This window comes from Mauremys reevesii, unplaced genomic scaffold, assembly GCF_016161935.1.
Source record: "Mauremys reevesii isolate NIE-2019 unplaced genomic scaffold, ASM1616193v1 Contig13, whole genome shotgun sequence".
Classification (NCBI taxonomy): Eukaryota; Metazoa; Chordata; order Testudines; family Geoemydidae; genus Mauremys; species Mauremys reevesii.
In genome coordinates, this window is record NW_024100749.1 from 39,313 (window position 1) to 92,700 (window position 53,388).

The 53,388-nt window shown below is 47.3% G+C and overlaps 1 protein-coding gene and 1 pseudogene across 1 annotated transcript; both read right to left on the minus strand.

Annotated features, from left to right (window-relative positions):
- Positions 1–2,399: 2,399 nt before the first annotated feature.
- LOC120392971 lies at positions 2,400–24,543 on the minus strand (annotated as a pseudogene).
- A 9,109-nt stretch (positions 24,544–33,652) lies between these two features.
- LOC120392943 (butyrophilin subfamily 1 member A1-like) lies at positions 33,653–50,361 on the minus strand. Its single transcript, XM_039517598.1, has 7 exons — positions 50,262–50,361; positions 48,227–48,574; positions 45,424–45,705; positions 44,205–44,345; positions 38,120–38,140; positions 37,379–37,411; positions 33,653–34,347 (listed from the first exon to the last, which is right to left on the minus strand). Exons 1-7 carry the CDS (start codon positions 50,359–50,361, stop codon positions 33,836–33,838), a joined length of 1,437 nt encoding a protein of 478 aa, XP_039373532.1. The 3' UTR covers positions 33,653–33,835.
- Positions 50,362–53,388: the final 3,027 nt, after the last annotated feature.

The window sequence follows — 53,388 nt, forward strand, 5'->3', positions numbered from 1 at the left end:
GGGGTGGCCCTGTGCTGGGGAGTGTGCATGGCTCCAGCCCCAGCTCATCTTCAGCCCATTTCACCTTTGCACTGGGAGGGGTAGCTATGGGGAGGGGGGGGCTAAGGGAACTTTTGGGGTGGCTATAGCCCCCCAGTGCTGCCCCTGATCACAAAATTTATCATTAATAAAACCCCATACCCCCAGCCCTAGAAATCAAAGAAGTATCAGACACTTTCTTCCCCAGTTTACAAGGTAATCGGGAAGCTGTGCAAGGTCACTTCAGGTGGAACTGGGAAGAGAACCCAGGTCTCCAATGTGGAAAGCCCAGGCACTAGCCACTCATTTCTACTGCCTTTTGAGATGAAAGTATGAAATATGTACAATCTGGTTACATGCCACTACCCAGCACTGCACAATGGAGCCAGGAAGAGAGCACTAGAGTTGTGATCTCTAATCTAATCTGTCTAGTAAGCATTTGTGGACTTGCTGGCACAGTGTGTGTCAAGTCCCACTCTGGTGTTTGGCCTCCGAAACAATGGCAATTCATCCTGAAGTTCAAGTGGTGGGGACGTGTGCTGGGGACTGGAGAGGCGGGGCTACAAACCCTGCCGCTGTGGGAGTGGGGATTGAGTGGTTCTACTTGATTTATATTTTAGTTTTCTTCTTTAATAGTTCAATTCACATGATAGTTAAAACTATTATAATCTGTTGATTGTGGGGCGATGTGCCATAAAATCCTGCTGTTCCAAACTGCGAATATCTGCCACGCGCTGACAGGTTTGAAAATTGAGAAGTAAAGTGACCCAACCAGCTCTCTCCTCTTGAACAATTCCTGATGTGCATGTTTCTATAAAGCACATGACCCAGAGTGCAGGCTCGATAGCCTAGATCTTACCGTAATATGTTGCTATCATAATGACATACACAGAGGTCCTCATTGGTATTGGGATTTCTCCCCCCCCCCCCAAATTGCTTATGTCAACCCATGTCTGCCTTCAAAAATCACAGCTGGAAAATTAAAGAGAGATGAAACATATAAAACGTGTCTTGTTTATTTACCTTAAGTAAATGTCAGGTTAAAAGGAGCTGAGAGGGAACTTTCATAACCAGAACACATGGTAAAAATATCCACGAATTTGAAGAAGTGTTGTTCTGGAAGGTACCAAAGTGGAAGTACTGGCCCTGAACTATGGGGTTGAATTAATGTTACAGTCTCTCACTTTCAGAAATATTTTATAGATCTTGATCTCATGTTCTCTCGCCTCCCTTTTCTTTAATTTCACCTAGTTTTACACATTTTCTCTAGCACTCCTTTTCCATCTGTTTATTTCTCTGTGTCTCCCCAACCCTTCTCTATTCCCTATCACAGATCATTCCACTCCAGGTTCCCAGTTCTCTCCCTTGAGTTTATCCCTTCCTCTCTTGCTGCCTGCCCCAGAGCATTTCCCTTCTCAGGACGATTTTGCTTTCACTCTTCAGTTGAGTTTCCTGCCATTTTCTCCAGGCTTCTGTCTTTACACTGGTTTTATTTCATTTTTTCTCTTTTATTCTTTCATTTCTTTCCCCTGTTCTGGTTAAACCTGCCCTGTACTTGACTCTCCACACCTTCATCCAGCTGACATCACCACACCCTCTAACCGCTTCCCACTATAGCATCCCTTCCCGCATGACTTGTAGGTCAGACTCTCAAGTTTCTGGGTCTCCATCTGCCAGGCTCCCTGCTCCTGGGGAGCCTCCAGCTTCCCCCCCAAAACCCCAAATCCTAATTAATTAATTCTGTGTCTCTGCCACCCCCACATCTGCCTGTCCCTAGCCCAGCTGTTAATTCTACTCCTCAACCCCCACATCACTTCTGTCCCCAGCCTCTCCCTCAGCTCTGCCCCTGCAGCCCCACATCTGCCCCTCTCGGCCCCTCTGCTCCTCCTGCAGCACCAGGGATGGGAGGGGGAGGGGGGGAAGAACCCCTGGGGCTGCAGGGAAGGGGAGGAGCTTTCAGGGGCCATAGAGATGAGCTATCGGGGTTGGGTAGACAGGAGACCTCCAGGTCATAGAGACTAGGATGACTGTGGCTAGAGAAGCCCATTTTTCCATTCCCAGAGGGCTCTTCCCCCCCCCCGTCAGTGACACTGACCAAGGATTCCCAGAGTCCTCCTGTATCGTAGAGGACAGCAGCACACAGGCTGCACAATCCCTGGGGCAGTGATGAAATTGGCTTCTCTACCTCACCTAATGCTCTCTATGGTTTGACACCAGAGACTGCACAGAGTTGAGATCGGGTGCAACTTCCTGGGTTGCAGAGACTTCATGATAGAAAGTCCACAGGAGCAAATCATAGAGACTACATAGAGCTAGAAGGGCTGATTTCAGGCTCCCCAGTGTGATATTCCTCTCCCTCTCTCTCCCCCCACCCCTGGGTCTCAGGGACACAGGCGGAGCTGGGATCCTACCCCCGGCACCCAGAGCCAGGGTCGGATTCTCTCCCCAGGGACGGAGCCTGGCGGGAAAGTGAAGATCGGGGCCTTGTCACCAACATCGATAAATGTCACCTGCCCCCAGTCACAGTCCAGACAAACCCGGATCCTGCTGGGGACCCGGCTCAGGGGCAGGGGAGTTACAGGGGTGGTGAGAGCCCAGAACTGATCCAACATATACCCCACAGCACAGATCCCATCCTCAGGGCTGATCTGTCCCTTCCTCCTCACAGACTCTCTGGCCACCCCCACAAACCAGCCTCCCCCACCACCCACCTCTACCTCCCAGCAATGTCTCCCTGAGGTGAATCCCTCACAGCCCAGCACACAGGGCTCACTGTCAAATCTTTCAGGACTGTCAGGCAGATCCTGCCGTCTTTCTTCCCGTCTCACACTTTTCCAATCCTCAGACAGGATGAGTTGGGGATGAACTGTGTCTGGATCCAGAGTCACATTCACTGGGGAGAGAGAGAATCAGAGCATTGGAGGCAGAGCTCAGCCCCGGGGAAGACTGAGACCATTTCTCACATTCCCCAGCAGCTCTGTTCTGGCTGGGACAGTGCTGGCCTGGATCCCAGGGAGCTGCTTCTGTCCTGTGCACCTGAGACTGAGCAGAGATGTCACTGCAGTTCCTCACTGTTTAATAGGAACCAATTCACTGATTTCTCATTTGTTTGCAGAGGCTTCAGTTCCTCCTGCTGGGGCTGCTCCATTCTCAGTGACAGAGACACAGCCAGGAAGGTGTCAGAAGCTTTCGGTGAGGAGGGATTAGAAGAGGCAGATACCAGCTTTAAACCCCAGAGGGAAGCTCCCTCCTCTAATGCAGCCTCCACTCCAGGGCCAAGGAACAGAGAGGAAGGGGCAGCATTGTGGAAGTGCCAATTAAGACCAGAGAGTAGGAGGTGGCATTGGGTGGAGTAGCCCATCCCCATCTCAGAGAGAAGGGAGAGGGGCCAGCATCAGAGCGAGAGCATCTCCCCAATCCATGAAAGAGTGAGCAGCTCTAATGGGAGATCCCAACCCTGCCCAAAGGAAAGGCAGGATGTTGGAGAAGAGCGATGGGGAGACCCCTTGCACTGGGGTGAAGGAGAGGGATCTGTCAGCACTCAGGGGAGGGAGCTCTCTATTTATTCCTCTCAATTTTATATTAAAAGTTCTGTGATTGTCTATGAAAACCCCAAGGTCAGAGTTAAGGGTGTTTGGATGCTGCTCAGGGAGAGTATTTCTGATCATCAGTGTGGGCATGAATTCAGCAAAAAAGGTTGGTGTCAGGATTGTTTGTGTGACTTCAGTTTCTGATGTCCTCACTGTTTAATGGGTTTATTTTTAGGGCTGGGTGTCATGTCTGGGGTTAGTTTGGTTGGTAACGTTAGCTACAATCTCATGAAGATGTTTTCATTGGAATTTTCTTATAATTTAAACACATCATCACCCTGTCTGAATGATCCCATTTAAGCCTTGTCCTGGCCATCCTGACTTTTTTGACAAAAGTGGGGTGCAGAGGAACGAGCAGTGGGGTGAGTGGTGATGCCAGCCCCAAACAGGTGGGGAGGCAGAGCTCAGGCAGGGAGGAAGGCGGGGCTCAAACTAGCAGCAATGCCAGTGCATGGGGGGCAGGCAGTGCTTGGGCAGGCAGCTACACCAGCCCTGTTGGGGTGGAGCAGGGAGGGCTTGGACTAGCCCCACACGGTGTCCTGTTTTCCCTTTGGGTAATTTCGTCAACCTACCTCTTTTTGTCTCCAGTGCAGACGGCAGAGTGTCTGGAGGGGGAAAGGAGGAAAGAGATAACATTTGTGACTCCGCTATTCAGTGGCTGCAGGGGCTGGTGCAGACCTTGGCACAGGCTGTGGAAGTTCTGAACCAGCCAGAGCTACATCCCTATGACAATGGCCCCCGTGTGTCTTCCCCAGCGTGCAGAGTGTCAGAGGCCCAGCTTTACACTGCCCACCTCCCTCTGTCCATCGTCCACCCCCTCCCTCTTCCACCTGCCCTCACCACCCCCACTCCACTCCCAGCCCTCTCAGGAACACGCCTTGTGCCTGCACCTGCTGGGGAGGAGGCACCAGAGGCCCCTGGCTGGAGGGATCCCTCACCGTAGGGGAGGGGCTTTCTCCTTCCCCGCAGCCCATGTGCCCAGACTAGTTGCCATATGGGACCAGAGCCCACTGATGAGCTGAGTCCAGCTTTAACAAGTGGCCTATAATTTAGGTTCTAGATGTTGGGTTCTGACCTTTAAGCCCATGGGGCCTGGTTCTCGGAGGGGTTGGGCACCTGCAGCTCCACTGACTCCACCTGCAGCTGTGGAGGCTGCACAGCTCTGGAGCACCTGCCCTGCAGCTCTCTAGTGGGGAGAGAGAAACTCAGGTGCCCCAAATTAGGCCATTTTGCTAAATTTGGGCCTGAATGTTGTGACCTTCGGTAAGTCGTGAATTTATGTGAGACATCCTGATGCCTGAGCCCCTCTACATCTCCTCAGTTTATCTGCTTTCCACTAGTTATTATGTTCAGAACTGAGAATTGGTACAAGGGTCATGCATAAGTTTGGACAGACCGAGATTGTGCGTTTGTACTGACTGACTTGGCTTTCGCCTGGTTAGCAGTTTGCTTGACATAAGGGAAATGTTGTCTTAAATTGTCTTGTAATTAAATGATGTGTTCATAAGTTCCTATGTGGGACAAAGATTTTTTGACCACACAATGTGCTTAAAGACACCAGACATCCAAAATGTACTGCCCAGGAGCACTTAGCAAAGTGAAAAAAAAACCTATGCAGCTGTCGAAGAAAAACTCAGTTCTCACTTTTTGTTTGGATGCAGCAAAATCAAATACTTTATTATTTCTCCAGTAATTACCATGGAGGGAGAGAGTGCCATAGGACACAGGGTCCTGGACAGGTCTCTCAACTCTCAAACAATCACAGCAAGCCTTTATACCTTTTACAGACAATTTCTAGCAATAATACAGACAGTAAAAAACAACAAATACATATTGTTTATACATAAGCTTTCCTCCTATCTCACTAGAAAAACAAGACTGCAAGACTGCACATTGCAAGGTCGTAATAACTTTCACACAATTCACTCTGTCTTACATTATCTTGCTTCCTCACGTCACCAGGGTCACAGTTAACCTAACTCATGCTAACTAACATTCATTAAGATCTCTTCAAAACCTTGTTAATTATTTACTGGCTTCCACACTCCCCCCTTTTGTACTTCTAGTACAACAAACAATTTCAAATCTCAATTCGCATGAAACCATGGACTTCAGATTCCACAGCAAACATGTCAACCATCATGGGACGTAATGACAATGCATAATTAGCATGAACATGAAAGGTATTGCTATTCTTACAATATTTACAACAACAACAACAATAATATAATCCTAAATTAACTAACAACATTACAAACAATAACAATCCCATAGGAATAATATAATGGGGCTGTTGTACAATTGCGAACACAAAGCACAAAACATCATACCTAGTACATAAAATAAACACTCTATAAGCTGTATGATAGGCATTCCTTCCATCTTGATATATATTCTAAAGCATGGGAATTTGCCCTTGCAATTCAGAGATTCTTTGAACCTTTGGTAACAATGAAAGCAAATTTTGAAACTGATCAGGCATTATTCTAGTCCAATCAAAATATACCTAAAATCCAAGAGCTACTTACAATATTCTATCTGCATTCTATCTGCAGGCCAGTAAATGATATAATTGCCTGCAGCAGTGGTAAGATCAATATGTATATCTTGTAAAGTGGTGGCATTAACGCATACACAGCTATCATTAGGTTGAAAAAAAATGGGTGTCCCGTCAGGGTAGTTCCTTGACCTCCACCCTCTCAACAAATATTGTCATAAACAGTGACAACGTCCCCTAGCTTCAGTTTATAGATACACTGAGCTGTGGTGGTTCTAACGGCCAAAATGTCCATTGACTCTCTATTCTCATCCAAAATGTCAGGTGTCATTCTAGGGGTACTGTCTAGAAATCAGTTGGAGATACCAGGTGGTCTAATTTCCCCAGATGTCTCGGTAAACAATCACAGTCCCACAGGCATCTTCCCCATGGACCCAGCAGGATTCGGTATGTGGGAGCCCACACCCACCCTAACCGGTCCATATGCTTGGAAGGAGCACTGTGAATGTCCACACTTCCATCCAGAAAGTGTCCAAGTATGTCTTCATGACCACAGATCAGAGGGTACTCCTGACGTCTGTAAGGGCAGTGGGCCAAGTCTAGTCCAGATCCCACTGCAATGCCTTCCCAGCCTCAGTGATATTCAATACCATCTCTGTCAGTAACTTCTGGGTCATAGAACTAAGGGTGGAAATTACATGTAACTCAGCAACTCCAGCCTGTACTGAAGATAGCTGAGCTTCAAAAATAAGACTAGTGGCCTTTTGTAGTTGCCCCAATTTCTTATCACGTTCTTGGCCTGGAAGAACAGTCCAAATGGCTACTACACTATTGGCCAGATGAAATAACCCAGCCCACAGGGATCTGGTCAATTCCCTTTTGTCCAGAGGAAATAACCCAGGCCTTTTGTTGTGCTAATCTAATGGTAGCCCCTTGTGAGCAATCTGGGTATGTAGAAAACTGGATAAGGGCAATGTCAGGTAAAATCCAATTAGGAGGGAAATACATACTGAAGGATTTATCCAAAACACAGGGCACAGCCTGTAGAATAAACCCCAAAATCCAAATAATACCACAGTCCCAAGCATGGGTCCCACAAATTTCTTCCTGCCAGTATGTAATTCTTTGTTTCTTCACCAGGGTCAGTTCTCAGTGTCCTTTTCAGTCAGGAATTCCTGGACTTTGGCAATGTCAGTGGAGTGAGTGTGTCTTCTTCTTTCCCAAAACAATCGAGGTTTAGCATCCTACAGGGGAGAGGTTTCCAGCACATATCACCCTGTAATAGCTGTGCTCTTTTCTAGAAAAGTCTAAAGGCACAGTTGGTCTGTCAGTGGTCAAGGGAGCTCTTTCCCCGCTGTCCAGAAGCACAGTAGAACTAGAAGAAAGAATAGGCTAATCATCAATAGGAAAATTCTTCTGATGTGGAGGGGTCTTTTTGCAGTGAGAATCCTGGGTCCAAGCAGTCAGTTTGTGGCACTTCACAGCGGTGTCGGTAGTCAGCAGGACTGGGAAAGGGCCTTTCCAGCATGGAGCCAAGGCAGTCTTTCGCTGATGGATCTTTATGTAGACCCAGGCTCCTGGTTCCAACGAGTGGCAAGGTTGCACAGGATCCTTTGGTAGTGCTTCCATCACCTGTGTATAAAAGACTTAACACATTTCATTAGTGCCTGACAATATTTAAGCATTATGTTATCCAGCAAATGAATGTCCATCTGAGCTGGGGTCAGCGGGGGTGCAGTTAGTAGTCAACATGGAGTGTCCTGTCAAATTTCATGAGGGCTGAGTCCAGTCGTTCGATTGGGAATGGTTCTCATACACCTCAGTGCCAAAAGAAGGGCATCTGGCCACCTTAAGTTCGTTTCAGCACAAATCTGGGCCAGTTTATTCTTTAAAATCCCGGTCTGGCTCCACTGTCCCAGCAGATTCTGGGTGGTGAGGGCAGTGAGTTGCACATAACTCCTGTACAATCTGTCCAGTAAAAATGAATTCCACGATCACTGTTGATAGTCACAGGGATGCCAAAACGTGGCACAAAATCTTTAAGCAAAATGTCACAACAGTCCTGACACCTGCTTTCCTGCAGGGAAAAGCTTTAACCCAATTGGGAAATACATCAACTAAAACAAATACATATCCAGAACCACAACATGTAGACATCGAAATAAAATCAATCTGAATATTCACAAAAATTCCCCAAGGAGGAGAGTGGGCTGGCCGCTGCACACCAATCTCGTGTAACTGCAACAACCAGTTTCCCCCCCCCCCTTCCCTTTGGTAGGCAGCCAAGCGGTGTCCTTGACTGGGGCCAGCGCATGTTAGCCATTCTCTACTTGGCTTTTTTTTTTTTTCTTCATTTAACCTACAAAGGAAACTTTTACTCTTCAATTATACACCTTTTTCATACCATGAACACATAAACAGTACTGTTATACAGTACAGAAGTATTATCATTCAATGTATGCCACATATACCCTTTCACTAAAATAATCTTATTACAGAACTTTGGAAGAACAAGCCAGGACAAGCACACCCACTTTGAGAAGTTCACTTAATATAACTTCTAGTCCAATAGCTATCCACCATCCCCAGCCCTCTGGCTAAAAGTCTGAGGTAGCCAGAAGGATCCCTTGTACAATATGGGGAGTGGGTTAACTTTTCATGTCCTTGCTTCCAAAGACTGTCAGTATGCAAATTTTAACAACAATTCTCAATTAAAAGATTTGGCCAATGTAGTTTCTTTCTCTTACTTAAGAAAATGTATTAGACTGTAGTATATCACATTTTTCTGATATAACTAAACACTTTGTACTCTAAGTTGAACAAAACAAGTATCTGCATTGCAATGCAACATTTTCGCTTGATGTCAAATCAGACCATCTCATGAAAATATTAAACACAACAATTCTTTGGCAAAACACCACAAAACAGAACACAGAACATAATTGTGACTGCCAGTAAATCATAGTATGTTGAATGCTGTGTAGCTGGCATTAATGTTCTTTGATTATCTGAAAGACAAAAACAGAGGTCCACCCCTTCGGGGCAGTTAAATACTTAAAATATACAAATACTCTTGTTGATTCTAGGCAAAACAGAGGAATTACCCCATATTTTCTCGTATGTGCTTCTTAGACAGCCCTGGTTCAGCGGCCTCTACCTTATCAGTTAGTTAATTTGCATTAACACAGATGCTCTCCGGCTTGGTTTTTATTTCTTTTAACTCCTGCTTTTAAACACTGAAAGAAAACATCACCACTTATAGTGCCTGTAGGGCCTAATACAATGTCATTACATAGCACTGTATACATTCTTCAACTGATTTAACAAAATTGTTCATAGTCAAATGAGTGCAATCTAATAAGTTCTTTGCCTGAATTCATTCACAAACATGTCAAAGACACCAAAAAACTGTTCTCTTCAGCTTTTTCACAAAGTTCAAGTGCTGTTCCCCCCAGCAAACACAGAGTCAATTTTTCTTTTTCCATTTAAAATCAATTGCTTTCTCCTTCCAACAGCCACTTTACCAATGCAAATCACCATTCCAAATATCCTTCTGAGTATTTGAAATCCTCATGCTTATATTCACTTACTCCTTCTTTCCACTACACCCTCAAAAGTTTCCAAATCTCTCTGTCTGTTGCCCTCCCGCTTGGGCCCGATCCTTTTTTCCTCGCTGAATCGTCCCGTCCATGGACACTAGCTTGTTCCACAACCAGTTCTTAGCTAGGAGGGTGGGCTACGCAACTAGCCCCCACCCTTCTGGTCTTGTCCCCAAAACATTTCTACTCACAAGACTACCTGAGTCCTTCCTAGTAAGGCTTGCCACCTGGGCAAAAATACATGGCCATTCACTTAACACATAATCCAAACCCCTTTGGGGGCATACCCAGAGACCCACCCATTTGTGTGCTGACACTTAAACAGAAAAGAAAATTACACAAAAAACAAAGAAAATTACAGTCTAAGCCAAATTTTTCTACTTCTATTATATTGTCCGCTATGGCGGGGGCGGGACTGTAAAATTTCAGGACAACCCCAGAGCTTCATCGCACACATGGCTTCCACCCTGAGGAATTACGAACGAGAAGTTCAGTTCCGCTCATACACCTAACGCCCAAATGAACAGAGCAGAAAAACATCAGTAACCGGTTAAACAAAACAGAGCCAAAGCTAAATAGTGCACCAAAACCAAATAGTGTTTCCTTATTCTATTAGAGCTCACCTATAATCATGCTATTCTTAACACCTAACACCAACAGTACCAAACAAAGCAAACATAAACTAACAAGGGTAAAACAGATAGATGGTGTAAATTCTACAGTGCTTTCCAATTCTCTATTGCTCACCAAACTGTGACAAATTTCTGTTACCAATTATCCCTTATGTCAGGTGATCAAACTGACAGAGCATATAATCAAATTTTAAAGCTTCATTAAAAATAATAAAACAACAATGGAGAGTGTTGGGAATGCTCCCACATCACTCGGGAAAAATATGAATGCCCCAAGCCTTAAGCCACTTTAATACTTACACATATCCAGACTGGTATGTCTGTGTATAATGTTCAGAGAAGGGAAATAGGTGGACGGGAGATTATCCTGTATACAGCTTGTCCAGCATTTCCAACATGCTGCCACTCTTGGGATGGCTGTTCTTTTACACCCTGGAATCTCCTGCGGCGTCTCTTTCAGTTCAGGTCAGCTGCCTGTCCGGCTTCAGGGTTGCAAAAACTGTTGGATCTCACTGAACCGTTAAGCTTTGCAAATGCAATCTCAGTTTTGTAACTTATACTGCTTAGCATAGTCCGCACTAATTCATGACCTTGAAGACAAAACAACTTCTCCCTTATCTCAGGGCTAAGCCGAATTTCAAATTAACCCGTTCCTAGACAAATTGCTCACACTGTAACAGAGGTTTTTCTTCATGATTAAAGCTCCACTGAGATATATGGTCTTATCTAGATTGAAGGTACCTTCTAATGGGCATTGTTTAAATGAATTTTCACGCGTATTCAGATTCCAATCATTTAAATACCTGCAGGTTTTAGGACCATAATGTACGTACATGTAATATGCTGGGGTACCCTTAGGGGGTAAGGTGGAATATTTAGACAGTCCCTTACCCATTTTCCACTCACACAGGAGAGACTCACAAGGAAAGGGGAGGGAAGATGGGTTCACACACTCCTAGACCCAGGCAGCTTCCTCGCCGGACTATGCCAGGCTGAGTCAGCCCACCGTGGGTCGGATCTCCTAAAGATCCACTAGTTACTGGCTAGCCCGGTAACAGCCACTCACACTGGTGTACACACACACACACCAAGGCCTCTTTTTCTTCCTTTTTCTTTTTCTGTCTTTTTTTTTTTTTAACCCTTTTTTCAACCTTTTTTATGTTTTTTTTTTTTTTTTTAAACCATGATGCATCTTTACCTGGTCCGGACCAATACCATGAGGCGGTATGACAACCCCTCTTGAGGCGGTAAAAACCCCTCAGCACCGGTGCATTCTAATGCATTTACCTATGCATTACCTTATGCATTACCTTATGCATTTCCTTACAACTCAGCAGTTCCCAGTACTGCAATAAACTAACCTTATTGGGGCCTCTCCCAATACCACTTTGCATCTGATCCTGCTGCACAGTCAATAAGTTCAGATGGCGTGAGCCCAACAGAGAGACAGATGTCCTCACGGAAAGTCCTCCTCCGATACCCCAATAGAGATTTCAAAAGGTCTCATACCTCTCATGTGGCGCCATGGGGTTCGAAGGGGAATGATCCGTAGTAGTTGTCTGTGGGTCCGTGGGCGTTGCCATCCCGGACGAGCCCCCAATTGTCGAAGAAAAACTCAGTTCTCACTTTTTGTTTGGATGCAGCAAAATCAAATACTTTATTATTTCTCCAGTAATTACCATGGAGGGAGAGAGTGCCATAGGACACAGGGTCCTGGACAGGTCTCTCAACTCTCAAACAATCACAGCAAGCCTTTATACCTTTTACAGACAATTTCTAGCAATAATACAGACAGTAAAAAACAACAAATACATATTGTTTATACATAAGCTTTCCTCCTATCTCACTAGAAAAACAAGACTGCAAGACTGCACATTGCAAGGTCGTAATAACTTTCACACAATTCACTCTGTCTTACATTATCTTGCTTCCTCACGTCACCAGGGTCACAGTTAACCTAACTCATGCTAACTAACATTCATTAAGATCTCTTCAAAACCTTGTTAATTATTTACTGGCTTCCACACAGCAAACAGGGTCAAAGAGACCTATGCATAATCAGCGGTAATTAGCCAAACAGAAAAAAAAATAATGACATGGAAATTGCTTGGACAGCAAAATCCCTGAGCATTAAAAAGTTCATGCATCTGCACTGTATGAGTTATAGAAGATACTTAATATTCATAACACTCAAAGGTGTTTGGGAAAAAACCTAATAAACACATAATTTGGATGTGTATAATATCTCAGACATTGTAAGGGGTAATCAGAGCTTCACAGATAAATCCACTATAACTCGCCTATGGTCCCCGAGTAGGCAACTGGCCAGTACTTCTTTCAGTATATGTGTCATTTCTTACTTTCATAATAATTGTAATTGCAAGGCATGCTTTAGATACAAATAAAGGTTTGAATTAATCAACCTGAGTGACTTGGACCCCAAATGTGTGGCATTCTCACACAACAATTAAATACACACATAATCTAATTATGAACCAATTGGCCAGAGACATTCTGCTCCAATAGACTCAGATGCTCATCCCAATTTCCCCTCCTAGATCCCTTCTGGGTACCTTTGAACTTCCTCACAGTCTCCAGTAGCGCAATAGTTTTCTGGGAGAAACCACTGACTTGCTTTTCCAGTTCAGGAGACATCTCCTCTGGCTGTTGGAACCTCCCCTTCTCACACCTGGACAGAATAATTTCATGTGATTCCTATTTCATGTATTGACTCATAAGTTCTTGCTAGTGAGCTGCTTCTCTAATGGGTCTGGAGTTAGAATTCCTCTGCTTCTCCCAGCCTCAGAGCAGGTGCAGCACAGGCCATGGCAGTGAAACCTTCCCCCAAAAGGACCCATTAATATTCTTCAACTCTGGCCTGGAGAGACCTGCTCTGGGGATAAAAGGGGAATTGAATCTCCATGGCCAATTCACTCCATGGCCTCCATGCTCTGATGGACAAGAGGTTCCCAGGTGAAGTGTTGTAGAAATCTGACCACTAGGAACTAGACTGAGACACCAACTCCTCCCTCCCCAGCTCATTCCACACAAGTCTTCAAACAGTCCTCAGGTGGGACAGACTCTTGACCATTGCTGTCCTGGGCTGAATAGTGATCAGGGCCCCAGCAATGACAGGCCCTATTCTATCCTCATTCCTATCCTGAGGCAGCCAGTCCCCCAGGGAGGTGACATGTCTAGGAAAAACTTGAGGTCAGTCTTCTCGACTGTATGGATAATTCCAGAGTCTTTCTATAAAAGGGTGAGAACCTCAGGATAAAATTGATCAGAGAGATTTTTATCCAGAATGTGATCTTCCCCCAGAGGTGAAAGTAAGCCGGTATGGAGGACCGGTAAGAAAAGGAGACTGGCTGAGGAAGGGAGAAGTGGGGGTGGCTCTAGCAATTTCGCTGCCCCAAGCACGGCGGCACGCCGCGGGGGGCGCTCTGCCAGTCGCCGGTCCCGCGGCTCCGGTGGACCTCCTGCAGACGTGCCTGCGGAGGGTCCACTGGTCCCACGGCTCTGGTGGACCTCCTGCAGGCACACCTGCGGATGCTCCACTGAAGCCGCGGGACCAGCGGACCCTCTGCAGGCACGCCTGCGTGAGGGCCACCGGAGCCGCCTGCCACCCTCCCGGCGACCGGCAGAGCGCCCCCCCATGGCATGCCACCCCAAGCACGCGCTTGGCGTGCTGGGGCCTGGAGCCGGCCCTGGGGAGAAGCCTGTCCCCTGCATAAGAGTAGTTTAAACTCAGCTGTTCCCTGAGTGGTTCAGCCCTCGGGGTTAGGAGTGGCTTCTGGCATCCTTGTTATTTTCACTCACAGTAGCTGGGGGGAGCGGGGAAGGATGTGTTTGACCATGGCAGGGGCAGTCCTTGTCTGCCCCCGGGACGAGGGGATCTTGTCTCCAATACTAATATACACAACAAATACAAGCATTTGGCTCCACCGCTTAAATCCAGAGCTAATAAAAGCAGGTGGAAGGGGAAAACTCACTGTCACATTGGTTTCTCATCTCCCTCCCCCTCCTCCAGCCAGGCTGCAGACAAGGCTCTGCATTCCTCCTGCCCCACCCCCAGCCGGGGTTCTCCTCTAGGCTCTAGCTTGCAGTAGGGACACTAGTTGAGATGCCTGCTGCTGCTGCCTGCATAAGAACAGTGTGTGACCATGGCAGGGGCAGTTCTTTTCTGCTCCCGGGATGAGGGGATCTCCTATACACAAAAAACACAATAAAAATCAGGAACCATTTCCAAGTTCAAATCTATCACATTCCCTCCCCAGCAGAGGATCACAGTTGTGAAGTCCAAACTGCTTGCAGATCCTCTTTGAAATGTTAATGAACCGCTCAGGGAGCAGCTGAGTTTAAACTGTTCTTATGCAGGAGGCAGGCTTCTCCCTCCCTCAGCCAGTCTCCCTGCTCCCTGCTGCAAGCTAGAGGGAAGCCCTTGCAGCTGCTGCTCAGTGCCAGGCAGGGAGAAAGCATGGAGCCTAGTGTCCACAGCCTGGCTGGAGGAGGAAGGAAGACACGGAGAAAAATGTGACAGTGAGTTTTCACTTTTTCAGGCTTATTCCAATAGTAAAGTTTTATTACAGACAGTACTGGTAGTAGTAATAGTAGCTTTATTTTCTCTATTCATGTCATGCGATGGGAGGGATCCATGAAATACGTAGGAGAGGTGGGTTGCTTGCGATTGGACCATATGGACCAAATGTAAATTACTTTCACTCCTGCCCAAACCCCAGGGCTCCCAGCCGAGGGTGATTTAAAGGGCCCAGCTCCTAGCTTCAGCTGAATCCCTGAGCCCTTTAAATCCTGATTTAAAACCCCCGGGGTGTAAAGGCCCCTCCCCCTCCGGGACTACCGGCAAGTCCTTTAAGTTACTTTCACCCCGGCCTTCTCCACACATTTTGGTGTATAGCCCCTGCCAGATGTGGTGCTAACATCATCTCCAAGCTCTTTCCCAGTGTTGTGAAGTGTGAGGGGGCGTGAGAGAGAGAGAGACACGTACCTGCTCAAGGTGCTTCTGACATCCTAGAGGAGAGAGAGCGAGAGAGCGTATTTCAGTCCCACCTGACACACTTAACACTCCAAAGAAGGGATTTTGGAAGTATGGGGGAAAGAAGCCATAGGCGCCAACTTCCCCTCTAGCCAGCGGGTGTTCGACCCCCCCACTCCACTCCTTCCCCCAATTCCCACACTTTGCCTCTTCCCACCCCGACCCCTCACATGCCCCCACTCCACCCCCTCCGCCAAGCCCTGCCCCCATCCCACCTCTTCCTGACTGCTTTTCCCCGCTCCGCCTTTTTCTGCTCCCTGCCCCCAAGCATGCCCCATACCCGCTCCTCCCCCATTCTCTCAGAGCCTCCTGCATGCTGCGAAACAGCTGATTTGTGGTGGGTGGGAGGCACTGGGAGGGAGGGGGAGGAATTGATCAGTGGGGCTGCCAGCGAGCAAGAGGTGCTGGGAGGAAGGGAGAGACGGGGAGAGGGGGAGCTTAGCTGCCCATGGGTGCTAAGCACCCACTAATTTTTCTCCGTGAGTGCTCCAGCCCTGGTGCATCAACGGAGTCGGCACCTATGAAAGAGGCCCTTCCCTGGCTCCAGGGCCATGGATTCCCTAACTAATGGGGCTTTTCCATCTCTAATATCAAAGTGTCTGTGGCTCTGCAAAGAATAATAATAATTCACATTTCAGGAATGCACACACCGAGTTACACTGTGACCTCTGACTGCTGGACAGCAGTGCTCATGTTTTAGGAGCTGTCCTGTCCCTGTACTGGGATCTGGAGTATTTCTAACTCAGTCTCACCTGCAGGAATTCACTGGCTGGCTTCTGACACTTCCCCTCCATCTCACTGATCAGCTCACTGAGACGGGAAATCTCCTCCGAGAGTTTGGTGATATTTTCATTCTGTATCGTCACAATCTCCTCGTTCAGCTCTGCCAGCTGGCCCAGCAGGAGTCGCTCTTGTTCCTCCAGGAACTGCCGCAGTTGCTGAAATTCAGACACAATCTTCTGTCTCTCGGTTCGTATCTTTCTCTGTAACAAAATAATAGGGAACGGGCTGGTCAGGGACATGGCTGGAGTCTGGGGTCCTGTCACAGAATGCTGAGTGTGCAGGAGGGAGAATTTCTTTGCAAATTTTAAGTCACCTGACACTGTGCAATGCCCTGTGGTTACTAGAGGATTTTCTCACACCTTTCCTTTTGGCTCCAGAATCTCATAGAGGGACATTCCGCGTCTGACATGGCTCGAATAATGTATTATTGATGGCCCCAGAGATGCAGATCCAAAGCAGCAGGAGGACTCAGCCACTAGAGCTGGGTGACATTTTCTGCACAACATTTTTTTTTCAGGGAAAAATGCAGCTTTGTTGACATTGAAACGTTTCATAAATTCCTGTCACTTTCACTCAGTTGTTTTGTTACAAAGATAAATAAATGAAAAATCAAAATATTTTCTTTTACATATTTTCCAGGATTTTAAATGTGAAATTATTTGTTGGTTGAAAATTTCCTTCTTTTTATATAATTATATATATATTTTAAATAAATGGTCAAAATTGAAACAAAACATTTTGATTTTGTCAAAATGAAACATTTCTTTTGACAAGATCTGGTATTTTCCCAGCTCTACTCAGAACCACGTGGACAGAGGCAGATGGAGAGAAAAAAACAGAAGAAACTATAACACAAAAAACCTCAGACTCAGGCACATCCACAAAAGCTAGAAATTAATTCACTAAGGCCTGGTCTACACTAGGCGTTTAAATCGGTTTTAGGAGCGTAAAACCGATTTAACGCCAAAACCGTCCACACTAGGAGGCACCTTATATCGATTTTAATGGCTCTTTAAACCGGTTTCTGTACTCCTCCCTAACGAGAGGAGTAACGCTAGTATCGGTATTAACATATCGGATTAGGGTTAGTGTGGACGCTGATCGACGGTATTGGCCTCCGGGAGCTATCCCACAGTGCACCAGTGACCGCTCTGGACCGCAATCTGAACTCGGATGCAGTGGTCAGGTAAACAGGAAAAGCCCCGCGAACTTTTGAATATTTCCTGTTTGCCCAGCGTGGAGCTCCGATCAGCACGGGTGGTGATGCAGTCCTAAATCAAAATAAAAAAAGAGCTCCCGCATGGACCATGCGGATGTGATCGCTGTAAGGGCAGGCAAATCCGTTCTATCAGCGCTCCGTTACAGAAGATGAAATTCAGAATCCTTTTTTAAAAATCTCCAGACAGACGCCATAGCAGGGACTCAGCGCACTGCAGCGTGACAAGCGTAACGGAAAGCCAAAGAATCAAATGGATGCTCATGGACTGGAGGACTGAAGCTATCCCACAGTTCCTGCAGCCTCCGAAAAGTATTTGCATTCTTGGCTGAGCTCCAAATGCTTCTAGGGTCAAACACAGTGTCCGCCGGTCAGGGCATAGCTTGGCAATCTACTCACCCACCCCCCACCCACCCCCAGAAGCGAAAGGTAAAACAATCCTCTGACTCTTTTACATGTCACCCTATCTTTACTGAATGCTGCAGATAGGCCCGATAGTGCAGCACTCAACACCAGCATCCTTGCTCCCCGCCATGGGCAGCTGATGGTACAAAAGATGGAAATCCATCCTCATCATCAGCCTCAGCTGATGGTACAATAAGCTGAAATCCATCCTCATCATCAGCCTATTGGCCCTAATTTTTTTTCTGGTGGATGGATGGTGCAATATGGCTGGTAACCATCCTCATCATAGCAACAGGGGGCTGAGCTCCATCAGCCCCCACCCTTCATGTGTAAAGAAAAGATTCAGTTGCCCCTGGACTAGCAGTGGGATGCTGGGCTTCTCTCCTACACACTGCTTAATGTCCTGTCTGGACTATCATAGCAGCTGGAGGCTGCCTTCCACTCATTTCTCACTAACAAGTCAGTGTGTCTTATTCCTGCATTCTTTATTAATTCATCACACAAGTGGGGACAATGCTACGGTAGCCAAGAAAGGCTGGGGAAGAACGGAATCAACAGGTGGGGTTGTTACAGGAGCACCCCTGTGAATAGCATACAGATCATAATTTCTGCAGGCTCTGACACAGAGCAGCTGTGCTCTCTGGTTCTATGATACGGTGGTTCTCTAGTACACTTGCCTATATTAGGCAGCACTGATTCTATTTTTAGATACCAAAAAGGAGGGATTGACTCAGGAGTCATTCCCAATTTTTTTGCTTTGCGCCCCTGGCTGATCGGCCAGGGGCACTTATGACAGCAGCTAATGGTACAAAACGATGGAAGGTGTAATATGGCTAGTAACCAATCTTGGCTTTTGCGCCCTGGCTGATCGGCCAGGGGCACTAGCAGCAAATGGTACAAAAGGACTGGTAGCCATGATCATCCTCAGTTCCAATTTATGGAAGGGTTTGGATGGTGCAATATGGCTAGTAACCATCTCTGCTGTCATGCAAAAGCAAAAGCATGCTTCTGTGTAGCGCTGCTGAATCGCCTCTGTGAGCGGCATCTAGTACACATACGGTGAGAGTCACAAACGGCAAAACAAGCTCCATGATTGCCATGCTATGGCATCTGCCAGGGCAATCCAGGGGAAAAAGGCACAAAATGCTTGTCTGCCGTTGCTTTCCCAGACGAAGGAGTGACTGACGACATTTACCCAGAACCACCCGCGACAATGATTTTTGCCCCATCAGGCACTGGGATCTCAACCGAAGTTCCAAGGGGCGGGAGGCTGCGGGAACTATGGGATAGCTAGGAATAGCTACCCACAGTGCAACGCTCCAGAAATCGACGCTAGCCACGGACCATGGACGCACACCACCGATTTAATGTGCTTAGTATGGCCGCGCTCCACCCGATTTTATAAATTCTGTTTTACAAAACCGGTTTATGCAAATTCGGAATAATCCCGTAGTGTAGACGTACCCTATGTGAAAGGAAAGCTTAGAATCTGTAGAGGAACATGTTATCCTTTTCTAGGGAGAGGATTTTTCAGGCCCTTTATATGGATGTGTGTGCACACATACACACACACACAGTATCCCAGGATCATGAAGCAATGGACAGAAGTCCACATTCCTCAAGGCCATAAAGCAATCATTCACAAGAGTGAAATGTGAAGGATATAAGCTGTACTAAAAGATAAATTCTAATTAAAAGAAAGTATCAGAGGGGTAGCCGTGTTAGTCTGGATCTGTAAAAGCAGCAAAGAGCCTTGTGGCACCTTATAGCTTAACAGACGTTTTGGAGCATTTGCTTTTGTGGGTGAATACCCACTTTGTCGGATGCATGGGACGCATCCGACGAAGTGGGTATTCACCCATGAAAGCTCATGCTCCAAAACGTCTGTTAGTCTATGAGGTGCCACAAGACTCTGCTGCAATTAAAAGAAACTGACTTAACAAATAAGGAGGATGTGAACTGTAGTGAAAATAGTAAGGAGTGTAAAACAAAATATCTGGACAGCACCCTCAGGCATATAAGGTGAATGACAGGAATGGTGAAATTGTCAGAGCGCAAAAGGACTGTAAGCCAGAAAGGAGCAGAGGGATAGAACCCAACACATCACACCCAGGAATACGTGTCTCTATTTAAGCTGGATCTTAAAATTGTAAACAAAGATCGCACAAGAGGATTCCCCAAAACTAAACATCTTCCAAACTCTGGGCTTATACAAGGCTGAGAACTGTGAAACTGCAGAGTGACCATGTATCGGGGGGTTGTTCTAGTGCATTGGATTTTCTAATTCAAAATCCGTTTAGTTCATTAGCTATGAAGTGAGTTTAATTAAACTAATAGTAGCTAATATGGAGTAGATAAAAAATAATAGTTGAAAGTAGCTTATGGCAGTGGTTTTCAACGTGTGGCCTGCAGACCTCTGGGGGTCCGTGGACTATGTCTAAAGGGTCCACAAAAGACTTAGGCCTTGGCTACACTGGTGCTTTACAGCGCTGCAACTGTCTCGCTCAGGGGTGTGAAAAAACACCCCCCTGAGCGCAGCAAGTTACAGCACTGTAAAGCGCCAGTGTAAACAGTGCCCCAGCGCTGGGAGCGCGGCTCCCAGCACTGTAAGCTAATCCCCACGGGGAGGTGGAGTACCTGCAGCGCTGGGAGAGCCACGACCACACTCACACTTCAAAGCGCTCCCGCGGCAGCGCTTTGAAGTTGCAAATGTAGCCACACCCTTAGACTGAAAACTGACTGAACAGAATTCAACTATACACACAGACAGTAGATTTCCAAGGGGGTCTCTGCACCTCCATTCGAAATTTCCAGAGGGGTCCCCAAATGAAAATAAGTTGAAAAACACTGGTTTGTGGTGTAGGCCCAAGCAGTAATTACTGCTAAAACAATTTTGATTTCCTTGTGATTATTCCCCATTTAACGGATTTCTGTTTTACCCCAAGTGATTGAGATAAAACATAATTGGGCCTCTACCTTGCCCCTGCCTCTCCTTATTGCTCTGATTCAGAACGCCCCTCCATCCAGCTCGTTAACAATGCAGGTTAATAACGATGGACACCTACCAGATATTCCTGGCTTCTCATTTGTACACTCACTTTACATCCCAGCAGCTTTTCTCTCTCTTCCCTCAGAGTCTGCAAATAGGCCTGAATCTTTTCCTGGAGAAACAGAAAATGATTTGTGGGGTGTTATTTTTAGATTTAGGAGTGAGAGTGTGTGTGGGTGGAAGCTTTTTCAGCACAAACAAACACTCTATTGATGAGTGGAGAACCCAGTAGCTTTACGATATCAGAGATACCAAGGAAGTGGAGTCATATTACTGGACACTGGGAGTGTTTTATTTTCAGACTCGTTGACATTGTTTGATCTTGTTTCTCCATTGATTTACACCAACATGAAACTGAGGTTAGATGGTTGGATTTTTCATTCACTATGTGAAATATCCTGTTTTTAAGAAGGTTTAACAAACAAGGTGATACAAATTCTAGAAACCACCAAGGCTTGAAATATGGATTGGGATTCTCAAAGGAGACCAACTCCCACTGAATTTCAGCCCTGAAGCCCTGGAGACTGGACTGCTTGGACAGAACTGGTCTGAGCATGAAGGCAAACCCTATTAGATGTGTTGATTTTTGACAAGATTGTTTGGTGTTTGCCCTATTGCTGTCCTGAACCTTCCCGTGCTAATGCTGCCTGGGTACCTGTTCCCCAGCTCCCAGCAAAGCTCCCAGAAGGGGGTTCCAGAGATTTCAAAATTCTGCACTGTGGGAGAGCAGTGTAAGGCCTAATGGAACCAGTTTAGCCGGTTTTTCAGCCTGACACAGGTTAGCACCGCCCAGGAGTTCAATCCAGTCTAATCCCCATGGTATTTGGCATGGACCTGTACTGCCTGGAGCCCTTTTGTGTGTGGACTCAAGGTCCTCGGGGTCTACACAGTGTTTAGCCCGGTGATTTCCTCTAGTACAGGCCGGCATTAGAGTTAAACTTCTCATGGAGAAACACTGGAGTTCTGAATCCCAGTGGGAAACCTAATCTCCATTCTGGGCCTGGGACCTTTACCAAGGCATCTTTCCCTCCTAATGGCCTTTCTTAATTATTGCTCAGTCAAGAGACAGCTGTATTGGATCCCTCCCAGCACTGGGTGAGGCAGACTCAGCAGAAAATATTCCCACCCTCCCAACTGACAGGTTCTCTGAAATACTCCAGACAGGTGGGACAAGTAGGTTCATGATGGAATTTTTCCACAGGGTTCTCTGCAGCCATAACCCTTCTGTGGAGAGCTGGACCCAGCCCTGTGGGACAGGAGCTGCCACGGGGGCTGAGTATGGTGGGTTGCGGGTTCTTCACTCCCTTTTCACTCCAACGTGTAAGACTTAGGACATTTATCGATGGCCTCACTTCTCCATCTGCATGACCCTTTGGAGGATTCCCAGTTGCTGGGAAACCTATTTGGGCCTGAAATCCTCCATTCCTCTCCAGTGGAGCTCACTGAGTAGCTGTCTGGGGCTCAAGGAAACCCTAATGATGGGGGAAGGTGAGTTTCCCAAGGCTCTGGCTATGGAACTAACAGTTGGTTATTTCCTACCTGGAATTCTTCAGCAGCTTCCTCTGCAGGAATGACGGTGTGATCTCTGTGCTCCTTGGATCTGTCACACACCAGACAGATGGGGATTTTGTCCTCTTTGCAGAACAGTTTTAGAGGCTCCTTGTGTTTCTCACACAGTCTCTCTGGTTCTGGTTCCTTCACTGTCTGCATCCTGAGTTCTCTGGCTGCTTCCACAATATTCCTGAGCTGCCTGTTCAGCCTGAGGTTCCTCTGGGGAAAGATCTCTCTGCACTGAGGGCAGGAGACATCTGTATCAAATCCCTCCCAGCACTGGGTGATGCAGGCTCGGCAGAAATTGTGATCACAGTCTAGAGACACTGGATCTTTAAAATACTCCAGACAGATGGGACAGGTCACTTCATCCTGGAGAGCTTGTGCTGGATTCGCAGCAGCCATGGCTTCTAGTGCAGGAAAGAGACAAGAGAGGAATTTACTTTCACTTTCTTCTTCTCAGAAATTAGTTGATTGAAGTTTGCATTTTTATTAGGCATTTCTTTTCTGGGTGTGTCTCATGCTGTTTGTTTTTTGTGTACTGTAAAGAATCTTTGAATGAAGTGTGATGAGTAGGACCCTACCAAATTCACGGCTGTGAAAAATGTTTCATGGACTATGAAATCTGGCTATTGTAGGGAGCGACAGGACTGGGGGCACCCCAGCTGCTAGTCCTGGCCCAGGCTGGGAATTTCTATTCCCCTGCAGGGGCTGGTCCCAAAGCCGTCTCAGACCCACCTCTGGGAACCAATCCTGGCTGCAGGAAGCTCTGTGGCTGCTGGCTGGAAGCCCAGCTCTGAAGGTAGCACAGAAGTGAGGGTGGCTGTCAGCCCCTGACCAGGGTGGAGAGGCAGCAACCCAAGCTGTCAACCCCCAACCAGGATGGAAGGCAGACGGGAACACCCAGATGTAGGGTAACCTGCCCCCCCCCATACCCTGCAGCCCTCACTTCTGCACTGCTGTTGGTGGTGGCACTGGCTTTGGCTTTAGGACTGGGTGTCCAGCCAGAAGCCGCTGTTCTCCAGCTCCCCTGCTCTGAAGGCAGCAGCAGTGCAGAAGTAAGAGTGGCAATCCCAAAACTCCAATACAGTAGCCTTGTGACCCCTTCCATCATCCCCCTTTTGGGTCAGGACCCCCATGGTTTGAACACTACAAAATTTTCAGAGGCGAACACCTGAAACTGTAGTAAGAAGAGGACCTGAAACATAAGGCCTTGTATTAGAGGCCTGGTATGAGGCCTGAGGCCTGAACTAAAGCAGTCAAAACGTTGCTGATAGAAAGCAAAGTTAAGTTGTAAGCAAGAGGCAGCCCCTGCTCGTAGAATCTGGCAAGCACAGGACTGATGTTGCAGAAACACATATTCCTAAGAGGTGCTGGGCACAGAGCACTCACCAGTGGTACCAGAACACCCAGATACCAGCACATTCCCCAAAGAGAACAGGAACACACTGACCCATCCTGTAGATAAGGTCAGGATGACAGCATGATGGATAGAGATATTTTAATCAAACCAGCATGTACAAGGCAATGGGTGGCACACTGGTATGTCAGAGGCACTATGCAACTTGTTTGTATTGGTGTATACAGCTGTATCTCAGAAGGAGTGTCTTTGACCAGCCTAGGGAGCAGTGGAAAGTCCCACCACTGACTGAGCTACATCCATTGTCATGAGCATACATGTCTTAGTATCCTCATAGAATCTGCCAGGTGCTATTACCGTGCTTCATTGACAATAAACCTGCCCGGGTGCTTTCACTGAAAACCGAGTCTGTGGATTTACGGGGCAGTTTAAATAAGGTTTGCTGTCTCCACTATCTCCTCACCCGCCTGACTGCCGCTCGCATCCCCGCTAGTCTCCTCACCGTCCACCCGATGCGCCGACTACTCGACTCCTCCCTCTTCCCCCACCCGCCTGCCTGCCGCTCATCTCCACACCCCCTCCGCCTCCCCACCAGTCTCCTCACCGTCTGCCTGCATGGCTGCCACTTGCCTCCTCGCACCCACACACCGCCCACCGGGTGGTCATCCCGATTCATCCAACCCCAGGAACAGCTCCACTGATTCCTTTGCTGCCTCTAAACTCAGCTGTTTGGCTGTTTCTGTGTCTTTCACCAGCTGCCTGTTTGGCTTGAGATTTCTCTGTTGCACAGTTTCTCTGCACTGAGGGCAGGAGACATCTGCATCGGATCCCTCCCAGCACTGGGTGATTCAGGGTTGGCTGAAATTGTACCCGTGCTCCAGAGTGACAAGTTCTCTGAAATACTCCATACAGATGGGATGAGTAGCTTCATCCTGGAGACTTTCCACAGGGTTCTCTGCAGCCGTGGCTCCCTCTGTACAGTAGAACAGGGTCAGGTTCACTTTCCTGAGCTCAGAAATATGCCCCACCTGCAGCACAACTGGGTATTTCCCTTCCTGGAACTGACTCTGCTGTTTGCTAAAGGTCAAGCACCAAAGAAAGACACTGTGTAGAGAGGGAGAGGGGGCGTTGACATCTCACTAACCATGACTAACAGAGTTGAGAGGCTCAAAGGTGAGTTAGTGCTCTTAGAGGGGTCACGCGACCCTCTTCTGGGCAGGTCATCCCACTCTGGAACTCCCCCCCAAATTGGTCAAATCCGCTCTCAGGGAGGTCCTCTGCAGCTGAAACCCATCCTGATTGGTAGAGGGCGGTGGGAGGAGTTCTTAGAGGGGTCACATGACACCCTTTGCTTCCACTCATGTGTCCGTATTGACCCCAGAAGTAATACCCCCATGGGACAGGTCTTAGAGTGACAGGTGGGTGGGTCCTGAGGGGTCGGGGGAGGGGCTTATGCTTGATTGATGGTAGGCCCCTTATACTATAGCCTCCTTCATGAGAAGCACTGTGTGAGATCTGTGCTCGGGGGATCTCTCACAACACACTTACACGGCTTCCCTGTCCTCTTCACAGAACAGATCCAGGGATTTGTCATTTCTCTCATACAGATGCTCTTTTCCTTGTTTGAAATCCAATTTTTAATTTTTTCCACTATATTTTCTGGCTGATAGTTATTTCAGAGAGCCCTTTTCTGGATCAGGGTTCTGCAGCTGGGGCAGCACCAAGGATCATAGTCCCCCTTTGTCCATGTCTCACAGCTTGGCAGAAGTTGTGCCCACAGTGTATGGTCACTGAGTCCGTAAGATATTTTAGGCAAATGGGACATTTGGTTTCCTCTTGGATTTCCCATACAGGAGTCACTTTGGCCATGACTACTGGGATCTCTGGGCTTCTGTTCTTTCTGAATCAGAAATGGTTTTGCTGATAATGGGGAGGTGCCTCATATCAGCAGCACAAAAGCAGAAAGAGGTGAAGAGAAAGGAAAGGCCAGGAGGTGGAGCAGGAGAAAGATAAGGAAAGAAGGAAACAGGAACTACTTAGGAAAGGAATGGGAGCAGTGCGGTGTAAAGAAGCAGAAATAGAAATGAAGGAAAAGAAGAGAAGGAAACAAACAAACAAACAAGAATACAAAAGCTTAAACTTAGGGTCTGTCTACACAGTACATGTCCAGATGGGAGTCTGGCTGGATTGTACTCCAGTGTCTAGCCCACACAACCTCCTTGCTGCCATGGCCTCACTGCTATTGGTAGTTTGTTCTCTCCAGCAGTGTCAGCATGTGTACATGTACCCAAGCTGGGAATCACACCTCCCAGGTGCTGTGTAGATGTGCCATCAATCGAGCTAGGACATTCTTAATGTAAGTAGGATCTGAATGAGCTCGCTCCTGACACCTAGTGAGGAGCTGGGGAAGAGGACTTCAGGAGCTGCCCTTGTTTGCATGGACACACCCACCCTGCCTAGGGGCTCAGCATGATGGGGCTGCTTTGCCAAAATGGTCACTTTTGGCTGGTGTTGTATTACCAGTCACTTTGTTATTGGGGCGGGTACTAAAGGGTTGTTATCTTTCAGCAGAACTGTGCTTGGCATTCCCTGATTGAGGGGCTCACCCTCAACTAAACTGCACTCGCTGGGCAGGAGATGTGGGTGCCAAAGTCCAGTGCAGTTGAGAGAGGGTTGGGATAGGTACTTGTGCCTTTTGATGTGGGACCCAGACACTATTTGATCTTTTCTTTCTCTACTGTGTAATAACAAAGCTGATTGAGACTCAAGGATGGGTCTGGTTGCACATCAACAAAACTGAAATATCAGATAACCAGGCCTAAGCATTAGGCCTGCTTTGGGACACTGTCTCTGATACAATAGACTGCCCTGCCTATGCCAATAATGAGGCTGAAATCACTGAGAGCTGTGCTAAGTTGTAGGACCTCAAGATCTCCCAGAGAAGGTGTGGCAGTGAGCGGACAGCTGGCTGAGTGGCAGGTGAAGTGGCGAGTAGAGCGGTGAGCTGCTGGCAGGGTGCAGCCAGTGCCGAAGTAAATGCCTGGACAGCAGAGCGAGCAAGGTGTAAACCCCTCTTAGGCCTGCTCTACTTAGATCAACCTAGTGACAGTTATTCAGGGCTGTGAAACATTGTGTGCTCTGAGTGCCACAGCTAGATCAACCTAACCCCGATGCAGACAATGGAATTCTGCTGGTGACCTGGCTACGGCCTCTCAGAAAGGGGGATTAACTACAACAATGGAAAAAACACTTCTGTCAATGCAGGATGCACCTACACTATGGCACTTCAGCGACCCAGCTGTAGCGCTGTAGCTCTGCTGTAGCAGTGGCTGTAGTGTAGATATACCGTTATTCTTACTGAGACCTGGTCTACACCTAAAACTTAGGTCAGCCTAGCTACGTTGCTTAGAGCTGTGAAAACGTTCACACCCGGTGTGATGTAGTTAGTTCGATCTAACCCCTGATGTAGACGCAGATAGGTCAAGGGAAGAATTCTTTGTTGCCCTAGTTACTGCTTCCCCTAAAGGTGGATTTACTGTATTGATGAAAAAACCCTTCTATTGATGTAGGAAATGTCTACGCTAGTCACTCATTTCTACAGGCTCTCTGCTGGTGTGGAGCTTCCAGCTTCTTATCAAAACACCAAATCCCAATTAACTAATTCTGTGTCCCTGCCACCCCACATCTGCCTGTCCCCAGCCCCACAGTAATTCTGCCCCTCAACCGCCCCATCTTCCCCAGGGCCAGCTCCAGGCACCAGCCTACCACACACGTGCTTGGGGCGGCAGCTTGGGAGGGGGTGGCGATCGGGATTTGTTTTCATTGTTTTTGGTTTGGCCAGGTGGCCCTGGGTGGGGGGGCGGTGACTTGGGCGGCGCGATGTGGCGCTGGCGGGGGCGGGGACTTGGGCGGCCTGACACGACACTGGGGGGGTGGAGACTTGGGCGGTGCGATGCGGCGCTGGGGGGGCGGGGACTTGGGCGGCCCAACGCAATGCCCGGGGGGGGGACTTGGGCGGGGCGGGTGGGGACTTGGGTGGTGCACCGCGGCGCTGGGGAGGCGGGGACTTGGGCGACGTGACTCTCAGGGGCGGGACTGGGGCAGTGCGGGGCGGCCGGGGACCGGGGCAGCGTGGACGGGCGCTGGGGGCAGAGACTTGGGTGGCTCAGTGCTCGGGGGGGGCGGGGACTTGGGCGACGCGGCGCTGGGGGGGGTGGAGACTTGGGCGGTGTGATGCGACGCTCAGGAAGGGGTCGGGCAGCGCTTGCGGGGGCAGGGCGGCGCTCTTTTATTTTTTTGCTTGGGGTGGCAAAAATGTTAGAGCCGGCCCTGACTATTACCCCCCAACATATTTGGAGGAATCAGTTAAAATTCCTGCAAACATTTGTGCAGTAAATTAACTAATCTTCTTTTGCTGTCCTTGTGTTCACAGTGATAGAATCATTTAACTAGGGTGAAATTTTCAAATGTGCCAAAGACCTTCTCTGCACATGGGTCGTCCACTGATTTAGTGAAACTTGTGCAACTCTTTCAGTGGCCATTCTTAAACTGGTTCAATAGTTGACTTTAAAAATGGGTTGCACCAATTTAACTATGCATAAAACCTCAAATTGTAAATTAGCTTAATAGTATCCTTCCTTCATTTAGCTTAAGTCAGTAAGGAATTGACATGCTAAACCAATATAAGGCATTCGGAAAAGCAGGTTGCATTAATTAAATAGCTAAACAGTGCAACTATTTTTATGTAGACAAGCTCAAAGTGCTCGGTGCTGCAAGTCTGGGAGGCAGGAGAAGTGAAGCAGCCACGGTGTGCCTGGGGTGGAGATGGAGCAGGGGTGAGCTGGGGCGGGAGGTGTGCCTCAGGGTGGCGGGTGGGGGTTGGGGAGCTGCCGCAAGGGGGTGCCTAAGGGCGGAGTGGGGGAGCTGCCTGGGTGGGGCGCCTCAGGGCGGGGGGGGAGCGCCTCAGGGCGGGGCCAGGGGCGCGGGGTTGGGAGAGGGCACAAGGTGGAAGTTTCGCCTAGGGTGCGAAACATCCTTGCACCAGCCCTGCTCATGGGCAGCAGGACTGGGGGGCTCTGTTATAAGAACACTCAGCCTCAGTGTATGGCACAGGCACACAGCACTGAGATGGGGTGTGGAGCTGATAGACATGTTTGGTGCATGGCCCAGGCACAGAGCACTGGACACGGTGGGGAGCTGAGAATAAGTAGATTCAGTGCATGGCACAGGCACACAGTGCTAACCTGGGGTGGGAAGCTGATGATGGGCGTGTTCAGTCAATGGCACAGTCACACATCACAGAAACTGAGGCAGAGAGCTGGGAATGGACAGCTATAGCTGAAACAAGCTCACCATTCAACAGGTTGTTTTTCTAAGTGCTCTCAAATTGACACGCTTACTGACATTGTCATGAAATTTGCTGGGCCTCATCAGGAATAAGGGTAGGGGTGGTGGGCCTTTTGGTGTTCTTTCACTAAGGTGCTCCTGAGACATGGGCCTATTGCTAGAGCCAATTGTTTGACTATTATTGTTCAATACTTCATATGATCAAGAGACAAAATAACCAAATTGTATTGCCTAAAGACAAAACAGTGCTCTACAAAAAAGAAACATCCATACCCTCCTTCCGGGATGCAATTCTTATCCTGCAGCTTGCTTACCTTAAACAGAAGGTGTGCTTCAAAAATACACCCCAAACCCACTTATATACTGTGGCTGTTTACAAGTGAGAAAACACTTTATACATCACCTAAGATCCAACCCACCAGTTTGTTAAATTGTTCTTCTGTACCTTTTTCATCCCTATTTTGGAGACCATATTCCAAACCACGTGGGTGAAGAAGCACAGCCTAACCAGTGCTAGGACACACCATTCATGTATCCTGGCTTTGACAGGCTTCCTATTTTCTATTGAGAATGCTAACTTCAGTTTTGCAAACTTTGGTGGGATATTTGATATTGGTGAGCAGAATTGTGGGAAGAGCACAATACATTCAGTTAACTTCCCAACACTTCATTCATATATATATATATATGAATGAAGTGTTGGGAAGTTAACTGAATGTATGTATATACATATATGTATAAAAATAGGTTTACTATGCACATAATGCCTAATAATAAGGTATATACTACACTTAATATATATGTGTCAACTAACAGATCCAATAAAAAAGTAACATCATCAAAATATTCTAGTTCTTATTACATTTTTGTGCACATGTGGGGCTGAAATTATGGGTCTGATCTTTTTTACATCTGAAACCCACCAAGTTAATTTATTGACATATTAATTATTATTATTTATTAAACTCTTCAATAAGTGTCCAGTCAATGCTTTGGGCATCCTTAACAATCTTTTAAAAATACTTGTGTGAAGAAAGAGGCCTGGGCACTATCCCAGGAGCAAATAAAATAACCTGGCAGCCACACAATCAGAGCAAACAATGAATAGTGAAGGAGTTGATCTTGCTGTGTGGTTAAGCTTACACTGTGAGTAGTTCCACTGACTTTATGTCAAGCATGTGGTTAAGACACTTCATGGGCCTAAATAAATCCTCTCAGAAACAGCAGACACAGGGCAGATTCCTACTTGATTCCATCTTGTGAATATAAAAATTAAGGAAGAAAACATTAAAACCAGGGAGAAGGGAGCAGGCTCTGGAGCTGTGGCAGAATGAGAGAGTCTTCATCTTCATTGTAACTTGATCTAGACAACAGGAAGGAGGAGTGGGGGGGAACCTCATCATAATGAGCATAGCACTAATTAACACTAAATCATTTAAGTCAAACATTAAAGAGGACACATTAAATAAAAATGGAATAATGACATTGTTAAGTGAACTCTTGCATATTATAGAGAGCTCTCCCATCAGCATAAGAAAACCACCTCTGTGAGCAGCAGAAACTCTGTTAATGGGAGAAGCTCTCCAGCTGACATAGTGCTGTGCACAACAGAACTTTTGTCCCTGTAACTTACGTCAGTCAGGGGTGTTGGTCTATTCACACCCCTGAACAACATAAATTCTGCCAACTTCAGCTGTCGTGTGGACACAGCCTCAGGCTCTTCTCTTTGAGAGAGGAGTATGGTTTAGGATTGTAGTTACCATTTTCCATTGTCCGTTAGGTGGCTTCCCACCTAGCATGCTGGCTCTTGTGGATGGCAGTGTAAGGCACATGCCTGTCTCTGTTCATTGTGCCGGAAGATTAGGTGCCTAAGTCAAGCTTTGTGGGTTGCAGTGTTCTTCTTGTGATGTTCTAAGCACCTAAAAATTAAGTGCGGGTGATGCTCAGCATTGTAACACCTAAGTCCATTCATGGACCCCACCCCCAGTCATTTATATTAGAAGTTCACAGAAAACAAAGACAGAGACCTGGCCGAAGGTGGGGTGTTTCCTTTTTCTCTCTTTAGATCCCATCTTTTAGCTCACGGCCACCCCAGGTGAAGGGGTTTTTCAATGCAATAGCAAACACGAGGCAGTGATCTCATTATACAGTCCCAGTGGAGATGAGGCAAGTGACGCTTTCACCTCAGTGTAGCTACTCAAGGTGATCATTAACCCTCCTAAACACCCCCCAACCCACAGAATTCTCCTTGACCAGTTACACGGAGGTGAAACAACCACTTGCCTTGTCTACACACAGATTGTACAATGAGAGAGAGAAACCTGCACCCTAGTGTAGACAAACCCGCAGAGACTGTCTCTCGGAGCAGGTCCCATCCCATGAACTCCCCTGTGGACACCACATAGGGTTACCATCTGCCCGTATTTCCCCGGACATGTCTGGTTTTTTGGTCTTTAAATAGCCGTCTGGGAGGAATTGGTAATAAGGTTAAAAGGTCCGGGATTTCCCCACCTCCCCTCCCCGCACCTCTGCCCCATGCAGAATGCGGCAGGGCTGATTGGGCGGCTGGGCCTGATTGAGCCGCTCCCATTGGCCTCCAGCAGCCAGAGCCCCTCCTCCGCTCCCTCCTCCCGCTGCCTCAGCACTCTGTAGGGGAGGGGCTGTGTGCTCGGCAGCCTGTTTGGTTTGGCTCCACGTGGCATGGTGGTAAGGGGAGTCCTGGGGGGCAGTCAGGGAGCAGGGGGGGGGGATAGATGGGTCAGGAGTTCCGGGGGGGGGCTGTCAGGGGGCGGGGGTGGGGAGAGGGATCAGAGCAGTCAGGGAGTGGGGGGCGGGGGTTGGATGGGTTGGGAGTTCTGGGGGTCCTGTCATGGGGCAGGGAGTAGTTGGATGGGGCGTGAGAGTCCTGGGAGTCTGTCTGGGGGTGGGGGTGTGGATAAGGGTTGGGGCAGTCAGGGGACAGATAGGGGGTAGGATCCTAGGGGGGCAGTTAGGGTGGGAGGGTCTCAGGAGGGGGCAGTCAGGGGACAAGGAGCAGGGAGGCTTAGGTAGGGGGGTGGGGCTCTGGGGGGCAGTTAGGGACAGGGGTCCCAGGAGCAGGCAGTCAGGGGACAAAGAGTGGGGGTGCTGGGAGTTCTGAGGGGGGCAGTTGGGGGGTGGAAAGTGGGAGGGAGTGGATGGGGGCAGGGCGGGGCTAGGGAAGGGCTCTTCCCCCAGTCCTCTTTTTTGATTGTTGAAATATGGTAACCCTAACACTACAGCAATTGCTGATGGGCAAATGAAATATGAACAGCACAGTTCGTATCTCTTGAGTCATCTCTGAATAAATTCAACGCTGGAAACAAAGAAGAGAGTCAGCACCATGTGTTCAGCCCCCTCTCCACAGAGCCCAGCTGAGGAATTCCTGCTTGACATGGCTGGAGACAGCAGGAGACAGAGCACAGGCTGGATAGCAACATGTCACAGCAAAACCCCAGCTCTCATCAGAGGGACACGCCGGTGTATTCCCTGTTGGTGCTGGGAGGACACAACCAACTAGGGAAGCAAATCCCAGGACTCTGCCTCTAACAACTGCAGCTGGAAAATTCAAAAAGAACAAATCAGAATCATCTTTCATGCTTTATTTACTGTAAAGACCCATCAGAGTGCACAGGAGCTGAGAAGCAGCTTTAATACCCACAACAATGGAAAACAGACCCACAGGTTTTGAGAACAGTTATTTTTAATTACACTAAAATGGCAACAAAGTCAAGGAAGTAACATATTAAATTAACAAGTGACAGTCGCACCTTCAGTGACATTTTATAAATCTCTGTCCCTTTTCTTCTCCCTTCTCTGTCACACTGGTCATTTGTACTCACCATTTTTCTAGCCCTCATTTCCCATCTCTGTTTATTTCTCTGTGTCTTCCCCTCTCCTCTGATCCCTGTCACAGATCATCCCCCTCATGTTCTCCATCATTCCCCAGAGTTTATCCCTTCCCCTCTCACTGTCTCTGGCTGTTTCCCCTCTTCAGAGTGTTTTCCTGTCCTTGTTTTTATATTTAATTTTCACCCCTTTCTCCAGGACTCTCTTTTTTTTGTTTTACTTTCCATCTTTTTCTTGTGTTTTCTCTGGTTCAGCCCAGCCAGCCCTCCCCCCCCAACCCATGACTCTCGCAGTGTTACCAACCCCAGAACTTAATAATCATGAGTCAGAGCCAACGATCATGAAATTGACCCCCCCCAAAACATGAGGGCTCAAACCAATGTATAATGTATCCTGGTTTATCTTCTGATTTTTGAACTCTCCTATCCAGTGTTAACAGCTCTCCTGCAGTTACAGGGAAAAGGTGCCTTGGGCCCCTGCAGCAGGAGCTCTGGCTGGGAGACCTCAATGAGATCCAATGACACAGAGCTGTACAAACTCCTCCCTGCTGCAGCGGAGCTTCCAGCTTCTCCCCAACCCCCCAACCTCTGATTGAGTCATGTTGTGTCCCTGCCACCTCCACCTCTGCCTGTCCCCAGCCCGGCTGTTAGTTCTGCCCCCTGCCCAGCCCCCACCTCTGCCCCTCTGCTCCTCCTGCAGCCCCAGGGGTTCTTCACCCTCCCCATCCCATCCCTGGGGATGCAGGGAGGGGAAGGAGCTTCCAGGGGTCATAGAGATGAGGAGCCAGAGGCTGGATAGATGGGAGTCCTCCAGAGTCATAGAGACTGGGGTGTGTGAGGCTAGAGATGCTAATTTCAGGGTTCCCAGGATCATGGACACAGTCTGAGCTGGGGTCCCAAGACCCAGAGCCAGGGTCGGATTCTCTTCCCAGGGATGGAGCCCGGTGGGAAAGTGAAGATCTGGGTGTCATCACCAGAATCGATAAATGTCACCTGACCCAGTTCACAGTCCAGACAAACCCGGATCCTTTTGGGGACCCGGCTCAGGGGCAGGAGGGTCACAGGGTTGGTGAGAGCCCGGAACTGACCCCACCACCACTCCACAGCCCAGATCCCCCCCTCAGGGCTACGGCTGATCCATCCTTTCCTCCTCACAGGCTCTCTGGCCACCCCCACAGCCCAAAATGTCGCATCCCCCACCTCCACCTCCCAGCAATGTCTCCCCGAGGTGAATCCCTCACAGCCCAGCACACAGAACATAGTGTCAAATCTCTCAGGGTTGTTGGACTGATCCTGCCACATGCCTCCCCATTTCACACTTTTCCGATCCTCAGACAGGACGAGTTTGGGATGAGCTGTGTCTGGATCCAGAGTCACATTCACTGGGGAGAGAGAGAATGAGAGCTTGAGAGTCAGCGCTCAGCCCTGGGGGAGGGTTTGATGGTGTCAATGACAGGATCTGCCCTAGCTGGAGAGTGATTCAGGGAATCTCCTTCCTCCAGGATTTACTCCTCAGTGCTGAGATCTCAGCACAGAGCTGGGGAGAGTCACTCCCCTGGCAGAGACTGTCAGTGACAGGGTGAAAGTATCGGCTGGGCCAGGCCTGAGACTCAGAATCTTTCCCCTCCTGCCCTCACCTCTCCCCAGGGAGGGGACTAGAGACTCTGGGAGCCACAGCAGATGGTACAATTCAGTGATCATTGGCAGAGCTCCCCTCCCCCTCCCACCTTAAATCTCACTGTGTCCCAGCTGCCCCTGTGCTGGACTTTGCTATGGGGCCTCCCCACTGCACCCGGCTGGCTCTGAAAAGTCACAGCTCAGACAATAACAGGCCACATGGTACCATGATTGAACCTGCCCAGAATGTCACTGCTCAGCAGCAGTCACAGCACAAAAGTACATTGGGGCAGGGAGTGAGGGGTTAACACAAGGGCAAGGGGTTCATGGTGGAATGAGGCAGAAGCTACAAGTGTGGGGGAAGCAGGAGCAGATTAGGATTTTGTGGGGCCTTGGGCCAGAGCAAGTGGGGACCCCACCCTACGCCTTCTGCCTGTAGTCCCCCCACCCCCTCATGCTTCTGCTGGGGAAATGGGGTCAGGGCAGAGGGGTTTGCCCTGCTCCACCCACCTGGCACTCCAACTGGCAAGTGGGGCAAGCCCCCGTGCCCCGACCCTGTTCCCCAGCTTGTGTGCCAGATGGGTGGAGTGAGGCAAGCCCGGGAAGCCCCCGAGCCCTGACCCCACTCTCTGGCAGGAGCACCAGGCAGGCAGAGCGGGTTGGGGCACAGGGGCACCCATTTTTCATGTGCTCCCTAATTGGACAGGTCCAGGGTCGGCTCCAGACCCCAGCACGCCAAGCGCGCACGTGGGGCGGCATTTTGCCGGCAGGGCGGCAGGCGGGTCCGGCAGACCTTCCGCAGTCATGCCTGCGGATGCTCCACCAGAGCCGCGGGACCAGCGGACCTCCTGCAGGCATGACTGCGGATGCTCCACCAGAGCCGTGGGACCAGCGAATCCTCCGCAGCTGCGGGAGGTCTACCCGAGCCGCGGGACCAGCACCTCCTGCAGGCATGACTGCTTAGGGCCGCCAAATTCCTAGAGCCGCCCCTGGACAGGGCCTCTGGGCACAGGCCCCATTGGCCCAGTGGCTAATCCGCCACTGGGGGGATGTGTAGATTAGGTGGCTGGTGGAAAGAGGGAGAGGGTCATGCTAGTGATGAGGAAGCTAAAGTGATGTCCTGTTTACCAGAGACACGAGAATGCTGAGATCATGGTCAGGGCTGGCTCCAGGTTTTTTTGCTGCCCCAAGCAAAAAAATAAATAAAAATGGCAGAGTGCCACTCCTTGAAAAGTGCCGCCCCCAAAGACCCGGAATGCTGCCCCTTGAAAAGGGCCGCCCCAAGCACATGCTTGGAATGCTGGTGCCTAGAGCTGGCCTTGATCATGGTGGATGGAGACAGGAGAAAAGAGACAAGCTCCCAGCTCTGATCACAGGAGCTCCCCAGATGTGTAGAATGGAGCCAGAAGAGCCCCTGTCTGGGATCAAGGCTCTGTTCCCCTGCTGGAGACTGGAGCAAGAGTTACACACAGACACAGTCCCTGCTCACCCCATCAGTGTGGGGTCATTGCAGAGCTCCTGGCCTTCTTCAGAGGGGAAAAGATGAAGGAAGAAACAGAGAGAAATTGGAGATCGGCCATCAGCACAAGGAGATAACACAAACTCGCCCTGGAGAAGTGGCTATGGAGGTGCATGTCCCACTGGCAGGGCCGGCTCAGGCACCAGCAAACCAAGCACGTGCTTGGGGCAGCACATTTTCAGGGGCGGCATTCCAGCCAGCCTTTTTTTTTTCCTGGGGCAGCAACAGCCTAGAGCCAGCCCTGGCAGCAGCAGTGCGTCCTGCATGGGGGGCGCCCTGGGGCTGCTGCAGTTCATGTCAGGGAGCAGCACCCGTACCTTATGGCCAGGAGGGCTCCGAGTGCAGGACACTTGGGCTGGGGGCCGCCCCGTGGGGTGCAATGAGCCGCCTGCAGGTGCTGCAGGGCAGCCGTCCCCCAGTGCCACAGCTGGGGCTGGGCGAAGCAGCCTGAGCTGCCTGAGCTGCAAGGTAGCCAGGAGCAGCAGGAGCAACGAGGCCATAGTGGGGACTGGTGCCCTGGAGCTGCCGTGCGGAGCCCGCGTCCCGCTCTCCAGGGCTCCGCTCCCACTGGGGCTGCACTGCCCCGGCTCCTCAGCCCTCTGCCGGGCGATCCCCCAGCTCTGCCCTCCTGGGTCCTGGCCAGTCCTGGAGGTGGGAGCCTTGGCTGGAGGGATCCTGAGCTAAGGTGCGGCCCAGGAGCTCCGCTGCTTACCCCAACCCTGCCAGCGCCAAACTGGCTGGAGGCGAAAGGGGAGCGGGCGGAGTCAGCACTGGTGGGGGGAAGCCCAGCGCTGGGGCAGCAGGGAGTGTGGGTGGGATGAGGGGGAGAGCCCTGGGTTGGGGCGGCAGGGGGTGCGGGTGGGGTTGGTGGGGAGAGCCCAGCACTGGGGCGGCAGGGAGGTTCAGGGGGAGCCGAGGGCTGGGTGGGGGGGCTGCCAAAAATATTTTGCTTGGGGCGGCAAAAAACCTAGATCTGGCCCTGCCCACTGGATCTGTACAATGAGTGGCAGCTGCTGTCACAGATCTCTGCAGGGTGCAGTGCACATGCGGGCGGTGGAGGGGCAGGAAGAGTAGATGCAATGTGCTATAGATTCATTATGGTGTGGTAGGACATAGGCACAAACCCCTACTCACCTTGTGATGTGCCATGAAATGCAGGGTGCAGGGTAGATCTCTGCCCTGAACTATCACGGCCACTCCCACATTCAAGGAAAAAGAGGCACATTGCCTCATAGGGACTGGTATTTGGACATTGATAAAATATGATCTTTAATTACCTTCTTCTATAGGTGCCACAGATCTTCTCCACCCTAAAAACAACCACATAATTAGAGGTGAGAGCTGATCTGAACAAGCATTGCATAAGTCAATATTGTACAAACTAATACAATGAGGGAAAAAGAAAGTTGTAAGTTCATCAGAACCTCCACTGGGTTGCATGTGTCTCTCTCCCAGGGTGGATCTTACTGCAGAGTTAGCTCAGGATCGTACCTGGCTTTGCCCCAATCTGTTTATTGCACAAGCACAAAAACTCTGATTCAAGTTTGTTGGTGCTTTACACCCAGGCTGGCTGGGAAGGCTTTGGGTATAGGCTGTAGCCCAGATACCACTTTAATTCAGGTTGGTTACCTGGCCACTTTGCAATGTGGAGGGAGGTTAATCATCTCAAGGGCTGATAGTCCTCCACTGCCTTTCCACAATTCCTCCTGGGCCATATTTTCTTGGCCACTACCTACTTTACTATTGTATTGCTTATCAATTTTTCAAATTAGCTTTTGGTGTGAAATTCATCCAGTTTAGCCTTTTCCCACATTTTATAAAGTTATATTACAAAACAACCCACCCCCAAAATAAAATAAGAATAAGAATAATAAAAAGCAAACAAGGTTTCCTATTGCAACAATTTTAAAAATTAAATTTAAAAGCAAACAACTCCACCACAATTAAACAAAACTCCCACATGAGACTCCAAAATAGTACAAAAAGTTTCTTGTCAGAGGAAGGATAATGACACTTACTTATTTCGTTATCTCGTTTGTCTAAAAATTAAAGAGAAACAAATATACATTTTGTTAGGCATTTCCCTTTTCTTATGTTTTATTTCTCTTTATCATCTATATGACAGTGAAGGCTGAGAGAAATCAACCTCCTCTTCAGGATATCAGACAAGAGGATCCAGTGGTACCTTCTGATCTTAAACTCTGTGACTCTGTGGCTTTATTGCTTATCAGTATTTCAAATGAGCTTTTTATGTGAAATCTCTCCAGTTTAGCACTTCCCCACATTTTACAGAATTACACTAACCCTTCCAAAAAAAAAGAATAGTAATAAAAAGCAAGAAAACAAACAAAAAGAGGTTTCATATATTGCAACAAAATTGTAATAGTTAAATTTAAAAGCAAACAACTCCACAACAATTATGAGGATCCCATTAGGTACAAAATATTTCCTGTCAGAGGAAGGATAATGGCACTTACCAATTTCTGTATGTAGTTTGCCTAAAAATTAAACAGAAATACACATATTGTTCATTCAGAGTTTCCCTTTTCTTATGTTTAATTTCTCTTTATCATCACTACAACAGTTAAGATGAAGATATTAGTTTTATTCAATCGCCTATTAAAGAGGTCAGACTAGACCAGTGGTGTCAAAACATTTCCTGTTGCCCCCCCGACATTTCCAGTAATGGAATCCATGTGCCCCCCCCCCCATTACTGCACAGTTGACTCAGCAGAGGAGCTTGGGCTGAAAGCGGAGATGGGCAAAGAACTGGGGATAAGAGGAGAGCTGGGAATAGAGGTGGAGCTGGCCTGGGGGCAGAGAGGGAATGAGGGCAGAGCTGGGCTGGGAGTGGAGCAGAGGACGGAGTGGAGCTGCTGCTGGGGTTGGAGCTGGGGTGGGAGCAGAGTAGGGCTTGGTGGCGCTTCCTCCCTTCCCCGCGTAGGGGCTGGCCAGGGCCCTGTTGCGCACACACCCTTGAACATTCCTCCATATACCCCTAGGGGACCCTCCCCACTGTTTGGGGACCACTGGACTAGAGGATCTGGTCATCCCTTCTGGTCATAAACTCTGCGACTCTATGATTCTATTGATCATTAATGTATATGACAGTAAAGGCTGAGAAAAATCAATCTCCTCTTGAGGACGTCAGAGAAGAGGATCCAGGGGCTCCTTCTGGACTTTAAGTTTGTAATTCTATTGCTTATCGGTTTTTCAAATTAAATTCTTGTGTGAAATCGATCCAATTTAGTGTTTCCCCACATTTTATGAAGTTACACTAATAAACAAATCAAAAAACAACAATAACAAAAAGCAAGCACACAAACAAAAAACAGATTAAATATTGCAACAGAACTCTGAAAGTTAAATTTAAAAGCAAACAACTCCACAACAATTAAAAAACCTCCCACATCAGGATCCAATTTGGTACAAAAAATAAATTTTGTCTGAGAAAGGATAATGACACTTACCAATTTCTATATCTCGTTTGCCTAAAAATCAAATAGAAATACATACATTGTTTGTTGTTTCCCTTTTCTTATGTTTTATTTCTCATTATCATCAATTTCTATTTCTATTCAGTTTCTTCTTAACGAGACCAGACGAGATGATCTGGTCATCCCTTCTGGTTGTAAACTCTGTGATTCTATTCGAATCATAGAATCATAGGAGAGAAAGTCTAATCTCTTAGCACTTGTGGCAGAAGTAAGTATTATCTAGACCACCCCTGACAGGTGTTTGTCTAACCTGCTCTGTAAAATCTCCAATGATGGAGATTCTACATCCTTCCTGGGCAATTTATTCCATTGCTCCACTACCCTGCCTGTTAGGAAGTTTTTCCTAATGGCCAACCTAAACGTCCCTTATTGCAATTTAAGCCCATTGCTTCTTGTCCTACCCTCAGAGGTTAATGAGAACAATTTTTCTCTCTCCTCCTTGTAACAACCTTTCATATACTTGAAAACTGTTATCCTGTCCCCCCTCAGCCTTCTCGTCTCCAGAGTAAACAAACCCAATTACTCTATTGCTTACCAATTAATCAAATAAGCTTTTTGTGTGAAATTTATCCAGGTTAGCTTTTCCTCACATTTTATAATGTTATATCCCACCCCCATGAGAATAATCATTAAAAAAATATGCAAACAAAAACGTGTTTAATAAATAAATAAAAAGAGTACATTTAAAAGCAAACAACTCCACAACAATTAAACAATCTGCCTGTGATGGAATACACCAGTTTAAAACCATGCCCTTTGGACTTCATGGGGACACTGCCACTTTCCAGCAGCTGTGTCTGCATGGGTCCTACATGGCCACCTCCATTGACGATATCATCTACAGTGACAGCTGGGTCAAATATATGAAGCACGTAACTGTGGTATTTTGGATTCTCAAGGAGGCAAGTTTGATGCCCAAGCCAACCAAGTGTCAGCTGGCCACCCAAGAAGTCACTTATCTAGGGTATGCTGTGGTGGTTGTGGTGGTGGTGGGGGTGGGGGGCGGAGGGAAGCTATGACCTTTGGTGAAAAAGTCCAAGCCCTAGTGGCCTGCAGGATACTACTAACATTTCATCCCAAACTCCATTACAATGGCTGCTCCTTTGACAGACCTGGTTAAGGGCACTGCACCCAAAAGGATCCATTGAACCAAAAGCTGTGACAAAGCATTTAGGGCATTACAAGACCTGTTGACCCATGAGCCAGTAATATCCCCCCCCACCCTTCCAGCCCTGCAGATCATGTTCCAACTGGAGAAAGGGCTGAAAAGGGAGCAGCCCAGCTCAGAAGGAAGAGGCATGGGAGGAGGACAGACTTACCCTGAAGGTTACTGACAAGGGCATGGGAGCAGCCTCCCTGAGGGACTGACTACATGCTTAGGCCCTGTTGGGGCTGATGGTTTGGTGCCTTTTCTTTTTCTTTTCACCTTATCTTGGACTTGAAGCTGGGGAAGCCCAGCAGCTGGTAGGAAGTGACCCAAGGAGGGTTATTTGGAGGATATCTTTGGGGGGGCCAGGCACTGTTGACCCTCCTAGGGTGCTGGATCAGAGCCCAGTGTAGTGGGTGGGCCTGGGCTCCCCAATCACTGCCTACCTCACTGCACCTCTGATTAAAAGAGGGCCAGAACTGCAAGACCTGCCCACTGGGAGGCAGCACTAACTGTGGTAACCACTAGGCCACCTAACCCACCGATGCATAGATGCCAACTCTGTGGGTGCTCCAGGGCTCAAGCATCCATGGGAAAAACAATAGGGGGTGCTCAGTGCTCACCAGCTGGCCACTGATCAGCTATTTGGAGATGGACTCTGGGGCTGGCTCAGCACCCAGGGACTGTGGCACCACCTGTACTTCACCCCTTCCTTCCTCTGCTCCACCTCTTCTTCCGAAGCCCCTGCCACTCACTCCTCTCTGCCTCCTGAGAAGGTGAGAAGCACTTGGGAGAGGGGGTGGGGAGGAGTGAGCATCCGGCAGAGGGCCCTCTGAGGAGTGGGCAGAGAGGAGTGGGTGAGAGGTGCTCAGGAAACACATATACATGTTTATTATGAGCTTTCCTTCCCTTATGTGTTGTTTCTCTTTATCATCAAAGTTAAAGCCGGGTGATTATTTCTATTCAATTTTCTCTTTTCTATTGCTTCCCCACCACCCCAAATAAGATATTGGCGTGAATTTTGTCTAATTTAGATTTAACCCAAATTTTATTAAACTAGATTATCACACCCTGTCCTGGGGCACATCCCCATCCCAGTCAGGAAAAGACGAAAACTCCTCGGGGCTCAACTGGAATTAAAAGGGCATCCTGCAGGGCCTACTCCCCTTGGAGCAAATGATCTTGAAAGGGAGAGTTTGTCACAGGAAGTGGGAGGCTACTGGAACTCAGAGGTAGCTGATTCTTACAACAGAGCCACTGGAAGACAACTTGTGAACCTCTGCCACTGACAAGGATCCTTCAGACCAGGTACAAGCTGACTGCAGCAGGGAGCGGTTGAAGATAAACCCTGTCTGGGATCTAGCTGCACTGAAACTTCTGTCACGAATCCACTTGATCGGTGCTCCACCCCCAGCTTTTCAACAGTTTCAAGAGTCTTCAGTCTGCCAGACACCCAGGAGGAAGAGAGAAATGCCTAGGGAAAGCCACATGGCTTCACCAGGGCTGGCTCCAGGCACCGGCTTAGCAAGCAGGTGCTTGGGGCGGCCGCTCCGGAGAGGGTCGACAGGTCCAGCTATTTGGCGGCAATTCGGTGGAGAGTCCCTCACTCTCAGCTGGAGCGAAGGACCTCCCGCTGAATTGCTGCAGATTGCAATCGTGATTGCGGCTGGTTTTTTTTTTTTTTGGCTGCTTGGGGCGGCAAAACCCCTGGAGCCAGCCCTGGGCTTCACCACCTCCTTAGACTGGACCTCTCGGCCTTCAGCACTCCTGCTTTGCACGCTGAGCTCTGTTCAGTGAGTCCAACTGAGATACTCCTGGTAGAGACTTGCACACTCTTCAGGGATAAACACACCTCACCAAGCACTTGCAGTGGTACTCAAAGAGCGTTGTCAAAACACTCGGGTGTATTAGTCAACTGGACATCGCATAGGAAGGTTATCATACAGAATTGAAAGTTAAAGCATAGACCATTCTGGTCATCCCAGAGCCCAGATTCTATAGTGAACCCCACTGTTCAAGCTCGGTCTGTTTCTCCATCTGACCTCCTTGTTCAGACTCCAGGTTAGAGCCCTGACTCCTTCCAGCAGCCAACTCGTATCTCCCACTTCATACCTCTCCAGTCCTTTGTTCTTGAGCTGGGCAATGTTGCACAGCTTCCCTGCTTAGATGTGGGGAAACCCATCTCCTTCTGGGTTGTTGGTTGCTAGGGGTCAATATCCGGTATCTGGATTTGCCACTGTCTTCTCTGATGCTCCATTGATATGGGGTCTAAGGCCCATAATACCAATACTGATGTTTCTTAGCCCAAGAGCAAACAGTCCTTTTCTCGTCACTGGGTAACAATGTCACATATAGAGGAAACTGAGGCATACATAGATTTTATAAAAATACTGCAGAAAATTCCCACTTCATCACATTTTCATTGACAAGCCAGACATCTATAGATTCTTCTGAAGGACTCTGAGACTAAGGGCTGGTCTGCATTGAAAGCTTACACCCCCTCAGACATGTAGCTAGGGCCAGTCTCACCCCCTAACTGGAAGGATTTTTAAAGGGAGAGGGTTCTCTGGAAACATCCAATCGGGCCCTAAAATGGTCCAGCCTCTTACACACACATCAACCCTCCCCTGCCCAACAAACACAGAAATAAAAATAAATCAAAGAAACCAACAAGTCTATATACAATTTTGTGACTAGTCAAAATTTGTATTTGTGGAAAAAGGGAAATTGAAACTTACCAACTTCTTCCGTAAGTTTCCCTTAAAAATACAGAAATAAATATAAATTATTTTCCTCTCCCTGCTTCATGAAACAGTGTTAAAAGACAACATCCTATAGGTACAAAATTCATTAGGAGGATGGAGAGATAAGTCCAATTTATTTGGAAATTGGGCAGATATTCTTTATGGACAAAGTGAACCCAGAGCATGGACAGCTGTGTCTGAGTTATGTGACAGTTGATATTTTTTTTTCGTAACTGAAGAAGAAATGTGTTTATTTACTGATTTACCACAGAGGCATTTCTGTTGGGCCTATCACTGTAATATCGAGGTGCACAACACTTTGTTAGCAAAAAAGATCTTTGAAGTACAAATATGACAGGCTAGGCTCTGCAGAACCTTGTCTCAAGCGGGACAGAGACAGACAGTGACAAGCCCCCGAGAACTGGGAAGATGGGGAGATGGAGGACTGAGCAGAACACAGATGTATCTGCTATGATCTGATTCTTTGGTTCAGTTCTACAGCCTAAGAGTCTCCTCCCTCTTATTTTACTACCCTCAACTCTGCCACCACCCTCTATCAATACCCCCACCTCCTGCCACACACACACCTTGCCCCCACCCTCTATTAATAAAGTTACATGGATTCTTCTTCTTTATTTAGGTCAAGATCAGCAGGTCACATGTTCTTTTAATATAAAATTCCAAAATTCCTCTTATTTATTTATAAGAATAAAACCTTTATATACAGTGTATTTCTCCTTTTGATATTTACCTTTCATTTTAAAGAGATAAACAGTGAGGCCAATGAAACCAAACAAAACCACCAGGATCACATTCAGAGCCACCATCCAGGAATTCACCCTCGGGAAAAATGGATCTGAAAAAAAAAACACACCCAGAAATTGCCTTTGTTTGGAAGCAGGGATGAAAATCAGAAGTTTTTATTCCATACAAATATATAAATAGCACCCAGGAGGATTTCTGTGAGATAAGAATGAAAGAATGGCCATGTCTACACTACACAAAATACCAGAAAATGAATTTTAAAATGGTTCCATTCAACACAGATTTTACACTGATTTATCCTGGAAAAAATAGACCTGATTTGATCCATTGCTATTCAGAGAGCCATAGAATTCAGGGGCAAATTCTCTGCTCATAAAACCACACTGACTTCAATAGAGTTACACCAGCAAAGAATTGAATCTCTGTTGTTCATCAGTATTCAGAAATTGTCAGATTAATTAGAATATTTTTGAAAAATCCACTATTACCCCCCAATATTTGAAGGAATCGCAACCACAAATTTCTCCAAACATTCTGTAGCCAATGAATTACTCTTCATTTACTGTTCTTGTATTCACAGTGATTCAGACATCCACCCAGGATGGAATTTTGGAAATGTACCTAAAGCTGATTAAATTTGCAAATTTGTCATTTGCAAATTTGACACCATCAGTTTAGGATTAAACAAAGACTGTGAATGGCTTGCCAACTACAGAACCAGTGTCTCCTCCCTTGGTTTTCACACCTCAACTGCTAGAACAGGGCCTCATCCTCCCTGACTGATCTAATCTCATTATCTCTAGCTTGCTTCTTGCTTGCTTATATTTACCTGCCCCTGGAAATTTCCACTCTTGCATCCGAAGAAGTGGGCATTCACCCACGAAAGCTCATGCTGCAAAACGTCTGTTAGTCTATAAGGTGCCACAGGATTCTTTGCTGCTTTAACATTAAATGTACATGAAACCCAAAACTTTGATAAACTAAATACTTACAATGAAGGGAACTAAATTGTCTAAGCTGTGAACCTGTAAAGATACCAGCCTCCCATCTTCTGTGTTTGTATGTGGATTATGAAATATCCACCACAGACATTTCAGTTCTTGTTTTCCTATATTTTGTTTTGTTTCTAGTGGTGGTGAGTTCAATGTGGGATTTGTATGGTAACTGACCTGCTATGTACATCGCTGATTCCTTTTCTTGATTGAGAATGGTGTTCCTGAAGCAACAGGACAAGTTTTGGTTTGACTGTTCTGTTATAATGATCGCAGTTTCTGTTTCAAACAGGTCGTTATCCCCTCTCAATTTTGTTTCAGAGAGTGATGGTAAATGTCGTCCATTGAGATCTTTCCACAGCACCTCAGGCTCTGGGTACCAACCAGCTGATCGACAAACCACCCAGATCCCTCCATCCCTGTGACCCTCAACAGAGATGAGAGGAGCAGAGCCCAGACCTGAGGGGAAATACATGAAGGTGTCAATTCCATGAATTAATTTATAAAGCAGAAGGGATGAGGGACAGTTTGTGGATCCCTTACTCACACTAGAAATCACTAAAAGCAACAAAGAATCCTATGGCACCTTATAGACTAACAGACGTTTTGCAGCATGAGCTTTCGTGGGTGAATACCCACTTCTTCGGATGCAAGAGTGCCACAGGATTCTTTGTTGCTTTTACAGATCCAGACTAACACGGCTACCCCTCTGATACTAGAAATCACTAATTCATGTGGGTAGTCAGTAGAACAGATAAATGAATACTGGAATGGCTGAAATCCCAATATTCATGGACACAAAAAACATAAACAAATATTTAAAATAAGTTCACTGAGTCAGTGGGAGATATTGTTGTCTCAACACAGGAGCAACTGAGTGCTGAGCAACTTTGGAGATATGACAATGTAGATACCTGAATAGGATCTGAAATTTTGAAAATCTGATAATTAGTGCTTTGGATAGACATATTTATTATTTAAAAGTCTAAGTGGCTTCACGGTTGCAGTGTCAAAGCAGCAGGGGAGAAATGCTAGGTCTTGTCTAAGAGTGGTAAATACATAATTAGTAATATGATTATGGTATGATTATAATATAATTATGTTGCATCTTATACAAGATGTGTCATGTAAGATGTCAATGGAAAAGGTATGATTTGCTGAATGTGGTGATCCTATTTGTATGCATGTATCATTTTTGTATCTGGTGTTACGAATATCGACTATGCATCTGTATTTCAAATGTGCTTATCCTGGGTAACACCCACAACTAGCCTTTCAGGTACAACAGTGAAGAAGCTAAACAATGCTAATGGCCAATCAGCAAAAACAATAGGGCATGGAAAAGTCCTGTTCTCACTGGGGGACACTTCAGACAGGCTATGGATAATGGCTGCCTTGACTCATCAAGCATGCAGGGGCATCTGACTAGATCACATGATACTGAACTCCATTTTGGTACCTGTATTTTTCCACAAACTGGGCTGGGAACCTGGCTTGGAACAAAGGGGTTCTTGCCATATGGAAGAAACTATAAAAGGGGGAAGTGACATCACCAACAGGCCTCACTTTCCCCACAACTCCACATGTGGATATACCTCTGGAAGAGCACAGACCTTGAACTGGGGAAGTGCTGGTCCTGGGTGGGAAAGAAGGAAACCCTGCCTGTGTATGAAACATTTACAAACTGCTTGTACTATCTAATAGGGTGAGACACTGTTTGATTCAAATCCTGTGCAATATACAGGGCCGGCTCCAGACCCCAGCGCGCCAAGCGCACGCTTGGAGTGGTGTCCCGTGGGAGGGTGGCAGGCGGCTCCGGTGGACCTCCCGCAGACGTGCCTGCGGGAGGTCCACCGGAGCTGCGGGACCAGCGGACCCTCCGCAGGCACGTCTGCGGGAGATCCACAGCAGCTTCAGGACCGGCGACCGCCAGAGCGCTCCCCATGGCGTGCCGCCATGCTTGGGGCAGCGGAAATCCTAGAGCCGCCCCTGGTAGTATATTAGGCTTAGACTGTGTTTTTGTCTATTTGCTAAGTAATCTACTGTGATCTGTTTCCTATAACTTAAAATCACTTAAAAAGTCTATCTTTCTGTTCTTAATTTATTTTATATTTTTTACCTAAAACAGTTTGATTTGAGTGAAGTGTTTGGGAAAAATCTCAGCTCAGTTAACAAAGGTTTTGTGTATATCCCTCTCCACATCGAGGGAGTGGCGAACTGGGTAATTGTAATTATCTTTACTGGTCAGACTTTTGACCAGGGTAGGACGGTACAGCTCCAGGGTCCTAAGCTGGGAAGCTGGGGGGTGTTTTGGCTGAAGCCTCACTATTGTTGTTTCATTAGTGCCTGGCCAGATGCATCATGCACAGAGATGGGTGTGGTCCCTGCCTGTGGATGTTGGTGTGAGTGCAAATGTGGAGGGCTTTGCAGCTTGTTGCAATGTCACAGTGCAAGAGGGAACCCAGACTGGTGAGACAGAAGGCTCAGCTGTACCCCAGTTCCAGGTGGCACCCCAGGGGGAACCTGTCACACCCACCACCACTATCACCATTATACAGTCTCAGCAAATAAAAACACTGCATTCGATTTTAACTACTCCCTGAAGCAACAACCAACAGTGAACTGATGAGAAGGCCATAAATTTCTGGCAGTCCCACCTCAGCCACACATCCTAGAAATGACTGCAGAGCAACTGGAAGGCCATATGTGTCCAGAAATCCTTTCCCTCTTAACTAAAGGCCGCTTTGGGGTCAATTAAGATTGGGCAAAAAAGTGCCTTGGCCATCCTTGAAAATGTTTTTAGTAACATGTTGGAAAAGTTTCCAGCATATTTTTCCTAATATGAAAGTGGCTGTTTGCTGAAAGTTAGACACAGTGTGTGATTGTAAAATATTGCACAAGCAGGGAGTCATGGTTGTTGTAATAAGAAAGAACAAAGCCTGCAAATTGCACAAAGCTAAAACTGTCACAAGCTACTGACCTGCTACTCGCAGTTCCAATACTGTTTCTTCATAAAAAGTATCTTCTTGAACAAAGCAGTGGTATTGTCCTTCATCAGAAAGTCTGATATTGGGAATCCTCAAGGGAACATTTCCATCTGTGAGTCCGTCTTTCAAAAGCTCTGTTCTTCTCCAATACTCTGGCATCTGCCCATCATACTGATCCTTCCCACCACGATACAGGTGCACAAAGGATGCAAACTCAGATCGGAACCATCTCACCTCCATGTTTGCAGCGCTCATCCGGGGGGACAGGTGACAGGGTAACACAGCTTCCTGACCCAGGACGGCAGTGACAGGGTCACGGGGTCCAATCACTGTGAACTTTGCTGGAAAATGCACCAGGACAACAACAACAAAATTAGCTCAGAGGAAAGAGGGAATTTGATACGAAGGACACATGCAACAGCTTCCATTTCACACAAACTTTCCAAAAAGTTCAGCCAGAGGCAGACACTCGACATGGAACATTTCAGCCTGAATGTTTAAGAGAGAGCAGTGCTCATGGGCAGCAGGACTGGGGCTCTGTGATAAGAACACTCAGCCTCAGCGTATGGCACAGGCACACAGCACTGAGATGGGGTGTGGAGCTGATAACAGGTAAGTTTGGCAGATGGCCCAGGCACAGAGCACGGGACACGGTGGGGAGCTGAGAATTGGTAAGTTCAGTGCATGGCACAGGCACACAGTGCTGACACAGGGTGGGAAGCTGAAGACAGGTGTATTCAGTCCATGTCACAATCACACATCAGAGAAACTGATGCAGAGAGCTGGGAATGGACGTGCTCAGTGTATAGTTGAGACAAACTTACTATTCAACAGCCCATTTTTGTAAGTTCTCTCAAACTGACATGCTTACTGACATTGTCTTGAAATTTGCTGGGCCTCAGCAGGAATAAGGGTAGGGTTGACCGGCCATATTTGGTGTTTTTTCACCAAGGTGTTCCTGAGACATGGCCATATTGCTAGAGCCAATTGTTGGACTATTATGGTTCAATACTTCATATGCTCAAGAGACCAAATAACCAAACTGAGCGAAAATTATTGCTTAAAGACAAAACAGTGCACTACGAAAAGGAGACATCCGTACCCTCCTCCTGCAAAGCAATTTTTATTTTGCAGAGTGCTCACCTTACACACTTGGTGTGCTTGAAAAATACACCCCAAACCCACTTATACTTTTACCATGAGTGTCTACAAGTGAAAAAGCACTTTATACATCACCTAAGATCCAACCTACCAGTTTCTTAACTTGTTTGGTACCTTCCTTAACCCTGTTTTGGATACCACATTCCAAACCAGGTGGGTGCAGAGGTACATCCCAACCAGTGCTAGGACACACCTTTCCTATTTTCTACTGCGAACAGTAACTTCAGATTTGTTAAGTGTTGTGGGATATTATATATTGGTGAACAGAATTATGGGAAGAGCATAATACATTCAGTTAACTTAACTTCCAAACACTCCCTCTCTCTCTCTATTGTATATTAAATTATGTGCATGGTATATTATACTGTGCACATAATGCCTAAGAATATGGTGTATACTATACCTAATATATGTGTTAGCAAACAGGCCCAATTAAAAAGTCACATGACATCAATATATTCTGGTTCTTCTTATGTTTTTGTGCACAAGTGAGTCTCAGACTATGGCTCTGATCTTTTTTACATCTGAAACCCACTAAGTCATTTGATTTTATTATTTATTATTATTATTAAACTCTTCAGTAAGTGTCCACCCAATGCTCTGGGCATCTTTTAAAAATACTCATGTAAAAGAAACTGATCTGTGCATGATCCAAGGAGCAAATAAAATAACCCAGCAGCAACACAATCAGAGCACAGCACAACAAATCAGAGCAAACAATGAATAATGAAGATGCTGATTTTGCTGTGTGGTTAAGTTTACAAACTGTGAGTAGTTACATTGACTTTGAGTGAAGCATGTTGTTAAGAGACTTCAGGGGCCTAAATAAATCCTCTAAGAAACAGCAGACACAGGGCAGATTCCTACCTGATTCCGTCTTGTGAACATAACAAGTAAAGAAGAAAACAATAAAACCAGGGAGAAGGGAGCTGGCTCTGGAGCTGTGGCAGAATGAGAAAATCTTCATCTTCATAGTAACTTGATCTAGACAACAGGAAGGAGAAGGAAAAATCCTCATCATCATGACCATAACACTGACTAACATTAAATCATTACAATCAAACGTTAAAGAGGACACAGTAAATCGAAAAAGAACAAATACATTGTTAAATTGACTCTTTCATATTATGGAGTTAGAACAGCCATTCAATTACAGTTGAAAATGTGTTCCTTTAAGACTCTGATTTTGTCCCATCCCTACAAAATCCACATTAAAAAAAACTCAGATCAGTGTAAAAGTTTGTAGTAATTCCATCAAGGGAGAAAAAAGTTGTAAGGAATGAGAAACAGTGTGTGTGTGTGTGAGAGAAAGAAAGATTCTTGTTTTTTTTTTTTACCCAGTTTTTTTCTTTCAACAGAGGCAAAACGATTCAGTCCCATAAACAAAGTTATTCAGCAACAGGGACGATAGAGAAAGACACTTTCCATAAACTTGGATTTGCAAGAGTTTGTAATTTACTTTACAAAACAGAAATATACAATAAATTAATTCATAGCGCATCTCCCTTTGAATGCATTGAAAGCAGGATCAGGTCCAGTTTTCTTGACTAAAATATAGGAGCAAAGAAATAAATTCTTATGTCAAATAACCAAAATAATCTGGAGTTACATTAAAATGAAAGGAGAGGAAAAAATAGCTCATGTATTATTTTGAATATATAGTTCAAATGCGAAGTTTATATTCAGAGTCAGACACAATTATCTGGGATTATTGGATCAATTTGCAGTTAATAATTCACACAGTAAATAAATGTCTGCTAGGAGATATCAGGGAGCAAGGGAGATGGGATTCAAGTGACAGAAGCTCACTTACCTGATTCACCCTGGAAATAAGCTTTGGAACAGTTTTGAGCTCTCTCTGGTGTTCCCAGGTTTTCTAAAATCCTCATCCATTCTCCTCTGGTTAGTTTACATTGTCAGTGACTCTTTCAGTGATGAGACTGCAAAATTAATTCTTAATAAGACATTACAGAGACAAAGAGCTGAATCCTGGTCTTTCCTTCCGTATTTCAACCAAAATGGTGTTTATTTTTTGTTGGAAGCTGAAGTGAAATGTGTCTCTCTCGATGCCTTCACCAAGCTTGAAAGAGAAAGTAGAAAAGGAACTGGAAAGCTACGGTGATTTCAGTCTGTATCTCACCCTCAGTATGGTTTGGAGATAAGGATCCTCTCCTAAAGAAGCCCTCTTATCATAGCAATGTTAGTGGCAGTAGAGTCAGACATCCAAGTGCCCCAGTCTGGCTGAAGGCAACGAGCATTTTGTAGAGGCTCGGCTTCCTGCTTCTCGAGAACAGCTCAATACTATCATAATAACCATTATATTTTTCATCTCATGCTCCAAATGGAAACTCGCCTTTTAATTACTTAAGCAACAAGCAACCTTTGTACTGCTACACTGGAGTTTCTGGTGAAGCCAGTGTCTTTATCGCTGTAAGGTTGAAGTTTAAAGTCCAACCCATCTCTGTTCTCAGATAGGAGTCAAACAGGGATCAAACTACATTAGTTGATTCTAGGTTCTGATTGGTCAGCAGACATAGTGCTCTCCTTGTGACAGGATCCTTGGGGTACAACCTGGAACTGGGGTATTGCTGTGCCCCCTAAACTCTCCAGCCTGGGCTGTCTCTCACAATGCCTTGCTAGTGACAGGCGGCAAACTCCTCCAGGCTCTTTTATCACTCTGTACAACAGCACGTGGAGCTAGATTGTCTGAATGCTCCCAGAGCCACTCACAAATCACACCGAGGAAGGCACCGGCCAATTCCCCCCAGCTCCCCAGCCTTACACCCCAGAACTGTACTGTCTTGCCCTGGTCAGAAGCCTGACCAGTGTAAGTTTATTACCCAGTCCAACCCACCTTCAACGTGGAGACGACACAAACAAGCCTTTGTAAACTGAGCAGAGATTTCCCAAGCACTGGGACCAAAACACACTGTTTTAGGGAAAATATAAAACAGATTTATTAACTACAGAAAGATCAATTTTAAGTGATTATCAGTGGGAGGCATAAAAGTTCAGAGATAGTTACCAACGAAAATAAAAGGTAAGCGCACAATCTAAATCTTAAACCTTATTACACTAGACAATATTTAGATCAAGCAATTTTCTCACCCCACTGGATGTTACAGTTCTTAATACACAGGCTTGTCTCTCAAGCCAGGGACCAGCCTGCTCAACTGAAGTCTTCATATTCTCAGCTCATAGGTGCCAACTTTCTAATGTGCCGGGGGATGCTCCCCTTGGCTCTGCCCCAGGTCCTGCCCCAACTCCAGTCCTTCCCTCAAGGCTCTATCTCCACCCTGCCTCTTCCTGCTGCATTCCACCCCTACCCATGAGCACACCCCGTCCTCGATTCCCCTCTCCCTCCAAGTGCCTCCCGCATGCTACGGAACAGCTGATCCATGGCGGGTGGGAGGTGCTGGGAGAGAGGGGGAGGCACTGATTGGTGGGGCCTTTGATAGACGGGAGGCACTGGGTGGAAGGGGATGCACTGATGGGGGCTGCTGGTGGGTGCACAGCACCCCACCATTTTTTTTCCATGGCTGCTCCAGCCTTGGACCACCCATGGAGTCAGTGCCTATGTCTCAGTTTTCTTGTTGCTTCCAGTGCTTCTAGGAGAGGAGAAAGGCAAAAGCGTGATGCCACTGATCCCTATTTTATATCCTTAGTCCATGTGCCTAAAAGACACTTGCCCAGACATGACCTGGTGGGCTTTGTGGAGTCAGAAGGTTGAGCAATCCCCCTGGTGTGGTCTTGTGCAACTGAGTCATGGGGTTGAGGAGTCCCCACTGTGTGGTGCTTGCACAACTGTCACTGAATTACAGCTCCCCTGTTGACTAGTGGTCGTTTAATACCCTCCTGGGTGGGGATCACAACCTTTATAGTAGAGACTCCAGAATTCAGAGCATATTTCAGTAACAACCATACAGCAAAATCTGATCACTTCATATACATTAACTATATACACATTTGGACAGAACAAGAAGTTTCATCAGAT

What these genes read in the sequence shown, in the direction of transcription:
- LOC120392943 (XM_039517598.1), bottom strand. Translation starts at nt 50,361, where the DNA reads ATGAAGATTTTCTCATTCTGCCACAGCTCCAGAGCCAGCTCCCTTCTC. An exon ending in ATCAGCGATGTACATAGCAG is followed by an intron (nt 44,346 to 45,423) that starts GTCAGTTACCAT and finishes TTTTTTTTTCAG; the next exon opens with ATCCATTTTTCCCGAGGGTG. An exon ending in GAAATACACTGTATATAAAG is followed by an intron (nt 38,141 to 44,204) that starts GTTTTATTCTTA and finishes TTTAATTTTTAG; the next exon opens with ACAAACGAGATAACGAAATA.